Source organism: Pelodiscus sinensis, chromosome 3 (assembly GCF_052426305.1).
Source record: "Pelodiscus sinensis isolate ZL-2025 chromosome 3, ASM5242630v1, whole genome shotgun sequence".
NCBI lineage: Eukaryota > Metazoa > Chordata > Testudines > Trionychidae > Pelodiscus > Pelodiscus sinensis.
In genome coordinates, this window is record NC_143054.1 from 181,257,926 (window position 1) to 181,330,014 (window position 72,089).

Here is a 72,089-nt window from a genome sequence, read left to right on the forward strand (position 1 = left end):
CTGTTGCAGGCGGGGTGGTGCGCCCTGCAGTCCCAGGTGCTGCGGCTGTGGTGAAACAAGAGCAGCGGTCAGTTCTCCCTGGGGACAAGGTGGGTGAAACCCAGCCCCCCTCTGCAAGGCCAAGGCCCCTGCATGACACCCAGCTGCTGCTCCATGGTGGGCAAGGCCCGGGTGCACGGTCCCTGGGCTCCCTCTCCCCCCACCCCCGCATACACATAAGGGGAGCATGATGGTACTCACAGGTGGAGGCCTCCCTGGCCTTGGACGACACAGGAGATGTTGTCTGTGGGGTTCCTCGGGGGTCCTGGGTCCTGGGCAGGCTCCTGGCAGGCTCCTGGCTCGCGGCATCCTCCGGCTCCTCTTCCTCGGTGTCCAGGACCGGTTCCTCTTCCCCGGGGTTGATGACCACCCGGGGGGCATGGACGGCGTGAGCCCCCAGGATGCGGTCCAGGGCGTGAAAGTGGGGGCAGGCCTCCGGGTCAGCCCCTGGCAGGCAGGCCCGGGAGTAGGACTGCCGCAGGTCCTTTATTTTACAGCGGACCTGCTCCGGGGTCAGCTGGTGGCCTCTGGCGGCCAGGCTGTCAGCCATTCGGCCGTAGACAGCCGCGTTCCTGTGGCTAGTGCAGAGATCGTGGACATTGGAGGCTTCCCCCCAAACCTCGATGAGGTCCACGATCTCTGCACTAGACCAAGCGGGCGCCCGCCTCTTGTGGCCGCGGGCAGGATCCTGGGAGCTGCCAGGCTGGTCCCGGGAAGAGGGGGAGGGCTGGGCGGCATCGGGTGGCTGGCTCATGGCGTGCCAGGTGCAGGGTCTGCTGGCTGGGTGCTGGCAGCCTTGCACCTGGCACAAACTGTGTAGCCAGCCCGTGGCCCTTTAAGGGCTCTGGGTCCGGGAGGGGGGCAGACAAGTTTCCCTGGTGTTGGCCAGAGTGGCCACCAGGGCAAGCTGGGAAAGGCTTAGCCTCCCACTAGTTCGAATTAAGTGGCTACACAGCCCTTAATTTGAACTAGCTAATTCGAACTAGGCATTAGTCCTCGTAGAATGAGGTTTACCTAGTTCGAATTAAGCGCTCCGCTAGTTCGAATTAAGTTCGAACTAGCGGAGCGCTAGTGTAGCGCCTATCAAAGTTAATTCGAACTAATGTCTGTTAGTTCGAATTAACTTTGTAGTGTAGACATACCCTGAGTCTCCTTGTATCACTTAACCACCCTATGCCTGTGTTTTACCATCTATGGAGGTAAATTACTACTTATTAGCCTCAAATAAATGTTGTGAGATGTAATTCATTCATATTTCTAAGGTATTCTGAGTTCCTCAGTTGGAGGATGAAATACAAGTGCCAACTATTACAGTATTACAGATGATGATGATTATATTTTGGAAGTTAGAGAGGCCTGCTCTAATACTGGTTTGTGGCGCTATACACATAAAATGAGACGTACACCTACGCACATACAAAAAGGCTCCTACTTTTTAAAAAAATGGGCTCTTTGAGGTGGACTTTGTTGTAACTCTGTCAGGCAAATTGCCAGGAATGCATGAGCAGGGCTTGAATGGAAAATATGTATGGAGAAATTTGAAGGAAAAAAACTGGACCAAATAAGTAAGGTAACAATGTACTTTGTTTTTCTTCCACTTTTCCATTGTATTTACTCTTCTTAGCTCATATGCCGCATAAAGTTTTCACTGTGGTCTTGCTTAAGACATGAACTGACTAAAACAAAGAAGGGAAGAATAACTTTGGTCAGATAAAAAGCTAGAACTCTAACATGGAATACTGCTAGCTTCTTTGTTTTAACATTAAACTACATAGCCTTGACCTCAACCCACATGTAGCTTTAACATCCCCATCTATTGTCAGATAGCTGTATGAATGTGTTATAAAATTAAATAATGTTGCATTGTGTTGTATGACTAGCACTTACATGCTAAATTATCACAGCTTTTCCTGACCTTGGCAGCATTATAGGGTTCATATTTTCACATCGATGAATTGTTCTTAAAACAATTTCTGCAATGTTTTAAGCACACACTTTTCTCTAACCTTATAGAAACACAGTTTCTGCCTTCTTGTATTATTATTATTTTTCAAAGACCAGGCTTAATACAATGCCTATTGAAGTCAGTCAATGCCTATTGAAGTCAGAAAATGTATTACCTATTGAGCCCAATCTTAAACGCCTTACTCAGACTCAAATCATGGGATTTTGGCCTGAGAAAGGACAACAGGATCAGTACTTCAAAGAAAAATTCTCTATTAAAGTTTCAAAATCCTCTAACATTCTCTTTTAATATCAAGACCAGTGATGCATTATGCAATAATTTTCATTCAAAATTGAATCCATTGACCAACTTGTTGTGCTTGTTTAAAGATGCCAAGGTAAAATCTATTCAGGCATTAGAAGTGACACCATTAGGAGTGTCAATATTGGCAGAGTAGAATATTTTGAGGTACTTTTGCTAATTGTTTCCCCTGAATCCAAGTTGTTGTTGACAGTCCCTCAGCTGAGACCATAGGTTTATCTTGAATACAGGGCTGTGAATGAGTATAAATTAATTGTGATTAAAGTGCTAAATAATAGAATACAATTTATTTAAATATTTTTGGATATTTTCTACATTTTGCTATATATTGATTAAAATTGTAACACTATATATTTATTTTTATTACACATATTTGCACTATGAAAAAACAAAAGAAATAGTATTTTCAGTTCTTCCATTATAAATATTGTAATGCAATTTCTGTACCATGAAAGTTGAACTTACAAATGTAGAATTAAGTACAAAAAATAACTGCAGCAAAAATAAAACAACACAGAACCTCCAACTTTACTCAGTCCTACTTCTTGTTCAGCAAATTGCTCAGACAAACAAGTTTATTTATATTTGCAGGAGATAAAGCTGCCTGCTTCTCATTTATATGGTCACCTGAAAGTGAGGCCAGACATTAACATGGCATTGATGTAGCCAGCATGACAAGATATTTCCATGTCAGATGGACTAATGATTCATATGTCCTTTCATGCTTCACCTGCAATTCCAGAGGACAGTCCTTGAATTGAGTGGGCACAGAATGGTCCCCTTCAGAGTCACCTAAGATATTGGCAAACCAGTGTGGGAACAGTCAGGGATGGATTAAGAAAGGGCTTTAGGGACTGCAGCCAGGGCCACAGGTTAATGTGCACCTAGGTTGCGGCCATTAAAGCCCCTGTGTTCCAACCCAGCCCATCCTGGAAGGAAGATGGAAGAGGGTCAACATGTTGCCGTTCTTACCCCTGCCTCTCAACCCTCACATTTGGTGCCACGTCACTGAAGCACCAGGAAGCTCTGTCCTCACACTGCCCACATCTGCAGGCTCTGTTCCCACAGCTCCCATGGGCCAGGAATTATGACCAATGGGAACAGTAGGGAGGTAGTGCCTGCAGGCTCTGCATTGATTGTGCTGTGCCATGGCTCTGGGAAAGGGGATGCAGACAGGGTAAGAAGGCTGAGTCCAGAGCAAGTGCCACAAGTGGAGCCCCGGCCATGGTGCCACAGCGAGGAGGGGCAAAGCTGGTGGCACGGCATGGTGAATGAAGGCACTCCTTCTGGACCCCTCTGCACCTCAGTCTTCCACACTCTCCTACAGGGGCACAACCCTTAGTTTGGGGATGTCTGTTGCACATAAAAAGAACGTCGGGATCTCAACTTTCAACTTCCAGAATTTATACTTTTTTTATAATTTGCAAAAATGTCATGTGGAACTCCCTGCTACAAGAGGTAATTAATGTTGAGAGCTTAGTAGGATAAAGATGATTGGCAGTTTCTAGGGCTAATGAGATATAGGTATTGAAACAGGTTTATTATATCTTTTTTTAAAAAAACTAAGGGCTATTAAACATTCATGCTTAAGGCATAAGCCAATCACCACATTCCTGGTGTTAGTTAGGTAGCTATTCTCCTATCAAAACTTATTTTGTAATTATCCATTGCAGAGTTTCTTGCGTCTTCCTCTGAAATCTCTATTACTGGCCACTGTGCAAAGTAGGATGGATTGCTAGTCTGCTCCAGCAAGGCAAACCCTAGGTTTCTGTCAACCCACTGAAAAACAGTTTTTAATTAACACTATCTGGCAAAAAGAGAGACGGGGGGAAGAGAAGAATCAAATCATTTCAACAAATTATTAATGCAACATTAACATGAGAGAAAAGGAGAGAGAGAGAAAAAAAACTGAAGATGTGGTTGTAATCTTTTGTTATAGACAGTTCTCCAGTACAGTGCAACATAAACAGATTAACTACAGTGTTTATTCAGTGTGAAAAAAAGCAGTTCCAAGAACCCCAGGTGCTTGCCAAGTCCATAATTGTACCTCCTTAAATACTTTCATTACTTGGAAGTACAATAAGGGAAGCAGGGACACATGCTTCCCATTTTCTTGTCAACAAAACACCTCCAAGAAATTAAACTCCATTTTCTCTAGAAATTTTCAGTGAGTGTTTTTCTTTTCCCTTCGTTACCGAGGCAGGAAGAACACCTTAGAGGGGATTACAGAATGACTCCTCAAATAACGGGCTTTCAGAATACAAGAAGAAAAGGATTGATCCGAAAGGGGGAGATTAACTTTTATTAAAGTTTCATTAAATTAAGGAGACCATTGGAGCATCGAGCATTTAAACAAGGGTTCTACATTCTCATCAGATGAAAAACTGAACAGGTGATGCTTTACATTGAGTTAGGTCCTGTCTTATATCTCTATCATCTCCTCAATGCTAGTTCAGCCAGTGAGTGCTTTTAGCAATAACCATGTTCAAGCATGGACTCCCCAGAGAGCAATACTGGCCAGGTTATAGGAACTGTAAGAACATTTGGATGGCTTGCTTCCTGGGACACTATTTGGCTTGCTCCTCACTAGAAAATGTACTGTTTATCCATTTATCAGCAATAGTATTAGATGACATGATGCTGAACATGTTTTCTCCTGGCCTTACTGATCACTACGCACCACCACCAGACTGTCATATAACATGGCAGCTAATAACCATGCTCAGACATGGTAGAATTTTGTTGTGTAGACCAGGCCTCTCTCTTGACCTTCCTTTGCTATCCCTTGTGACAATGGGACAAGAGCTTCTTCTGTCACTGCAGCCAGAGGCAAGTCTGCTCCCTCAGCTTTGCTTTAACGTTCCAGTGAGAAACAATCCTCTGAGGACAGTGATGTATCTTCCTCTCCTACTGAAAAAGAGAAACATCTGCTGGCAGGTGTTGTGCAAGAGCTGTTAGGGTCTGCTGAATGTGACACCACTGAAAGCATACAGACCATTTGTGGATGGGCCAGCAAGTGATCCCAACACGGTCCATCCCTCTCTCCAGGAAGGACAAACTTTTGTTTTATTTTGTTTTTGAGAACTGCACCAGCCAAGCAATGCTGTGGTCATTCTTCCCTGCAGAGCATCTGTACTTCACCCATCTGTCTACCTAGACATTACGGTCTAATACACTTCTTTCAAGGGGAAATTCCCTGTTCAGTGGCAGAACCTGTGACTAAACAGAGCTGTGGCTAATACAGTTCTGCCCTCAAGGTGGGCAAGATCTTTATGTAACATGAGAGTCTTGTGAAGCTCAAGGTCTGCACATTTTTTAAGCATGTATTAACATTAATTGTTCCCATGCCAGGGCATAAGCACAGCCACTGGTTACACATTGGAATAGTAATCCCTCATCCTATTCCAAAAAAGAAGCAGCGTTGCATCTCTATGCCATGCCAGTCTGTCTTAACCAGAAGTCTTACTTTCCTGGAAATTCAGTGGCAAGCAAAAAAAGAGACATAGGTATCTGATTACAGTGAAAACTCAATTGTATTATTTTGTGATGCTGGAGGAGATATCACATGTCTTAACTGCAGAAGTGAGGTCTTATAATTCCACCTGTCTTGCTGGAAGATAACTCTAGTCAGTGAAAAGCCCTGTAGGACAGTATACTTGTATGGACACTGGAGTGTCTTGTTCCAGGATATCCTTGGAGTTTGGCATGTTAAGATGTGTTTCAGTCACAGATTGTGGGAAGATAAAGTGTGAGAAGATATTTTCTGGCTTTATTTCCATGAACCCAATGGTTCTTTGTAATGGCAGAAGAATGTTTGTTCTCCCGGATCAATGTAATAGTTTTCCTGTAGATCACATCCCTTTTTTATCACAAAGAAATCATTTTATCCTGCTGTGTAATTAATGCACATGTACAGTGTCGCAAACATTTTCCTGTAGACTGCTTATTTTTCTTGTAAATTACAGGAAATCCTATACAATACACCAAGGAGCCCTGCAGTTTGAAATTAGAATACAAACTGTCCTTCAACTCCTCCTACTTGGCCTGTGCACTGTTCAGATTTTGCAAATCTTTTTCTAGCCATGTAATAAGCTCTGATGGTGACATATTCATTTAATTCTTTGCAGCTTAAAATGAATACAGGTTTTAATTCTAAAATAAAAACTGTTTATGGCCTGTTGAATTCCTGCAAAGGAATGAAAGTGCAAGGAGGCTTCTGGTTACAGGTTTTATTCACATACATGCAACATACAAATTAGTAACCAAAGTATGTTACCAGTAAAATCTGTGGGCGAGCCTTAGATCTGTGTGATGTCACATCTTCGAACCCTGGAGATAGCATTAAACTGGCAATAGCTTGTTCTTATTGTAGGAACATAAATTTCTTAAAGTGAGGCTACCTGTTTTCCTTTTGCTGACTGGTGTTCTATGAATCTCAGGCACAGAAGAACCTTTTAGGAAAATGATGGGTGTGGTGTGACTGGGTGCAGTAACTGTGAGTCCTTATTACTTTGGCATAGACTAATTGTGGTGTGTTTCTTTTAGTTATTTAATTATTTTGTCTTGGAAAAGAGTTTTCTGCTAGCCTGGAATGCAGACAATAGTGACATCCTCTTGTGGTACAAAACATACAGCTTTGTGTTGTCTTGCTGAATGGCTATTCCAGTTCAGGAAGGGTACTGTAGTTTTGGGGAATGCTACGGTGTTGCTCTCCAGAACACTGCAGGCTCTGACAGCTGCAGTGAGCATGCCTTCTCTAGGGCACTCTGGCAGGCATAATCACATCCCTACAGGTGAGAAAGGTAATTCAGACTCCAGAAAGCTCTTTCCTGGCTCTAACTCCCTCTTAAACAGGGAATGACAACTGCATCAGCTTATTAAAGTGCCTCAGAATAGCGATTCAATTCACTAATTAGAATTTAACAATAATGAGCCACTGTTCTTGGGAAACATCTAGTTGCGTTACCCTGGATTTGGATTGATGTCATTGAGAGCAAATCTTACTGGGTGGGCTTATAAAAGACATTTTCCTCAATGTGTTACTGTAGTAATTTTCCTATTCTGTGTGGGAGTGGATAGGGCAATCCCAATCGAAATCCATAAATTGGTGTAGGCTGGCTGGATTGGAGGAGGAAGCAGTTGGAGAGCTATGGAAAAAAGAAGGTGTTGCCAGTTGAATCCAGACACTGCCTCCCTTTTACTATATTCCTAACTTTGGTCTTCCAGACTGGACTAGTTTGTAAACACATCAGAACTCATCAAAATCACAAGGGCTAAACTTCAAGGTTTAAGATGCTGTTGAGAAATTTAGAAATATCCAGTGTTGATGGTTCATAAGGTTTTTAAAACACTGATGTCATTAGGTGCTTTCCTTGAAACCCATGATGTGGCTGTATAGGAATATGATGTCGGGACTATAAAAAAGAGAATAAATAAAACTTGCTAAATACACTTCCAAATGTGAAGCAGGTATGTTTTACACTGAACAGCAAATACTCTGTTCTTTTCCCTCTGATCTTCACCTTCTGTACAAGTACCCCTGCCAAGAACACTAAGGTTAGGCAGAAACCACCATTCCCTTTCTCCCTGTGGGAATATAGCTACCTTTTATTACTATAACTTGTTCTTTCTTCAATGGTTTTGCACTAAAAGTTTAAGAGGGAAAAAAAGAAGAAAAAGAAAGTGGTGTTTTTAAACTACCATAAGAGGCATTAATTAGCCAGCCTCTCTATAGAATAGCTATAAATTTTCCATTAAGAGGGTATGATTTTTTTCTTTTTTGTTCATGTTTATTGGATCTTCACAGTAGGGCTATAGAAATTCACTGATTGTTTTCATTCTGTCAGACTCAAGGCTCTCAACCCTTCCTCTTAACTGTGTCTTACTGCACCTTACATTTCCCAAAAGAGCTGGTACTAAATTTTTGCTAAAATCATTCCTCCGAGTTTGTGCTAATCTCACAAGTGATCTGTTCTCCTGGATACTGAGCACCCTCAGCTCCTACTGAAATCAATGGAAGTTGTGGGCATCTTTGCAGAATCTGCTGGCAAACTCATGGGTAAATCATGTGTACTCTGTGCATTTTCTATAACCAGAAACTGTGATATCAAAACAGAGACTGAATCAAGTCAAATCTATGATCTCCTTGAAAGGTCCAGGAGGATTTGCCTCTGTGGTGTTGATTTGGACCATTATAAACATAGAGGATATCTACAGAAGTAGATGCAGGTCCTGATTCATGTTTCAAACACTCCCTCCTCAGAAGGGAGTGGATTTTTGAGGTTTTGCTTTGAATTCATCCCACTATATCTCAATGGGTCTCACTAGCAGTTTGGAAAATAAGAACTGACTCCACCTCAGATTGAATCTGAATCAAACCTTTTTTAGAAGGTTTAAAAAGATCATTTAATTCCCCCCCTCTAGTTTTCGCTCTTGCCCAATGACAGCTTGCTCAGCCTCTGTTATAACAGAATACTTTTCTGTCTTTGGCAGTGACACCCTTCTAATTGAAGGAGATGCATTTATGCCATCCAAAGGGCATCAGACATTCATCATCAGAGGCCAAGGAATGTCATGAGGGGCCTAGTCCCTTTTTAGTGAAATGAAGTCTTTCAATGTATTTCAAAGGTTGTTGAATCTGGCCCCTAAATCAGAGCTGTTTTAAGAGAAGGGGTGGAGTAGGTATGCTCATGTGAGAGTATCTTTTGTTAAGGTGTCCTTTACTCTTTGGTAATCCCTTTTCTCAGGCTATTTAGTGGACAGTGTTTTTAGGTAGGAACTCCTGGACAATGCTCTGGACCCAAGATTAAAAAGGAAGAGAAAAACAAATATTTCTATGTTTTCCCAATTAGATTATCTTGTTTAAAATAATACTTTCATCATCTAGTTATTTTTTTTAACCAGCCTGGAAATGCTAGAGGCACAGAAACCTTGGTAATTCTTGTGGTAGGGGAACTGATCATGATATCAGTGGGTATTCCCCACCTCACACAACACTAATTAAGAGTAATTCTCAGTAATGGACGTTAGCTGCAGGCTAAATAAATAGTATTCTTGAATATTTTCCTCAAATCTCACAGAAATGTGTTAATTGAAAGTCTCACATCTACTTCTAAATTGAATCCCACCCCCATGTTCTTTGATTTATGTCTTTTCATGTCTGCAGTTAAAGCAATGTCTGCTAATAGCACAGTTGTTAAAGATCTGTTGATATTCCAGTACAGATTCTGGGTTGGCAGTGGGGGGAGGTGTTGGTGGTGCCCGTTATTTACTGTCCCACAAGCATTTGCTTTGGGCTGAAATGCAGCATGTGCACCCCCACTCTATAATTACATCTTTGTTTTACAAATTGGCAGACCTTTTTTAAGGTGATGGGTAGGGTTGGAACTAGTACAGATTCATGAGTGAAACTGCTTGTGAAGTATGCTAGGGTATGTCTACACTACCCCGCTAGTTCGAACTAGCGGGGTAATGTATGCATACCGCACTTGCTAATGAAGCCCGGGATTTGAATTTCCCGGGCTTCATTAGCATAAGCGGGGAGCCGCCATTTTTAAATCCCCGCTGCTTCGAACCCCGTGTAGCGCGGCTACACGGGGCTCGAACTAGGTAGTTCGGACTAGGGTGCCTATTCCGAACTACCGGTACTCCTCATTTCACGAGGAGTACCGGTAGTTTGGAATAGGCACCCTAGTCCGAACTACCTAGTTCGAGCCCCGTGTAGCCGCGCTACACGGGGTTCGAAGCAGCGGGGATTTAAAAATGGCGGCTCCCCGCTTATGCTAATGAAGCCCGGGAAATTCAAATCCCGGGCTTCATTAGCAAGTGCGGTATGCATACATTACCCCGCTAGTTCGAACTAGCGGGGTAGTGTAGACATACCCTTAGATACTTATGGCAATTCTCAACTTTCAGATGTCCAAATCCTGAGGTGCTTACTCAGTTTTCACTCAGGCAATCTTTTGTGGGATTTAACAGGAGTGTTCCTGAGAGGGATGGGTGAAAACTGACTAAATACCCCTGGATTTGGCTCAAAAAAGAAGAAACTGAGAGGAAAGGGATAGAAGGCGCCCATTAGCTCATGTAAACTATCACCATTCCATTGACTTCAAACTGTTGACTTCAGTGGAGCTGAATCTCTGGATCTAATCCAAGTTGTATTGTTTTAAATTCCTTGTAGGTGGTTGGTATCTCCTGGCTTCAGAAGTTCTCTTCTTTCTTTCCTGCCCTCTCATTTTATTCTTTGCTTTTCTCGTTCCATTTCCTTTTCCTCTAATCCTGCTTATTTGACTCTCATGCACATTCTCTGTCACTCTTCACATTCACTTGTTCCTCTGTGTTCTGTCCCTTTCACCAATTCTTTTCCCTTGTCCTCCATCCCTCTCTCCCCCCTCCTCTTGATCATATACTGCTTCTTACTCTGTCATGTAATGAATACATCCCATCCCAAGGCAGTGTGGCCCAATAGCTACAGTCTGTAACACAGCCCTAGGGTTTAGGTTAGCATAGTCAAATTGTCAAACAAAGGCACAATGGATTACCCCACGAACATTGTAACCAGTCGCATGTGCATACGGATATGAATTTGTGATTACAAAGAGGGTGATAATTATATACATATTTAGTCCGATTGGATGCAAAATGACAAATGTACTGTGGAGCCACATATATTTTTCCCAGGTACACCATTTGAAAATTTGGGGCCAGATCCTGATCTCACTAGTTTGCCTTTTTTTGTGCTGCCCAAACAATGATAACCCGGTCAAGAGGTGGCTTGCATATCTAGCTAGTGTTACTTTAGCATAGAGTAACCTCCCGTGTCCTATAACTACCTTTGCCAGCTGTACACCACCCACAAAAGGAAGAAGTCATTGGGAAGCTAGCCAGGACAACTTAGAGCACCGTTGAGGCTGATCTAAGTTGTGTTTGGATCAAGCAACTTTGCTTTGCTCCTGGATTGGGTGTGGAGATATGTGAAGCAAATGTGGCATAAAATTGTTTGACTCCCCCTTTTTTAGCTGTGCTGAGGTCAGCTCACCTACAGCAGAGTATTTGGTGCCTGACCCATAATGTTAAGGCTGAAAAATTCCTCTTTATGCCCCTACAGCTTTGCGGGAGTTATAGAACAAAAAGAACTCTCATATATATCCCTGAGTGCTAGGCACCATAGGAGGCAATTAGGGATAACTTAGTCTTAACTTGAAACCCCCTTGCATTAGTGAATTTAAATCAAACCTGGGTTTGTATCTGATCGTTTTTCTATTGTTTTTTGTATGTTTCTTTTTAAATGTGGTTTAATTATAGTGAAATTATAATGGGGGTTCAGTAACCAGTGGCTTGAAAATTAACTGTATTATGAAAGCTGAAATGTTGCTAGCAGCATCAGTTAATGACAAGGTCACCACCACTGTCATATTCAAAAGAAATGTCACACTTGAATGAGGCTGAGATGGCTGCCTTGTCCCAGGGTTCCAGGTAGAGAAAATGAAACAAGCTCTCCTTGGGTACTGTTTTATCCCATGTTTGAATTGAATGCATTCTTTTTTTCAGCTCATTGTGGTTCTTCTGTTTTCCCACAACATATGGAGTCCCCAGATATTCTGCTGTAATGTGGAAACTTTTGGGGGCTGGGAATAACAGATCGTGAATAGATTGAAAAGTCCCACTAAATACCCCCTGGAGTGGTCGGTGAAAAGATTCCTGTCTGTGTTCCACTTTCACAATAATCCAATAAGCCTCAAATTATTCTTCTCTATGAGACTATATTAGGGAACAGAATTCTAGCATATCCCCAAACACTGCCTAGCGAATGAAGACAGGTGACTATGCTTCAGGACATGGTCTAGTCACCTGGCATAGGAAACCTCTTGTTAATTGAATAAAGAAATTTCAGGAGACCCAGTCAGAAAAAAAATAACATCCTTTATGTTTGCACAGGATGTTAGTTGCTGAGACATTTTTAATGCCCAAATTTTCTTGTTTGGCAGGGGGATTTTGGTGCAAACCAAATTGAAAGATAACTACATTTCGCATGTCTCATTGAAAGCAATGGAACTTTTGTCAGTCATGGAGCCAGATCAAGACCATTATGCCTGAATAAGAACCTGGTAACTAAAGGAGGTGATTATATTGCATCTTTCTGTATGTGAATTCACTACCTTAGATGGATTAAAGAGTTTTGCTTGAATGCCCTGATGCCGTAACAGATGTAGGAAAATAACTTCCCTATGCCCAGCCCAAATATTGAATGAAAAAATGACCCCCACATTTTTGTATATTGGAGAAAGTTTGTGTAAAGAGCCTCCTTTTTCAACTCCAACAACAAATTGCTTTGGCTGAAGTCCTGATGGCTACAATTCTGACAATCTCTGCTAAATTTGCTGCTGTCTTCCAAGCCTGCAGTCTTCCCAGTATGAGGAAGAGCAAACCTGGTGTGGGCTGATAGAATCTGCTGAGTGAAGTTTTTTGATTTCAGTCTTCATGAAGGAAAGTAAGAGTCAGGAAGGAAGAGCTAAGCATGAGGCATCAGGTAAGAAGATGCATGAGGATGGGAGAAAACTAATGGATATGCCATTAGACTTTCTTAGATTTATTCCATTGGTCCCCATTTGTTTCTACTGGCCTCCGTTAGTTTAAGTACGAGGACCAGGAAATAGCAGACCAATCGATCTATTGTCCTAGTCCATAACTAAGTCAGAACCAGCTGAAAAATTTCAACTGGAAATTGAGCCATTGGGGAGTGGTTACTATGATGAAGGCTTTGCCAGGGGAGAGTGTTTCTTTAATGTAAGGGAGTTATTTATCTTTGTTAATACTAAATTTTCCCTACATTGGTGTTGATCTAGCAAACACGGGTAGGAGGATATGATAACTTTTCTTAGAATCACTTCATATAGATGTACCTCCTCCTCAGTGCTTATTTCCTCCGCCCATTATGTACATTTTTCTAACACAACAGTATTAGGAGTTGAGTAAGGAGTAGCCTTGTTCAGTTCTCAATGATTATACCTTTTCCATACCATGAATTAATTTGTCACTCCCCTTGAAACCTCTCTCTCATTTAATAACAAGGGAATAGTGGCAAGATAGTTGTGACCTGCTAACCCTTGTTTTTGTTTCCACTTGGTCATGATGACCCCTGTACTGGATTGGGTCGAAGACGTAATCCTATCTAGGGCCACAGTGAGGCCAACTTGCCTTAGTATAAGCAAGTAGAACAGGTTAGTAGTCAAGTCCAGACCCTGCTTCAGGGCAAGGCAAAAACCAGTTCAAGCACACGAGTCTGTGCTTAGGCCGCACGGGCAGTTAGTGCACCTTGGGCCTAGGTCAAGGTGAGGTGGTACCAGGTCAGATACTTGGGCCTATGCTCAGGCCAAATAACAAGTCAGTTGAGTAATAGTTAAGATTCTCAGGCCCTTCAGGGTGGGGCAGCAAACCGTTTGGGATGCTCAGGCTTAGGGTAAGGCTCAGCAACTGTTGGGTTTCCAAAAATAGGGGAAGACTGCTGCCCACAGTTTGGGATGGTGGGAAGAGGAGGAACAGGCCCACCTGCTCCACTGCACCCCAGCCCAGGGCCCTGTCAGTGTCCCTGTCAGTGAGGATCTGACCACAACCCACTGACTCAGTTTACTTCCATCTTCCCAATTCCCCCTTGGTACCAGCTCCTTCAGATCTTGAGGAAGTGAAGGCTTTGGCAGGGTTTCCATCAGCTCTGGGTCTGGGATCATCATTGTTCCTGGCCAGTATTCCTCTTCCTGGAGGGGCATGCCAACTTCCCATCTTGGGAGCTTAGGAAAAGTGTCTGAGTCCATCAGCAGCTGGGCCCCAACCTCTTAGCTCCAGCCTTCATACTTCTGGTCCCCACTCTTTTGCTTCCTGGGAGTGGGACTGGATTACTCTGGTCGTGCCCACCAGGGTGTCTTAGGGAGCTCTTCCCCTTCCGTGTCAGAGGGAGGCCAACCTGCCTCACTACAACTCTATTATAATAATAATCATTGCAGTGATATCTACCAATCATGTATTTGTTAGAAAAATATCATTACATGATATTTAAATATTAATATAACACTTTATTTCATCTGGTTATTTATATAAACCATCCTATTTGAATCACTATGTACTAGGGATTCATACAGGTATGAACATTTCAGTCATATAGACTTGAAAACACACATTGTTTTTATTCCAATCATAATTAGAAAAGAGAGCAGTATAGGACCATTACTTACCTTTGCAGAGCTAGCATTTATAAAATGCAGCAATTGTTTTCCTCAGACAAATACATTTAAAATCTTTGAGATCTTTTCCATAGCTACCTGTTTACTTTGCTAGTTTTTTAAAGAGTTGAACCAGCTGCATCTAGATTTCTGAAAAAACTATTGCTATGAGCTAAGAAGCATTAGATGCTGCCCTTTGTAGGATAACAAAGTATACCTTCAGGTAAAGAATTTGGACGATTTGGACTCATAAATTGTTTTTAATCTAAACCCTCCAGTGCACATAAAACAATATCTTTTTTTCATTTTCAGTTACTATTCAGACAGGTATATGGTTCTAGGGCTTGTAAAAGAAGCTTAGTATATGGCACACTTGCTTGATATGAAGATGGACAGTAACTGAGCCGGACAAGTGAGTGTGTGTGTGTGTGTGTGTGTATAAATATGTGCATGTAAAGATATTTACTTGTCTTTGGGGGTTTTTTCTCTTGGGTGAAAATCTGGTAAAGTCACAATGTGAAATATGATGGATAAACTTGAGTCAAGGCAAAAATAGTACTTAAGTATTTGGCAAATGCCAAATACTTCAGAGCACCTTGCTGTTTTACATCAGCTCTCTTTGCTTATTAATGGAAAAGTATAACTAGACATCATGATAAGCACCTCTTTCACTTCCACCTTTTTATGGATAGTCTCCCCATAGCTAATGGATGAGTTGGGCTTGATCAGGCTCTACTGAAAGATTTGGGCTTCCAGTATATTTGGGTCCCATAGCTGCATTCCTTGTGCTCCTGAGACTCCCCTGAAACTAAATGGGCGACACAGGCGAACTAGATCAGACTCCTACACTTCAGATATTGCAGTAGTATACAGCCTTCACTGAGCTCCACTTTCCACAAACACTAAATTCATTGGTACTTTTAAAAAAAGTGAGGTACTTCAGCTTCTTTTCAAAATAGAAACAATAGGGCACAGTGTAGCAACTTCTAAGTCTTTTATCTTTCTACAGATTCAGCCACAGTATTGATTCTTTATTGACCTAAACTGTCCTAAGCATGGCTGTGGTTTTTTCTTATATAGTCTATGGGAGAGTTAAAGCAGCTACTACTTTAATATTGATTTTTCTGAAAAAGGTGCAGGAAAGGGGGCAATTTGTGTCTGCAGTTGCTCTTCACTATAAAAGATACCATTGTTAGGAGCTTATAGCATTATATCAAGGGTCTTAATCTGTAGCAATCTTTTTTTACAACTTAGAAATAGGCTTGGGCAAATGTGTTATTGGTGTTAATGATATTTTGAAGTGAGGAAAATTTGTCAGCCTTTCTAAGTGAAATGCTCAGCTTAACCATTTGAGAGCTTGACAGGTTTGCTACATTTGTTTGCAGAAAGGATGGCCTTAGTTCCTTTGGAAAATAATGTCCATTTGAATAAACAGCAATGGTAATAGCTGAATAAATCTTTAACAAATTGCAATGACCTGTATTACCACAGGCTTAACTAAGCAAGAAGTTTTGACAAGAAGGGCATTATCATCTAATTAGACTTTCTTTAGAAAGTGGGGGAAAAGCCAATCTCTGATCTACCTAAATATAGCAATGGAATGGCAGGACAAAAATGCAGTGCATTTAAAATAGCACCTGGATCCCTGCTTCCCTTCTATATGCTGTTTCAATTGTAATATGGAAGACATCTGGGAAATATAATGAGCGCGCTATAGTTTTTTCCTCTGAGCAGATCTAGCTAAATAGAGAAGATAATTCTATGCCAGCTATTTTACAGCATTCCTAAAGATTCTTTTAATGATTAGTCAATATCAATGTTATATATTATCTGTGTGTTGGATAAGTGCTCCAGATAAACGTCTATATTTTCATTTCCAAACAGGTGTCAAGATATAACTGATATGAAAATTGTTCTTGTGGACACCTGGTTTGCTAAAACACTTAATCTGACAAAACACCTCTGGTTCAGGTTAGTGATGTGTAGCTCATGTGCTCTGATCTTATTATGATCAACTGTGTTGAATTATAAAGAGCTGTACCCATTTTCAATACATACAAACCAGCATAAAACTAGGAACCCTACATATGATAATCACATAGGGTACGTCTACTGAAATTGCTAATGAAGCAGGGATTTAAATATCGTGTGCTTCATTAGCATGATCTCACCGGTGTGTTACTCCACTCAACAGTTGTTTCGAAAGTGAAAAGTGTGCACCAGGATGCATTCGTTCGAACCAAACCCCTTGGTTTGAACTAACGTTACTCCTAATTTTTTGGTTTGGTTTGAACTAACACGTACCAGCGCGCACTTTCATTTTCGAAACAGCTGCTCAGCGGCGTAACGCGCCGACGAGCTCATGCTAATGAATTGCAGGATATTTAAATCCCCACTTCATTAGTAATTTCCGTTGCCTACATTTGCATCCCTAGTTTGAACTAGGGAGCAAGTGTAGATGTACCCATATATACATGCTATAGCTAGTGAACAATGGATTTTTTTTTTAATTTGGTATCTACTACTTTTCCTCCACTGGGTGCTTGTAAACAGAACATATCACTGTTCTTTGATTTTCATAATCTACTTGAATATCTTAAGTAATCTGGCAAATAAGTTTGATTGGTTTAAAACCTCTATAGCTGTGTTTTATTTCATAGAGGAAAAGTCTTTGGATCATAATTATCTGACAGAATTTACAAAGATTCATTACTCTTGCTCTTTGTGGATGAACTATTAGATTTGGAAATACATTCTCCACAATTCAAGTGGTGTGAGTGTATGTGAGACACAGAGAGAGAGAGAGAGAGAGAGATTCAAATAGCGCGTGTGAATTAATACATATATGTATATGTTGTGTATAGATAATGTTACAGACAAATGTTTAAATAATGTTATTAAGGATGCAAATTCAAGCATTCAAAGATAGGAAATGCCACAGTCAAGGTTGTCTGCCCAATAAAGTTGCCAGCCCTACAGGATTGTCCCGGAGTCTCCAAGAATTAAAGATTAATCTTTAATTAAATATTATGTCATATGATGAAACCTCCAGGAATACATCCAACCAAACTTGGCAACCCTACTGCCCAACCTTAATTCCATCCACTTAGGCACATACGTTATGATACAGTTTTTAATTACATTATCACATATAATTATTTTTCCACAGGACCTCTGCCTCATTCAGTGCACCAGATGGACCTGCTCAGGGGAGGAATCAGGGATATGTGGTAAAGGAAGCTATTGTCTGTAGGACTGCTGCCTCATAATTATTTTGCATGTGGTTTCCTAAGGCTTAAAAAAACCTGAAAACAAAATAGTAATTCTATTGTATGGTAATATACTGACATCTACCTGTTTCATCAGCAGGGCTGGAACCTTTAGACACTGTGCAGACCTCTGCAATTTCATCTTATAAAGTAGCTGACAGCAATAGTGGGTTGTTACTACTACCATAGACTACTAGCCTATGTCCACACAGCAGCATTATTTCAGAATAACTGACATTATTCCAAAATAACATTCCATGTCTACACTACAAGAAGTTATTTCAACATAATGTAAAAATAATGTTGAGCTGAAGGACTTCTTTTTCTGACTCCTGTTACCCTCATTTTATTATGCGTAAGGGAAGTTGGAGGAAGAGTGCTCTAACTCGTACTTCCTGCTAGGTAGACAGTGCCAAAAGCCGAAATAAGCTATTTTTACTCAAGCGATGCAATTGACATAGCTCAAGTTGGGTGTGTCTAGACTACATGGGGTTTTTTGAAAAAAAGGACCTTTTTCCGAAAAAACTTCACCTGCCTCTAGACTGCTGCCACGTTCTTTTGAAATTAAATAGAAAGAATGCAGCAGTATTTTTGACTGCAGTAAACCTCATTTTACGAGGAAGAATGCCTTTTTCCAAAAGTGCTCTTTCGAAAAAAGGCATTCTTGAATGAAAACAGGGCTTTTTCGAAAGAGAGCATCCAGACTACCTGGGTGTTCTCTTTCGAAAAAGCGGATCACTTTGTTGAAAGAAGTGGTTGTAGTCTAGACGCTCTCTTTTGAAAGAGGCTTGTAGTCTAGACATAGCCGTTGTGTAGCTTATTTTGGCTTTAGCCCTTCTGTGTAGACATGCCCCTATAGAGGGGGAAGAGAACCACACTTTCCCAGTGGGTTTCACAGATATTTGCTGGCATCTGCGTAAAGGTGAGACTAATGAATTTTGGTTTGCACTCCAGACTCTGAAAGGGAGCATGTTTAGTAGGTACAGCTTAACCCTTTCTGCTCTGTCCTTCCAACCTGTCCCTGTCCATTCTCTTCCTTTCTCTGGCTTTGTGTTTTAGTCTTGTTCTCCTTATCCACTGAGTCCAAATCTCAATTAATCAGGATTCTCCTCCCGGTCTCCTTGCTCAGCCAATCCTGTCTATTCTTCCAGGCTCACCTTCCCAGTTTCCCCTCCTCCTCCTCATAGTTTCTTCCCTACCTTCCGTCACCCACCCATTCCTAGTTTCAGTCTCCTTGTTCAGCCAGTGCCAGTTTTCTCCTTGCTCCTCGTGTGATCTATCTCATAATGGTGTGGTGTAAAGTGAGATGGTAGAATGTTTTTTTGGAATGGGTTTGGGAAACCACAATACTCACAAGTGGCATTGTGTGTGTGTGTTTTCCCTATTCTCTTCATTCTCAACTATGGGTGAGCTATTTTTGATGATGTTAAGACAAGAATAAGAGTTGAAATATTTCAGCTCAGAAGATGAATGTTTGATTTAAGTTATAAATAAAAAGGGCCCTTGAAATGAAGACTTTCAGGCAAACTTAATTATAGCTATTGCTTCACACTCCAGCTATTAGGCAACCCTGCATGTAGCATGTGAAATGGTGCTGTTTTAATGGCCCTTTATGTTTATTTTCTCATTTTGTACATAGTTCTGTATAAGCAAAAAACTTGTCAACATGTGCAAATGTTATAATTTCAGTTCTTTTTCACTTACCCAATGTATAGGATGAGGATACCGAAAACGAAAAGAAGAGCACTCAAGTTAAAAATGGAAACATCCAGAAGAAGCAAAAGCATTTTAGGATATAGGCCAGGAACCCATCTGAACAACAAGGCAAGTGTTCAGAGCACAAAAATATCCCCCCTCAACTTAGGAATATATAGATAAAACATAGACACAGGGAGAAAGATTCATTTACAGAGCCCAGCATGAAAGTGAAATGTATATCCTTAGATGGGGATATCCATGGATATTAATCGGTATCCATGGAGCTGTAGGGTGCTACCAGGAACTGCAGAGGTGAAAGCAGCAGACTGTTGGGCCTTCTCTCCCAGGAGCTAGCACTTTGTACCGCCAGCTCCTCTAACATGGCAGTACCTCCATTGAGGTGGCAGGAGGCTCATTTGCAGCTGTCCCTGATGGCACTAGTGCAGTGGGAAGGGCAGGGATAGTACTGCTCTGCTGGAGGAGCTGCTGGTGCAGAGCACTGGCTCCTGGAAGTAGCAGCATAACAGACTGCTGCTTTCACTGCTGTGGTTCCTGGTATAACCCTGCAGCTCCATGAATACCAATTTATAACCATGGATATAAATTTATATCCATGGATATCCTCATCTACAGATAATTTTGTATCCATGTGGGGCTCTATTATTTTTTATGCTGCAGAACTTAGAAAACCACTTATTCTATTCTGTTCAGCATTGTTGGTATAAATCCACTACTGTTAATGCTGCTACATGAATCAATTTGTAAAACAAACCACTCTGCATGCCAGTCAGGACCATTTTCTCACTGTAGGTGTATTGATCTACAAGACTGGCACATAGACCAATTCGTTTCAGTATCGGCCACTGCATATTGTGCGTGTAGGTAAAAATAGGCTGAGGTCTTCTAAGCAGTTATAGGGATTTAGGCACATACCTTCTGTTCATTTTAATGTAAGATTTTTCTAAACCATCTAGAATGCTTTAAGAACCTCAGGCTTTGTGAGGGTTCTGGAGTCTGATAACTGCATTGTATGTGAACAACATGCTTCATAAATGTTATTTCAGCTTCAAGTGGCTAAATTAATCCTGCAGTGGTTAAGTATTTTTTTCTAAAATTATTTCTATTTTTGAAAAATGAGTAGTGTTGTTAATGAATGCAGTGGTTGGAAAAGGTGTCAAATAGACAGCCCAGAAAATAGAAGACAGTAATTTATCCACAGAGTAGATAAAACTCAGGTTTCAGTAAGTCAATAATCTCCATTCTGTTTTCTACTGAGTAGATGTTGCTCATGTACTAGCCAGAAATAGGGGAATTTCTTCTGGAAATTTTTAACAAAAATGAAGAAAATCAAAGTTTCCATAGAAGAGTATGATTTTTTTTTGGTGTGAAAATTCAAAATATTTCAAAAACAGATATATTTCCATTCAGGAATGCTGATATTGTGTCTTATGGGAATTGTAATCATGTGCCTTATGCTTCCATTCTCCTCCATAGGCCAGGCTCAGTGGTCAGATTTCATCTTCTGTGATGCACATGATTCTCCTGAGAGTGCAGGGAGACAGTTGCATTATAGCAGTCACTGGCCTTGGTGCACCATAAATGTTGCAGTTTAACTGGGTAGCCTGGCCTATAAAGGAGAATGGGGATCTGAGGAAACTGAACTGCAGTTCCCAGAAGTCACTTTGTCAGAACATTTGAACCTTAATATTTTGTTTTTCAGGCATTTAATTTTTAGACCAAAAAGTTGATTTTTTTCAGCAGAAAGAAGAAACATTTCATGAAAAAAAAACATGTTCAGATAAAATTCCAATTCTCCATCAAAAATGCTTTTGAAAGAAAAATTTCAACCCATCCTAGCATTCATTCACATCACCGGTGCTAAGCCACCATAAAAAGGCAGCAATTTTTAGTCATCATCAGCCTTGCAGGCTTTGAGAATGACATACAGGCAGTGAAATATATTACCAGTTCCCCAATCGGCCCAATCATCTTTAAGAAAGTGTGGTAATTAATTAGATGTTTGATTGTACTCATGCAGCTGAGAATTCCGATGTTCTTTGGAGATCAAGGTGTATTTTTACTTCTACACCCAATTTTTACTATTCTCCATAGGTAAGGAATTGTGATTCCATTCTTACTAATTATTATTTTTCTAAACAAAAAGTGATTTTTGATTACAACATTTAATATATACTAGGATGCCAAAAGTTAAGAATGTGCAGAAAGGTGTGATGTCTACAAATAGAGCCAACCTTCAATGGGTTAGTGACTAAAATGGCCAAGGTAAACAAGACATTGTTGGGGTTAACTTAGCTCCCCCCTCATATGTGTGTATTTATATATGTCAGCAGAACTAAGTTAACCTTAACTGTGTCATGTTTAACTTGGCCATTTTAACATGTTTAAATGGCTAAGTCTTTTTTTAACTTGGCCCTATTTGTAGTTGTTACACCTTTCAATTCCTGGCGTTTCTTGTCTGTCTTGTTTTTAAATACATATTTGAATAGTTTTGTTCATATTTAATTTCTTTGATTTTTACTGTAGCAAATATTACAGAAAATATTTCTTAACACTACAAAGACACATTCTAATGAGACTATTTCTTAACTTCTTAATACCAATACCTTACACTTAAGATTGTTTCATTAAAATAAAGACACTGCCTTTTATACAAGTTTAAATTTTACTGCAGATATGCAAATGAGTTGCAATTTTCAGACAAAAAATGGGTTAAGCTGTTGTGTTAAGCTTTTTTCCCAATTTTCTTTTCATTATTTAGTTTGTTAAAAAGGGGGGTTAAAATCAGCAATTTCTGACTGCAAACCTCTGAAATTTTGAGAAGATAATGTGTGTCTACATATTGAAGTTGTAGTATTACAAATGTGCATTAGCTAGCATTTGGTTTTGTGACAGTTATATACATTCATGTGTCCATGACTTGTAAGTGCTATCATTTCTGGTTAATGGAGGGTTGTTACAAGTATTGTAGTTTTACTAGCTTTATGTGCAATGTCATCTGTATAATTTGTGAGACATGGAATCTTTGTGGACCTGATACAGTTTCCATAAAATTCAGTGGAAAGACCCCCATTGACTTAATTGGATCAAGCCTTTAATGAAGAGAGTGGGAATTATGTTTACTATGACATAAGTCTAGTCAGGGATTATGGTGTGGCGATAGTTCAGTTGCAAACTTAAGTACAAGAATGAGTTTCCATAATAAAACTGATTTCTGCTCCCATGCTAAGCTCTACAGAAGTGTACTGGACTCATAGTCGGTAGGTTTTATTATCCTATATGTGATATGGGATTTGTATTCTCATACCAATTCCCACCAACGGTGCATGTTCCAAAATCCACTACAGCTGTCACTAATTGATGACTTTTACTGGCAATCTCTGATGGAGTCACACTATCCATTTGGACACATGTTTTGCAAATCTCCAAACATCCTAGTACTGTACAGTAAAAGTAATGTTATCATGGTGCTCACAAAATGTCATATACAGGCAGTCCCCGGGTTACATGGATCCGACTTACATCGGATCCCTACTTACAAATGGGGTTAGGCAACCCCATACTAGCTGCTTCCCCCCAGCAGACCAGGGAGACGCGAAGCTAGCGCCCCCCCCCCCCCCCCCACCCAGCAGACCAGGGAGATGTGGAGCAGCTTTTCTCAGCAGACACCTCAGCTTGAGAATAAAGGACTGAGGGAAGTGAAGTGTGGGAGAATAAAACTGAGCTCTGGAGAAATGTTTGGCTAGTGTTTCCCCTACAATATGTACCAATTCCGACTTACATACAAATTCAACTTAAGAACAAACCTACAGTCCCTATCTTGTACGTAACCCGGGGACTGCCTGTATCCAGTGATTTTCATCATCTCTCCTTCCCTACAACATCCTAAGACCAGACAATGTCACTGCAGTGAGGGAAACTGCCTCTACTTATACCACCTCTCAGAGTATGTTCCCTTTCCAGTGCAGTGTATGTTGGGTATTTTCCTCTTCAGGCTGGTGACTGAAATAGGCAGAGTCTAACAAGACTATTGACTATGAAGTGTGTTGTTTGTCATTTTTTTCTGTCTTGGACCTCAACTATAACCAGTTTGCACACTGTGAATTTCTATTTATTCTTTTAATTGGCATTTTTAATCTTCTCCACTCCTGGTTTTGGCAATTTCTGGGATTTTGAAGTACTTTTGCCACAGCTCAGTAAGGGTACACAACAGCGTGATTTCGGAATAACTGTTGTTATTTTGAAATAACAAAGACACGTCTACACAGAAAGCCATTATTTCAAAATAATGTTGAGATGCAGGACTGTTTACCCCGACTCCTATAACCTTCATTTCATGAAGAGTAAGGAAAGGTAAAGGAAGAGTGCTCTTCCTTCGACTTCCTGCTATGTAGACAGTGCCAAAAAGCAAATAAAGCTATTTTGACTTCAGCTACGCAGTTGATGTAGCTGAAGTTGCATATCTTAATTCGACTTTTGACCTGCTATATAGATGTACCATAACACATTCTTCTTTATTTTCTGGTGATATAATGTGCTATTCAATTATTTCCCCTCTCCCCTCCCTTTTATCATTGGCTGTTATATTTTCTATGTGGTTGTGGGCGATCCCTTTAAATACAGCATTGTTTGCCTGAGTCAGTGGACTTCTCATAATACAGTTCTTTTGATTTAATTTTTCTTTCACCTGTCCTTTTGATTTAATTTTTTCCAAGGTTTCCCTTACTGGTTTCATTTGTTCTGGTTTCCTAATGATCTATTGCTAAAGCTTTCTTTCCTAGTTGTGATAGCTGCCTGAATCTAAACAGAAACCAACTGTATACTCATGGTTGCTTTTCATACCCTCTGTGATGCTGTTTGTAGATATCCCCTGTATAGTCAACCTATTAATTTCTTTCTTGTCCTCATATGGTTCTGAATGTCCATTGGGAGGTTCCAATCCAATTTTTTACATGTGTGTGTAGTTCTTTCATCAGATATAATGCACTTTTGTTCACTAAGCCGTTTGCAATAGAAATCATGACATAGATAAGTGTAGGAGCATTAGAACTTTGTAAGCAGCAGGCAAATTTTCTCCAACCTACCTATTTTGTTGGCAACACGGAAAATGCCAGAATTCTGAGTATAGCACAACAGCTACTGCCTTTTCTTTTTGATACATGTTTGATAATAAGAATGTCCAAGTAGGAAGGTTCATCATTTTTCACTCTATCTTATATTGTTTAATTACATTAACATCTGGGAGGCAAGATGGGCTGATAGTTAAAGCAAAAAACAAAGATCCAGGATTTTGCATGAATTTTAATGGTGCAGAATCAGGTCTACTGTGTGATAGTAGGTATGTGTATACCTTCTTTCAAGAAGGGAAATTATAACATAGAAAAGTTAAACTTAAAGGGAGTTTTACCATTGATGTCAATGGGAACAAGATGGGCCACTGTGAGACTTTTTTAATGAAGTACTGTGAACTCTTTAATAAAAGTGCATAATATCATTATAAATACATAGCTTCAGTGCATTACAAAATTGCAAGACTGATTCAAGATTCTTGAAAATAAAGAATGATAGATTTTCCTTAAGGATCTCCCCCATGGTTTTGACTAGATGAGTTTCTAATGAGCAGGTCTTTTATTTCTGGGATATTCTGTCTCTTGGTTCAAGTCCTAGAGGCAAATTTTGCCCTTAATGCATATTTGCAGTTCCCATTGGCCTGGAAGCTGCAGGCACTTCTTATAAACTATCACATGGCCCCTATTATTGCTGTGATCATATTTAGCTTGTCCAAAATGACCATGCTGCTCCATTTAAAAATCTTGTAATTTTTAATCTTTACTGAGATATTACTGCGGTTTTTCTGTCTTTTCTAACATCATATTGTAATATTGATTTTTGTTGTTGTTAAATGGAACTACATTGGTAATTTTGGCTTGCAGTTTCTTGTTTTTGCTCTCTTTTGTGTACTTTTGAGTGGCATAGAACATTCAATACAGTGCATTGTAGTTGACTTCCTTGATATGACCTGCAAGTTTTTTCTATCTAAATTAATTTAATTTTATCTAATTTTTTTGTGTGTGCAGCTTCCTATCACTGCCATGGTATTTAGACTCTAAATTAAAACCCTTTTCTGAGCCTTGTAGTGATGCTAACTTCCTATTTGAGTGAGTGACCTTTTCATTGTTATTCTTTCTTTTATAAACTGCTTTTTCTAAATATTGATTTTGTTCTAAACATTAGTGACCACCTGCTAGTTCACATTAGAAAAGAGAATAATTGTTATATCCACACACACGTACACACAGTCACATGCACCTGTAGTGGACAATTGCTTCAGCAATTTAATTTTAGTCAAGAGTCTTCGCTATAGGCCAGATCCTGGAATCTGGCTGACTTGCACAGGGACTCAGTCATGGAGATTGTGTATGTGTTTCAGAAGTGTACCTTTGCACTCTCTGAGTCTGGGCAACACTGATGTGTGGGGCTAGTTTCCTATGATAGGTTAAAATGGACTTTGGGCTGCTTACATTTACACTGGCTGCCAAAGGCCTGAAACTAAAGCTAAGAATCCAGTGTACGTGTGACCTGTTCATATTGACTACATAGACAGAAAATGGGGTTGACATAGGAGCTTTTACACTAGCTCTATGCCATCTGAGTATTCCTCTGTCACTGCAGAGCTCCCTAAGGAGACAGATCAGTCAGCTGTCTGACCAGAAAATTGCCAATGATGCAGCTCAAAATGATCACTCTATACTGATTCCCCATAGATCTTCCTCCAGTCTCGTTATTGGGCAACTTTTTCAAAAGTGCCCAAGGGTACGTCTACACTACAACGTTAATTCGAACTAACTTAGTTCGAATTAGTTAATTCGAACTAAGCTAATTCGAACTAACGGATCCAGACTAAAAAACTAGTTCGAATTAGCGTTTTGCTAATTCGAACTAGCATGTCCACATTAAGTGGAACCTGAACCAGGCTTAAGGATGGCTGGAAGCAGTGCTGGCAGGGCATCAGAGGAGGACTTAGAGCGTGGAGATGCTGTCTCAGGCTAGCCGAGGGCTGTGCTTAAAGGGTCCCGACCCCCACCCCGGACAGACAGTTCTCAGGGGTGCCCCACTTGCAAAGCAGTCCTGGCTTGGATTGCCTGGAGTACCCACACTGGGCACATCACAACACTCGGCCATCAGACCGGCTGCACTTGCCGCAGGCTGCCATCTGGGGAGAGGGGGTAATTGGGGGGCTGCAGGAGAGCTTCCACTCCCAGAAGCCCGCAGAGCCAGCCCAGTTCTCCCCATCGGGGGCACGTACCCCATTCCTCCCTCACCTCCTTCCACTTACCCTTCCCTAGCCCCTCTTCTTGATGTACAAAATAAAGGACAATTGTGTTCAAAAATGGAATCTGTCTTTATTGAACAAAACTGGGGGAGACTGGGAAAAGGAGGTGGGAGAGGGGAAGAGAGAGGATGGGAGAGGGGAGGGCAACTAAAATGATCAGGGGTTGGGAACAGGTCCCATATGAAGAGAGGCTAAAGAGACTGGGACTTTTCAGCTTAGAAAAGAGGAGACGGAGGGGGGACAGGATAGAGGTCTCTAAAAGGAGGAGTTGGGTGGAGAGGGTGCATACAGAAAAGTTCTTCATTAGTTCCCATAAAGAAGGACTAGAGGACACCAAAGGAAAGGAATGGGTAGCAGGCTTCAAACTAGTAACAGAAAGTTGTTCTTTACAAAGCAAAGAGTCAACCTGTAGAACTCCTTGCTGCAGGAGGCTGTGAAGGCTAGAACTAGAACAGAGTTTAAAGAGAAGTGAGATCAAGTCATGGAGGTTGGGTCCATGGAGTGGTATTAGCCAGGGGATAGGAGTGGTGTCCCTGCCCAAGGTTTGTGGAAGGCTGGAGAGGGATGGCACGAGACAAATGGCTTGGTCACTGTCTTTGGTCCATCCCCTCCAGGGTCCCTAGGGTTGGCCGCTGTCGGCAGACAGGCTACTGGGCTAGATGGACCTTTGGTCTGACCCAGTATGGTCATTGTAAGCTCAGGGCTCAGGGTCGGGGGGCTCAGTGGACCCCCTTGATTTTCATGCACACCTGCTCCTGGGTGGCCAGGCTGGCAGCTCTCCTGCCCTAGCTGGCCACTTTCCTGTGCCTAGTGCGCAGATCGTGGACGAGGTCCACAATGTCTGCACTAGCCCAGGCGGGTGCCCGCCTCTTGCGGTCCCGGGCAAGTGCCCGGGAGCCGCCAGCCTGGTCCCGGGAAGAGGGGAAGGGCTGGGGGGCATCAGGTGGGTGGCTCGATCTGTGCCAGGTGCTGGGTCTGCTGTCTGGGTGCTGGCAGGCTTGCACCTGGCACGGGCACCGTAGCCAGCCCGTGCCCCTTTAAGGGGTCTGGGGCTGGGAGGGGGGCAGAAGAGTTTCCCTGGTGTTGGCCAGAGTGGCCACCAGGGAAACCTGGGGAGGGCTAGCCTCCCACTAGTTCGAATTAAGGGGCTACATACCCCTTAATTCGAACTAGCTAGTTCGAACTAGGCTTAATCCTCGTAAAATGAGGTTTTCCTAGTTCGAACTAAGCGCTCCGTTAGTTCAAATTAAATTTGAACTAACGGAGCGCTAGTGTAGCAGCTATGAAAGTTAGTTCAAACTAACGTCCGTTAGTTCGAACTAACTTTGTAGTGTAGACATACCCCAAGTGACTTAGGAATCTCAGTTCCATCAACTTGATGTTTTTAACCTATGATTTGAGGACTTCTGTAACTCAGCCAGAGGTTAAGGCTGTATTTCAGAAGTGGGTGAGGTTTGGTGACCTGCAATGTGCAGGAGGTCACAGTAGATGACCCATAATGACCATCCTGGTTCCTTCTGTCTCTAGTAATGAAGATGCACTAAAAGTGTGTTTATGACAAAGGACACTCTAAAAGTGGCAAATTTAGCATAATCTCCTATTCATACAGTGTCTTTTCTAGTTAGTAAAGTTACTTGCCACAAGCGTGTCACTGGAAGTACCACAGTCGGTGTTAAACCCTTGTCAAACACACGGCTTTCAGAGACACATTGTGGCCACAAGACCAAATAGATAGAAATGGGACATCAACAACGTTAAGTTCAAAATTAGGTAAAGGTTCTAACAATCAGAGGAGAAGCCTTGGAAGGAGAGCAGTGGGGACAAAAATAAAAAACAAAAACAAAACCCCTAGCTGCTTTCAAGACTAAGCTTCATATGTTTATCGAGAATATGGGATGATGGGACTGTACATAATGGCATGTGGCCCATCAGCAACAGCCAGTAGCAAAATTCCCCAATGGCTTGAGATGGGACTTTTAATGGAGGACTGGCTGTAAGGTTTCATCTACACAGCAGGACTTAACTTGAAATAAGCTGTGCAAATTGAGCTACATCAATTGTGTAGTTTATTTCAAAATAGCTTATTTTGAAATTGGGGGCATCTACACAGCACTTATTTTGAAATAGAGTACTCTTCTTCTGATTTCCCTTACTCCTTATACAAAGAGGGGATTACGAGGGTTGGAGTAAGAAGATCTCCAGCTTGACAGTATTTCGACATTATTTCGAAATAAAATTGCTGTGTAGACATACCCTGGGGCTGTGTCCAGACTCAGGGTTTTTTTTCGAAAAAAGTAGCCTTTTTTCGAAAAAACTTCACCTGCGTCTAGACTGCAGCCGCGTTCTTTCGAAATTAAATCGAAAGAATGCGGCTTTTCTTTCGATGGCAGTAAACATAATTTCACGAGGAAGAACACCTTTTTTCGAAAGTGCTCTTTCGAAAAAAGGTGTTCCTGACTGCAAACAGGGCGTTTTCGAAAGAGAGCATCCAGACTGCCTGGGTGCTTTCTTTCGAAAAAGTGGCTTGCTTTTTCGAACGTTCCGCTTGCAGTCTAGATGCTCTTTTTCGAAAGAGGCTTGCAGTCTAGACATGGCCTAAGTTACTACAAAAAATTCTATCCCAAGTATCTGCCTTGTGGGTCTTACCCACCTCCTTAGGGTCTAACTGATATTTGGGGTAGGAAAGAAATGGGGGTTTTCATCTTCCTCTTCAAGCTGGATCACAGGTCTCTTGGGCTACGTCTACACTGGCCCCTCTTCCAGAAGGGGCATGTAAATTTCACGAGTCGTCGTAGGGAAATCCGCGGGGGATTTAAATATCCCCCGCGGCATTTAAATAAAAATGTCCGCCGCTTTTTTCCGGATTTTAAAAAAGCCGGAAAAGAGCGTCTAGACTGGCCCCGATCCTCCGGAAAAAGCGCCCTTTTCCGGAGGCTCTTATTCCTACTTCAAAGTAGGATTTGAATTTGAATCGTGAAATGAGGTGTACCGGTAGTTCGGATTAGGCACCCTAGTCCGAACTACCAAGTTCGAGCCCCGTGTAGCCGCGCTGCACGGGGTTCGAAGCAGCGGGGATTTAAAAATGGCGGCTCCCCGCTTATGCAAATGAAGCCCGGGAAATTCAAATCCCGGGCTTCATTTGCAAGTGCGGTATGCCTACATTACCCCGCTAGTTCGAACTAGCGGGGTAGTGTAGACATACCCTAAGAGACTTTAGTGCTATATCCTCTTGCCCAAGGTATGAGCACCAACTGATGTGCAGTCCTAATGGGAAAATCAGGCCACTGGTGTAGTCACCTGAATAAGAATTTCAGATTCTGTCTTTAGGCACAGGCTTTTGTGTACTGCTGTGATTCTCTCCAAAGAAGCTGTAAGCCTCATTTCCAGTATGCCCCAAGTCATTAGTGCTCTGAAAAGGTTGCCATTTTCATAGGGAAAATATTCCATCTAGAGAAAAAAAAATGCCTTTCATTTTTCTAGAAAACAGTTGAGGCAAAAACAACAAAATGCGTTTTTGCTTGGCACTCAACTGTTAAAATCACAATTTATTGGCTGCTTTTGTTTCCTTACTACTTAGCACAAAGCTACTTGCAGTGACAGACAAAAAATAGTGTCCATGCTCCTGCCTGACTTAGCTGTAGCACCAAGAAAACAGAACATGACTCTGAAAACATAGCAATATCTCTCCCTTAACACCCACCAGGAGCACTACTTCCTTCCCATCACCCTCTCTCACCTTTCCCATTGCCTCCACAACAACCATACCAACCTTTGACAGGCGGCGCTGTATGCAGGATGTCTGGCATCTCCCATCAGACCATAGTCATCACCCTCATCTCTTTTTGTGAACAGAACTGTAGGAGAAAGTGATTCACAAACTATGCATTTGTTGTCAATTTTATTATGCTTGAAGGCAGGCAGTAATTTCAGTTTTCACTGCCATTAGATAATAATAGTAATTAATTAGTAGAGATCTAGAGGTGAACTAACATGGAAAATGTAAATTAAGAAAAGCCACTAATATTTCAGTTTTCTGCCACAATTGAGGGTTTACGTCTGTTAGTCTCTCTGGAATGAATTGTTGCTCTTAACAGCAACTTTATATTGCTCTCCGCACTATCTGTGAAATATTTGCTGCAAAAAGAGGTACTGCACCAAAAACAGTCAGAAAAGGGCCAGGAAATGAAAGGAAAAGCTACTAAGAGTTGTGCTTGTTCTAACATTAATGACCTTTATGATCCCTCAGATCACCCCTTTCATCAATATCCCATAGTGCTTGCTGTTAATATTTGTTATCAGTGGTAGAAAGAGTTGAATTCTCTTTCACAGGGAAGTGTTGACAAAATCAGACCTACATTCATGTTATAACTTCCCTCTCAGATAGGACAAGCTTTTTGTCCATCATTTTACAACTTCATCTATGAGGCAATATTGGACACAGTCAAAGGAAACAACAGGACATGTACAGAGCTTTCAATTCGAGGTCATTCTGAACCCAGTAACTGCTAAAAAAGAAAAACAGATAAATAGAATTGTGTCTTATCCTGAGTCATTTTAACTATGAATTGTTTGCAGCTGTCAGTCATGTAGTTCACTGAGGTTCCTTTCCATTGAACAAACATACTATACTAGGTTTCCTTTTTGTTTTAAATAACCTTGCAGGAGATCTGAAGGCCCAATACAAAAATGTTTCTATTTACTTAGCCTATTTATAGAACTTCAAATAGCATTGGAAGTTAGTAAAAAAAATAATTGAAGCTATCAAGCAACAGGCACTGAAACTCAGTGTATGAAATGTCTTTCCCCACTGAATCAATTAATACCCAAAGTGATTTGGATTTACAGGATGACCAGACTTATTTCCACATTTTCCAATGCCACCCAACAGAATTCAGAGTTGTGTGGTTTGCATGGGTTCTTTAATAATTCATACTGAGTCCTGCATGCCAGAGTAAAATTAAAGCTAATATCCCTGACTGAAGCATTCAAAGACACCTGAAGCCATTCAGCACCCAATTTTCAATGGAACTCAGTGAGTTAGGCACACAACACTCATAGGCTTTGAAAACCCAAAAACAAACCAACAAACAGCATTCCTCTCAACCTGTGCCAGTCAAAATGTGGGATGCAGGCATGTAAGTGACACTTTCAGTGTATGACTTTTTACTTCTTAGTTTAAGAATTTCCAACAATAAGGGTGAAAAGCCATCAAATTTATATGGATAGTAGGAAACTTTGGAACTAAAATGAGCGACATTTGCAAACTGCAGGCAAATGACACTGTGTATAGTTGCTTATAACCAGCACAGGAGCCAGGGAGATTACAGATCCACCTTGGATTATTCAAGGCCCCTCAACCCCAAGGCTGATGTCATGACAAGATCCAAGGAGACAAGGGGGTAGGAAGTGGAGAGAGAGATTTCATTTTGACTTGGACAATGTGCATTGTTCATATTCCTGGCTCTTCAGAGGCAGCATTATTTTTGTGATGTTTAAGTAAATCTAGGTCCAGTACAGCTTCAGATCATGCTTTTCAGAAGAATGTGGGATAAGAACATGGGAGCCTCCATAACCAGACTTACCCATGGGTAGGAAAGAAATTTGATGGGGGAAATAAGAGCAAAAGCTAAGGCAAGTAGAGCAATTTTATACCTGGCCATATTTATTACTGTTAAACTTCAATCGGTTGCTTTGCTTAGGAACATATAAGAATTTATTATTTACATTTTATTGTAGTGCGCCTATATTCCAGATCTAAAGTTATGGCTTTGTATGTTTAAGAACTACTGGTAACAACAAAGCCAGATTTGCACAGGCTTCAAAACAGCAACCTAAAATGAACACAGGATTTGGTGTAGCTTAGTCTGGGCTTGAATTCTAAGGGGCAAAAGGATAGAATAAAGATTAGCCAGATCAGAGCTTTGAATCACAGCTCATGCATTAAATAGCTTTAATTCTAAAATAGTGGAAGGCTCTTGTAAGCGATCTGTTTCAAGTACAAACTCTTTCCCATCTCTGACCACTGCAACTGGGCCTCCCACGTTCTTCAAAAGAGCTTGCAAATGAAAATCCTTAGGATGCCCCATAAATACAATTATTTAGTACTGAACATATCAATGAAACATGCATTCTAAGGGAGCACCACACACACGTGTTCATTTAAAGAATTTGCACATTTTATTTTTGCAGGTATCCATCAAGTGGTTTTAATTGTGGAAAAGAGACTTTTTCTCCATTGAGATCTATTTATGGGATCACACAGATTTAGAAAGACTGTATTTAAATGAAATTAGTACTAGTTGAATTTCAGAAAAATCAGTTATTGCATCAAAGGAAACTGATGGTTTAATTTTCAAGGTGAATATTATCTAAAAGTGAAATGCTGGATAAGTCAATATTTTCTACTATAAGAATCATTTAGTTCTATTTTCTTTAGAAACTAGCTTCCAGGCCTGCTCTGAATTTAGTCCTTAATGAAATCTTAAAATAACAAGGCATAAATTGTATTGTAAATATTATAAAACATGATTAAAACAGTTTCTTAAACTTCAGTGCTATACAGCTGTTTCATATTTGGCTACATTGTATTAATAATTTTCAATTATAAAATAAATATAATATTCTTATGTGGGCTGCACATATTCTGAACTAAAATAGGAGACTAATGAAAACTTACCCACATGTCCTTGTAACTATGATCTTTTCTGTTTTGTGCTCCCTCTCTCCCCCTTTCTGGCATCTGAAATGAGTTCTGGGAAGCTAACATAGGCTGAGACATTTTGTTCACCATAGGTTACAAAAAAGAAAAAAAGAAAATAAAAAGATCCATGGCAGTAGAGTATGCGATGGGGAAGGAATATTTCACTGAGATGTGGGACATTAAATATATATATATAAATAAAACGTGTGACCAGTTACACCAAAGAGAGATTGGGCTTGTAACTTTGCCTGGCAGCTCTGCTTTCCTGTATTTTTTGCAAGGTAGCTAATGCGCAGGTACGTGTTCCGATACTATAAACAGGTACCTGTTCCAATACTATAAAAAACCACAGACACAGAAATCTGCCTTATGTACTAATAACACTCCAATCAGACCCTCTTCTTCAGAGTTGAGGATGATGTGTGATGTTTCACAACCCCATCAATAATGTTTACTTTCTCTTAGAGAATCCCAAACTAAGGCAGTTAAATTAGCTCATTAGTTGTTCAAATACCTGTTCACTAGCTTCCTTTTCTATTTTTCACCTAGTCCCATGCATTGCTCATTTACATTAGTGAACACTTACTCATGCAAGTAGACCCAGCAAAGACAAAAAATTCCTGGCCAATTCCACTACCATTTTTGTACAAGCATTGAACAATTGGGTTCTTCTTCTCTAACAGAGACAAACTTAACAAGGAGTGTCTCCCACATGTTAAATTAAAGATGACTGTCCTATTATTTTTAGGACTCAGAGTGACTGAACTCTGATAGAATTGGGGACTGAAACCGGTGGACCAAATTCTGTTGTCACTTCTGTTGGTGTGATTCTATTGAACACTCTAGATTCACTCCACTGAAACAGAGAGCAGGTGACATCCCAATGGGTATCATTTTGAGGCTCTCTTTTTGGGTATAAGGGCCACTGGAATTTCAAAAGTCAAGTTGAAGAGTGAGTCAGAGGGTTAAAGAGCAATGAGGTCTCTAGCTTTGAAATGTCCACAAGGAGACCCTGGCCCAATCTAGCAAAGCATTTAAGCATGTTTTTTAAAAGTGAGTTGTCCAGCTGAAGGCAATGAGACCACTCATGTATTTCAGTGTGTTACTGAATAAGGCCAGAGGGCTCAGCACCATATAGGATCAAACCCCAGAAGAGCTAGATGGTAGCTTTTGAGTCACCACCTCAGGCAGGGGGCATAGAGTAGAGCTTCACTGCTCCAAGAGGAATACTGGAGAGATGGTGTCTTTGAGGCTATGTCTAGACTACACCTCTCTGTCAACAGACAGATGTAGATTAGGCACATCAAAATTGCTAATGAAGCAGGGATTTAAATATCCCACCCTTCATTGGCCACCAAATATTTTTAAAACAGAGTATTTTCTAAAAAAAATCCGCAGTCTAGATTCAGATCTGTTGAAAATAAACCCCTTTTCAACAGATCCTGTATTCCTCAAAAAATCAGGTTTACAGAATCTGTCGGAAAAGGGTTTATTTTTGACAGATCTGTGTCTAGACTGCTGTTGTTTTTTGGGGGGGGGTTCGAAAAAACTCTGTTTTGAAAAAAAGTGGTAACCATGTTTATTCTAATGAAGTGTGGGATATTTAAATCCCTGCTTCATTAGCAATTTCGATGTGCCTAATCTACATCTCTCTGCTGACAGAGAGGTGAAGTCTAGACCAGCGGTTCTCAACCGAGGGCCATATATCTCCCCAGGGGCCACGCCCTATCTCTAGGGGCCACATGAAAAAAACAGAACATTAGGTAAATTATGTACCTTTTTTTCCAATTAACTGCGGCTATGAGGATGGCCACAAAGGTAAACGAGGCTCAGAAGGGGCCATGAGCAAAAAAAAAAAAAAAGGTTGAGAAACACTTGTCTAGGCACATCCTAACAGACACTGGCTCTCCAAAGCTATTTCCTGAACAAAAGGTGGGGGTGAGCACTCTGTTTCATTTCCCATGCTGCAGATGGGGCCAGGCCAAGAGGTCCTCCCTCCCCAAGCTCTGTCCCTGTTTTGGCTGCAGGACAGCATAGCACAGCAATGAGCACTCTCCGTTATCACTGTCCAGAGCACAGGCTCCTATTGCAGCCACGTAAGGAGGCACAGGCTGCTTATGTGCCCTTCTATACCAGCATGGCTTAGCAACGTCCTCTGACAATGTGGCCCATAACATATTGAAAAAGCAATGCCAATGACTCATTTTATAACCAAGTTATCATTTATCCTACTAGCAAAATCTGTTCAACCCTGGTTATATAGGTTATATAGTAATATAAGTTCAAGTATCCATAAAATTGCCGTTTGAACTGTAAATTAATGTGAGATAAAGCTGTTGCCCCAGGGAATATCCAAGCTTCAGAAAGGTGTGTCCTAAATTAATTAATGAGTTCCTCACCGACTGAGAAAAGAATGAATCTACCACAGGTTTTGATTGTTGATCGCTGAGGTTGGCTTCAAAATAACTATGGACAATTACATTGCCATTATGTCTCCATTTTACTTTAAACCAGGCTCTGTTAAATAAAATGACAAAAAGGGTAAAATTCCTGACTGGGATGTTGTTTTTTAGTTACTGCTATATCCCTATATACTTGAAAAGTAAAACCACATCTCTGAAAATTCATCACAGATCTGACAGATCATCTCATCTGAAGAAGTGTGTTTTGCCCACAAAATATCATGATACCATATATAAGTATATAACATGGACTACTCGTTTTGAAAGTTACAGACTAACACAGCTACCCTTACGAGAATTGTCAGAAAGTCTCAGCACTCACAATCTGCAGAGGTAGTTCTGTCGCTCCTGAAACCCCTTAGATGGGCATTTCTTGTCCTCCATTATATGGGCAGTTCTTCATTTCCTGACTCCCTTCCTCTGCAAGGCTTCTTTTATTTCACCTTTAAAAGCTTTGTTTGCTCTTTAGCATACAGTTATAAAGCCCTTTTTTGATACTGTGTGTTAAGGACCTTACATACAAATTAAACAATTGTTCTCTGTTCCATAGGAAGCTACTATTTTTAAAATTCAGTAAGAATATAAATGTACAGACATTTATCCTTTTGGAGTCTCCATAGGTGCACATTGCAGCATAACCTTCAAAAATTACCTGCTGTGCACCTATATTTAGTGCATTATTTTTACCAGGTTTGGGGGATGATCCATTGAAGTTACTTGGAATCTGTCAACTTCATTGGTCATTGAATCAGTATACCCAGAGTAGTGGATGTGTGCCAAGTTTTCAGAGTATAGGGCTGAATCTGCAGATAATGCCAGTTATATTTTCAGTGCCTAGCACAATGGGGTGCTAGTTTCTGAGCATGAAGAAAATATGCTCTGACTGAAATGATAGTCCTTCCTACCCCAGAATATGAGGCAGGCCTGTACACAGAGGAAATCAGACCTAGCCTTCCCCCCTCCTGCATGTGGGATGGAGGGTTGGGTAGAATGCCACTCCTACCTTCTCCCGGCTGGTTAGAGTATGCTTACTTGTGGGCCGGGGTGGGGATGGGAGTGGGGAGAAGGGGAAGGTGCGCTCACACCCTTGCAGTCCACATTTACAAAAAAAGCATATCCCCACACACTGAAATTCCTATGTACAGTCCTGTGAGGACTTATGGAGAGACTCTTTTAATAATACACCAAGAAATGAGTTGGCTTTTTTATATTTAATCCAATTTGATCTTATTAAATACCTATCCTAAAAATTTGAATGCTCATTTTCTTATCATTGTTTTTAGTAGAGATGGGCCAAAACCCAATACTCAGATGCAAACACCTCTGGTTTTTCGAGAAGTTTGGATCTGGTTCTGTGTTCATATACTGTGAGTGAGCCTTATGAAGCAGAACTAAAGATACCAGATCTAATACAGAAGAATGTTGGGAAGTTTAGATTTGGATCTAAAATGTAGAGTTTAGGCCTAGCTGCAAATTTAAATGCAAGAGTCACATTTCCTTTACCAGACAAGGTGCTCTAGAAATTTGGTTCAAGGTCATGCTTAAAACTACTGAGATTTTATGCTCAAGGTTGTTGGGTTTTTTTTTCTTTTAACTGAACAATTTCCAGAGAGAGAACAATGGAAATGGATTCTGAACATTGTCACATGAGCTCACCCCAAGTTCCCGGTCTGCTATTTAGCATTCATTGTGTCTGCATTAAATATCTAAACTTTATATAGCTAAACAAAATTGTCAAGGGAGAAATTAAGATCTACAAGGGTAAGGAGAAGGAGGACAGTAGGTTATGGGCCTATTTGTTAGGAAATGGTGGCAACTTCATTTCCTGAATCGCATAAAATGGGAAAATGCATGAGAAACATTATGGACCATATCTTTGCCTTGGCCTAGCTGCTTTGTGCCACTCCAGCAGTATAAAACAGGCTTAATGGGGCCCTTGAGGATTCTACCAGCTGGAAAGAAAGAAAGCATGGCCAGGGCATCTCTATGCCCCATTGATCTTCCAGTTGTAGAATGACCACTGGGGAGTCATAGGCTATTGGCTTAAGTGGCAGCCTTTTATGCTGTAGCTTGTGTCAGGGGTCTGTGCTGGAGCAGATCAATGCAGTACAATTCTGTGCTAAGATGTGGATTTTGCAATCAGTTGCACAACCAAGGCATAGCAGACTATGGAGGCCCCGGATCATAAACATGTGCATAATCGGTACATGTGCAGCAAAAGTGGTCTAGTCTGATATCCATAGTGTTCATGCTGTCTGGTCTTGCTGCATTACTTGGGTGTCTGTGTAGAGTTGTAGAGCTGTCATATAAACCACCATTCCATATTGCTAGAAGATTGGGAGGGAAAAAGATGTTTCCTAGAATTCTTGCTAGCAAGCCTCAAAGATTTGTATTGAGTATCTGACTGTTGCCTGATCACAGCAACGACCTTTCCACAAAGTTTCTGTCACTTGTCACTGATGCTGGTCTGTCTGTCTATGCTGTGCTGAACTGACACAATGGAAAACAGCACTTTCTATCAATTACTAACAAAAAGAGCCACCACTGGGATTCTGTATTGCCGACCTAATATGTTTAGCACCACGTAAGGGATGATAGAATCAGAGTGAAAAACTAGGTTTTACACAGCATCATTTGTGGCAGGAGATTCCAAAACAGTTTAAATGTTTCAGATTCATTTTTCCTTTTTTTCTCTTTCTACACAAACTTTCCCTTTTCTTTTCCCATATGCATCTTTTTTCCCTTGGCTCTTTTCAACTAAGTCTCCTATTTTATCCTCTTTCTTCCTTCTTCCCTTCCTTCCTCCTTTCTTTCTGCCTTTGTTTCATTCTTTTCTTTTCTTCTGTTTCTTTGTAATGCCCATATTCTTTTTTAAAATCCTTGTTACAGAAATTACATGCAGTTGTATGCACTGAAAAAATATGGAATCAACTTCAGGAAATTGCTTATTGTAGTTCTGGATAGATATTACCAAAATCATAACTGCATGACTCCCATGATTTCTCCTCCCCATCTCTCCTCATGTTCTGCTTTATAATTCAACCTCTGTTCCTCTTGCTCTATATTTGTCATCTGAAGAAGGGGACTGTGCCCACAAAAGTTCACTATACTAGTTTTTGTTAGTCTCTAAAGGCACATCTATACAGCAGGGCAAATGTTGAATTAAGACACATGACTTCAGCTATGTCAGTTGCGTAGCTGAAGTCAAACTAGTTTAATTCAGCTTTTGACGCTGTCTACATAGCATGAAGTCAAAGGAAGAACACTCTTCCTTTGACTTCCCTTACTCCTCATGAAATGAGGGTTACAGGAGTTGAAGGAAGCAGTCCTCCTTGACATTATTTCAAAATAACAGCTTACTGTGTAGGTGCTCATTTTGTTATTTTGCAATAACGCTAGCCTTTTTGACCACTGCTGTGTAATTGAATTAAAGTTTTCAGACAGTTACCCACAGTGACTCCAAAAACTCTTTGTTGAATGGTAACAGTTAATTTAGAATCCATCATTACATATGTGTAGTTTTTCCAATGTGCATTACTTGTACTTATCAGTGTTGAATTTTATCAGCCATTTCATTGCTCAGTCATACAATTCATGAGAGCTTCCTGTAACTCGTTATGGTCAACTTTGGACTTAAGTGCCTTAAATCATTTTGTATCATCTGCAAACATTGACTCTTCACTGTTCACTACCTTTTCCAGATCATTAATGAGTACTGTACAGGTCCCACTACAGCTCCTTTATGGTCACTGCTGATTACCACTCTATATTGTGAAAAAAGCCATTTATTCCTACAATTTTTCCTCCCTTTTAAGAACATAAGAATGGCCATACTGTGTCAGACCAAAGGTCCGTCTAGCCCAGTATCCTGTCTTCTGACATTGGCCAATATCAGATGCCCCAGAGGGAGGGATCACAACAGGTAACCCTCACGTGATCCCTCCCCTGAGAAACAGAGGCTAGGGATACCATTCCTACCCATCCTGACTTATAGCTACATGAATCTATCTAGCTCTTTCTTGAACCCTGTTAAAGTTCTAGTCTTCATGGCATCCTCTGGCAAGGTTGCACTGTTTTACCAGTTCCTTCAGAACTTAGGTGTATACCACCTGGCCTTCCTTACTGTTCTAAACCCTTTCTATTGACCTATCAGTGTGGAATTTGGAAGAGTTCTTATGCACAAACATGTTTGTTCACATACTGTGCATATGATTCTGTACGTGCACATAAGTTGTTCAACATTCTGAATCTAACTGACCTCGTAAATGAAATACACTTTTTCTCTCTTTCCAATGCAATTGCATAATCTGGCCATTGTCTCACAAATACTTTTCACATTACACAAGGTGGGGTAATAATTAGCCATGCCCTCCAATATACTCCTATGGAAATTCTTGATATATCCCTTTTACCATGCCCTCTGGATCTGTGTTAAGCCTGTCTGATTCAGGCTCTGAATTGGCAGTGATAAGGTCAGCTTCTTTTGTGTCCTCATCCAAACTAGCTGGGGACCTATTGAGGAAAACTCTTTTCTGCTGACCAAGTTTGTTTTCAGGCTCACCATGGTCATACTCCTCCTTAATATACGTATATCTCTTCCAATAGGAGAAATGCATTTTTTGGAACACAAATAATGGGCTGTGTAAGAATCTTTTGTAGTATCCCAGCCAACTTTCCAATGAACACACATTTAAGATAAAAAGCAGCATCAGTTACAATTTGCTGTAGGTGCATGCAGCTTCCAAGAGACAGTCCTACCAGAGACTGGGAATTCAGTTTTGCCATGCAACTCACAGCATTGTCAAGACAGACCTTTGCTTTAGGTCAACCTAAAATGGAATTTGGAAACCTCAAGCAAGAGTAAAGTCCAAATTGCTTGAGGCATCCATAAAATGGAAATATACAATGGGCACTTCGTCCACTGAAAGTCTATGGAAATTGATCATCTAACTTCCATTAGTGCATTGGAAAAATCTCCCCCTAAAATTTCTGAGATATCATACACCTGGTCTTGCTTTGGCAAGGGCAGGGTGCCACCGTCTGCTTTGTACATGCTTTAAATCTCTTGAGTATACACACAAATCCCACATTCTTACTCAACCTTTTGGATCTTACATGCACACAATTTAATTTCTTTGCAGTGTCAAAAACGTTCTACTGTAGCTGAAATATGTCAAGGATGTTTTTGTCAAGCCATTGAGACCAGGTTCTGCAACTCCCACTATGCCCTTCTCGGGTGATCAGATCAAAATATTAGTAAAGTCGCATAAGAGCTTATTAGCAGTTGTTACAGATACTTTCCCTGTGTTTTAAAAACAACAACGAGAACAACAATTCAGTTGGGAAAAGCATATGCAACAGCCTTTTGATCACTGCTTCAACTCACCATGTCGTGATGTGTAAACTTTATTGGCAACAAGGCTACAGATAAAAACTAGGGAAATTCTTAAATATTTCTGATGCCTCTATATCATGAATCAAATTTGATCTACCACAGAACTTCCTGGATCAAAAGTGTCTAGCACCTAGGAAATTAAGAACATGAACAGAAACTATCTTCCTTCTCTTTTTGCCCTTCCCTTGCCCCACCTCTTACCCCCACCCCAAACCTGATGATTAAATGCTGTAATCTGACAAGCCCCCTGCAACTTGTTAGTTGAATACATACATGCACAAATGATGCTTTTCTAGGCAACTGTGCAATTGTAAATCTCATTGACATGAGCCATTTCAATGCTAGTTAGGCACTGCCTTCTTTTTGTTGCTATCTGTGTTGCCCAGCTTTGCTGTCCGCCTTTATCTGCTCCACTTTTGAAGCCAACACCAGTGGCCACACATAGAGCTACATAGGCAGCTGTGGGATACAAGTGCCAAGCTTTAGATTCTGTTTATTCAGCAGTGGCTTCAGTGTCTGTGACTGGTCACTAGGCTGATTATCTGCCTACAAGCCTGGAGTGGGATAAGTCTGGTGTTCAGCTGCCTTGTTTCTCTGTTCTTTGCAGTAAAAGTGATGAATTTGTTCCCTTTCATAATTAGTCAGACAATGAGGGACAGCACTAAATTTTTCATAACACCCAAGGGCAAGGCTTTTAGGTTATGTTTCTTTGTGATGAAATAATATGCTATATGAAAGCCAAGTTGCCATTTGACTCAGAATGGCCAGTGTTCCAGTCTTTCAAACTGTAGCCAGCAAGTGCACTACACGGTGAAGAAAAACTGGCTAGACCGTGTCTTCAAAGGAGGTTTTTTAGACTGTAGCCTCAGCTTCCTTTCATTTTCAGCCTTACAGACATGGGGCTACATGAGAACTTATATCCCATTACCTCCATTTATTTTCTGCAGCCATAAAAAGTGCAACTATTTAGCTTTACAATCACCCACAACCTGGGTGGCTAATTTATTTAAAAATAAGCCATGGCAATAACACTTAGAACCACCATAGCACTTTGTATCTTCTAACCACTTTGCAAACATGAGCTAAGTAAGGCCAAATCTAAACTAGAAATTTTGCCATACAGAAAAGGCACATCTGGGTGTGACTTTTAATATTTGTTTACACACAGTAGCCAAAGGGTAGATGTGGTTATATCAGAAAAAGGGGTTTAGTTCTATAGCTTCTTTCGTTGTGGCAACTGGAATAAGCTGTAACTTATAATAAATAAGCGAATATTTTTCTTGTATATGCTGCCTCTACACTGAAAGTATTTACTGTATAGGTATATTGCAATAGCCAGGGCTGTGGAGAGATATGCTGGATCCATGGGCAACATGGGAGAGGGCCCGGCTCCATGCTCCGGAAGGAATGGAGCCTCGGGTGGAAGCGTCAGAGCTGGGGCTAGCTTCTCCCAGCCAGCCATTCATGGACTCCTGGAGCATGCTGCATAGGGCTCTGGTGGTAAATTAAAGGGCCCGGGGCTGTAGTCTCTGCTGCAATAGCAGCAGTGGCATTGGCTGGGATCCATGGCCCTTTTAAATAACTGGGCCATGGGCAGCTGCCCTCTTTGTCCCCTTCCCCTCTGCAGCCTTGGGTGTAACATACCAGCAAACCTTTTCTATAGTACAGAGGGAATTAATATCCATGGGATTGGAATTCCAGAGTCATTAATTCTTTGTCCTGTGTTCCAACCAGTCCATTTCATTTTGTCATGTATGAGGTGTAAAGTGCAACACTTCAGTCATATAAGAATATGTCCAGCAATAATATTTTGCAAAGGCTCTCCATTTACACTAGACTTTGTTTGAGTTCATAACAAATTCTATTGTGTTTCTGTTACTGATGGGTTTATGCAATTACAAAAAGTAGTTGATTTGAATGTAATATCTCTCATGTGGACTTACGTTTGGAGTTTATCCAAAAAGACAGGGACGAGATTTTGTTTGTTTTGTTTGATCATTTCTTATCACAGAATTTTGTTTGACTCAAACCACAATGATACAAGCATTCAACTGCCTTCAGATGTAATACAGATTTATAAAACATCCGTGTACAGCGGCTAAGCTTCACTATTGCATACCGACTGCCTTCAATTCCCAACAAAATACTGAAATTTCTACCTATTTACAAATTAGTACTTCCTCTGAGCCTTGCATAGTTCCTATTATTTAAGTATGCTTTCTTCAGTCTCTACTTGGCATTTGTGTGTGTGTGTTGAGGGGGGTGGAGGTGGCGGGGGAGAATAGCTCTAGAGCATTAGTTAAATTGGAGTTCAATAAAAAAATCTAGATCAACTTTTATCCTTAGGCAAGTTATGCACGGAGTGAAATTAAACCACTATATGTACTTGTAGATTGAAGAATCAGAGGTGGAGGATGGGTCAGAAACACTAAGATCAAAGTTTCTCTTCTTTGAAAAAAATCCCTTTGAAAGCCCCTGTGCCACCTATTCCGCTTGTTAATGTTTTGACTGGAAGTGTCTGGCAGTGTCAGGAGCAGTAGAATATTTTTAAAGAGGGTTTTTTTTTTTTTTGCACTGACTCTAATAGCAAAGCAATGGATCCTTAGCAGCCTCTGTTATATGTCTCTTAAGGGAATATTTTTGTTAATTGCAAATATTTGATTGACAAATATGGGATGCAATTAGTAGGCAGGCACAGTAGGAATGTGCAGTGAACTGGATCTCTGAACCAACAGATCTCAACTCTCTGCTTGATCTGAAATAGACTAGAGCATTTAAACCATATGCTTCCCTCAAACTTTTTCTTTCCTTTGAAAATTCCTTATTTCCCTAAACTAGCCTTCTTTCACTCTCTTCACCAAGGGAGCTAATTCATCTACTCTGATCATGTCAGATAAAGATAGAAAATTCCTCACAAGCTTCAGACTTACATTGCTTTTTGATCGTGGCAATAAAAATTAATGTGGACAAGACTACACATGCCAGTTGTGCTCACAAAAGCCCTAGGTGAAAGACAATATAGACTAATTTAACTTCAGACATTCTGAGCTTAATGGTCTATTTAAACAATAAAGTTGTCTGACTATATTTATTAATTATATTTCTTTTTATTTACACAGAGTACTGTCTTTCTGGGGAGACAGTAATTAAAAGTTACCTAAATAAATTGTGCTAAAATTCTGTGACATGAGAAGAAATTCAGATGACCTGAGTTTTTTAGTGTCCTTGATTCAAAGCCAGAGCTCTTAAACCTATTGGGAGATTGTTGTTATTAATTATTATTATTATTATTGTTATTATAATCCATTGTTTTGGTAGGTTTGAAGTGTTGGTGGCACCTGATTAAATTACTTTATGAACCATTGATAAGATAGCATGTATTTTAGAACACAACACTAAACAGAACTTGAAATGCCTAATGAAGCTTTGCTTATTTCAGAAGGTCCTTGTCCTGCAACTTTTATGCGTGTTGGGATCTTCTCATGTGATAAAGGATGACTCATGTAAGTGTTGCAAGAGCCAACCTTTAATTTTGAAATTCTAATAATAGTTTCTTTTAACTGAGAGAACTGTAACTTTATTATCTGCGTGATAACATTAAAATATAAATTACATTTCCTACAACTTCCCTGCAGAATTTCATCTCTAAAAAAGGCATCTGCTGCTCAATATATTGAGAATGTACTGGTTTATATTTTCTCTTTTTTAATGTTAATCTCAGAATACAATTACAAAAAGTTTTTCTTCTAAACATATAATCATAAAGATGAACTGATTCTATAATATGTTCTGCCATTTATTTATAAATCTGATATATGCACAATATTTGACATATGTACATTTATTTTCAATTTCCTTTTCAGTAAACTTTGTTGAACAATTAGAAAATTATACTTAATGGATGTTTGCTATGGAACTAAACTAACCTACACTATATAATCATCTATTATGGAGACATTTTTAGAAGCCTGTTCTGGTGCTTGCTTGGGCTTGCTCAGGTTGGTCTTAGTAAAGACTGATCCTTTTCAATCCAATCCTTTCTCTTCCTGCTGAAGAAGTGATCATTTCTCTCTGCTAAGTACTTGGCAAAAATGTCCACAGTGCACAATGTAAATTGCCACTTAGTGAAATTGTTTCAATTCACTGTGTTGAACTGGTATTTTGTCTCAAGCTTTCAGTTCACAACCAGAGATCAATGTCACACAGTATAAATTTTGCTTTGTATCATGCTGATTCAAGTTTACTTAAACAAAAAATTTTAATCGGTTAGGTTACCATTCTAGAGATTTTAGTATATGGTATAGTAAATAACAAAAGCCAGCTTTAATGAATACAATTGATAACTCTTGTTGATATTAACTGCTGCAATTACACAGTACACATTCAGAATTCTGTATGTATATGTATGTTAACGTGGGGCACTATGTGGTATGCCTATCTGTACATTTACACCTTATAGAAATATGTCCATGCTGGTAGAATTGAATATGACCATGAGATGCTATTTTTTTCATAGAAGTCATATAGAATTAAATAAAAAAAAGTTCTATAGGTTACTTGAACCATCCTGTAGAACTGAATATAAAATTACAGCCCTGCTACAGAGTTCTACAGGATAGTGGTTCAAACACGTTTACTCTAGGGTATATTGCTCTAGACTAACACCTGTAGGCTTTTAAAATATTTTCTGTGGAACCCTACTGATTGCATCCCTGTTAAATTCTATAGGATTTTCCATTTGCAGATGCTAAGTGGAACTTTTATGGTTTGTTTGCTTTTTAAAAAAAAAAATGCATACATTTTCAAAGTGTTCTTTTCAAAGACATTATGCACATGCATTGTTAGAACAATAATAAAACTAACTAGGGTTTCCACCCAGTAATATCGCAACGTACCTCTGGATAGACCAAGCTGGAATCAAAACCCTTTACAGATAGATTGAAGCAGCATACCATAGTGTGATGTGGCTCTCCAGAGTGCTGAAAGACTTCAGACTCAGTGATGTCCTGGAGACACTGGCCCATGATTGGGGCAGTGCCAAATGGTCCATCCCAGGAGGAGCACCAGGAAGCAGTCTATGTGTCCCTCCCAAAATTCTGAGAGATTATGTATCTACTACCGGTCTTTGTGGAAGCAGAGCTGTGGCCCTGCATTATTGCCTTGCTCCACTGGGGGCCATGCAAGTAAGGCATGAAGCAGTAAGTGAGACAAAAGAAACCACACACCTCTGAGCACAGGGACCACACCAATAGGGAGGCTCACTATGTCCAGCCATGGGAGGTCCGGGCAAAATGTGAGTCTGTATGCACAACCCAAATCAGTCTAATTTTGATCCAGTGCATACACTCAACCATAGCGACTGCTGTGCAGCTACTCTATGGTGCTGTGCGGAACATTGAAGCCCAGATGTCAGCCCAGCAGTGACAGAATTCCCAAAGCAGTTAGGTCAGGTCCCTACCACATTGCTTATATGAGGATGCTCAGTATAGCAAATTGACAGTATATGGCATTGTTTTTAAAGAATTCCACAACTTCACGTGGACATTTTCTTGCTTTCCTATCTTCCCTACCCCCAGTCAGACCCCAGAATGAGTTTCATTTTGGCAATTTCAAACAAAAAAGATTATTTTTGCTTCCAAATGCAGAAAAGAATAACCAGGTGCATGAAAACCAGCAATCGCCCTGCAGGTAAGTGCTTTCTCTGTAGTGCTTTGTCATCTTCCATCCAGACAACACTTTCTGTGCTCCTTTGTTATCGTTGTCTGATAAATAAACAGCCCCAAAATTACAGAACTTACTCTGGTAATTGAGGGAAGAAAACAGAATACAGGCTCTTTCTCCCTATCACTTACACTGCCATTGCTAAAGTTGCCAAAACCTGTGCTTCTCAAATGATATTGTAATATTAGCCTTCTTTCTTTTTTTTTTCCCCCTATGATTGTTTTCTGTCCATCTTGAGCTGGGTGTCAGTTCATTTAGATTTACATCAAGTAGTAAATTAAAATAATCACTCAGCAAACACTCTCAGCTCAGTTTTCTCTTTCAGTCAGGAGTTGCGCGAGATGCTTGAAGCATTCAAGCAGAAAATATTGCTGTCTAGATATTTGTCCTCTGGGTGATAAAGGAGGCATTGTCTTGGGACCCACTCAGGCCTCGGAGCTGATAGTTGCTGTGCATCACAGCTGTGAAGTACGCTTTGTTATGTGTCTGAGGATTAGGGTTCAGGACCTTGTTTTTCTTGAAATACCAGACTGATCAGAGCTGCATATGTTCAGGGGAAAGCAGAGGTCGATGGTTCTCTGTCCACATTTTTACTAGATTATTCTTGGACAGAACTCTAGGAGAATACCCTGCAGCTTAAAGCATCCCAAGAGTTTCTCATATTCTGCATTATAGCAGTCATGGAAAATGTTGTAGTTTATCTACATGTGTCTGAAACAAAAGACTACAGCCTCTCAGAGTCTCTGGGCTGTGGACCAAAGCTGTAAAGCACTCAGTTATAAACCTGCCCCTTTGTGTTCCATTTACTGTACAACTGCCCACTTAGAAATAGAAATAATCCAGTACAAATAACATGTAGTCTTAAAGAGAGTGCAGTCAACCAACAGAGGAAGAACTCATCTTAAAACAAAGGGGTAGAACTAATATTGTAAGTGACTAGGGATTTTACAGAACAGCCTGTTTCAAAAAGAGGGGAACAAAATGTGTTTGTTTTGAAAAAATATATTTTTGTCAGCAATCTCATTTTGGTACTGTATACTCTAGTCCTCATTCAGTTGCAGTTCCTATTGAAATCAGTGGGAATGTAGCCTGGGTAAGGTCAGTCCAATATTTCGGTAGCCTTTCCAGCATCTCATCTTTGTGTCAGTACAATGTGGTCACTCCAAGAACTGAAGGCTGTGGGCCAAAGCGCTCTCCTCACTTGAAGTTAATTGAGTTGCACTGGTACAACAGAGAATTCAGATCTAAACTATAGTACTCAATTCAGTTCTCAGTGTCAACAGTGTAATTCTGAACTAGTCCCTAGCAGAATGGGGCCCTGATCACTGGCTGGGGTTTCTAGGCACTACCTAGATATAAATAAATATATAATAATACCATTGATTTCGGATTCACACTGGTGTCAATGATAGCGAGATTTGGCCCATACTATAACCCTTGATGAATAGTTCTCTTTATTTCTACAGCCCCATGATGAAAAGCATTTGTTTTCACCTCTGTACTGCCAATTAACTCCTCCTTGCCAGGGCTAAGATTCACCTTCCCAAACCTCTTCACAAATTCAAAGAACCACGCATAGAGCCAGTCCTGCCTCAAAATGTTTTCTTCTTTCTCTGCCAATGTGGAATTTCATCCCGCAGTTGCTTTGTCCTGAAGTCCAGGACTGGGCCTGTTCTTCTCCCAATGGGTGATGAAGCCTTTGCAATCCTTGCACCCTTCTCTGGAGCTGAAAATCTGTGGAGGAGATAGATGTGAGCTAATTTTTTGCATTTAACCCTCTCCTGACTCTATGACACCCTCTTATATTTCCTGAGTGTCTCTAAACAGAGGACCCTCTGTCGGATTTGATCCTTGAGCTACATGTACCCCTTCAACTATTACATCTTCTAATGCAGGTGCAGTCCTTCCTCTAGGCACAATTTTCCACCCACACAAACATGGGGCTGTATGAGTGTGTGTAGACCTGAACATAGTCTCAAGACATCATCTTAATAAAAAGCAAGCACTTGGGGCCTGAGGAGGAACCATTGATTGGATCATTCCTTTGCGTTGGCTCCCCAGTGACAAAAGGACATCATATCCAGAATACTGATTTGAATCCCTCAGCCAAAACTGGCCTGCATAATAGTCACCTAATCCAGCTCTAGCTTCCAGTGGCAACGTTTTCATCCCCCGTGTTGGAATGTTGACTAACATTCTCCTAGACTATTGTCTCTTATTCTGCCAGTCTGTATCCTGTACACTGGAGAGGGAATGTCTATAGTCTGGCAAGGAGGAAACCTGTTTGTTGTTTACTAGACTTTCTGCCCTCATGCATTTAAGCCATCAGAGAGCTGACACTGCACTGCGGCATTTGTCATGGAACAAATAATAACAGCAAACTTTCAAATGGTTCTATCATTTAGGTTTATGGGATTTCTTTCTTTCTTTCTTTCTTTCTTTCTTTCTTTCTTTCTTTCTTTCTTTCTTTCTTTCTTTCTTTCTTTCTTTCTTTCTTTCTTTCTTTCTTTCTTTCTTTCTTTCTTTCTTTCTTTCTTTCTTTCTTTCTTTCTTTCTTTCTTCATTATATTACATGTTTGTGGGGGAAATTTTAAAAGGCACAAATAGGATTTAGATGCCTAATTAGGGACATCTAATTCCCCTTTTCACCTGTGGAAATCATCCTCTATATGTTTTGTATTTGCCTCACACTCCTTTTTCTCAACATGGTTTTTAATTCAAGTGTTTTTAAATGGCATGGTTAAGTTTTCTCTGTCTAACCCATCTATCCTTTGGCTCTTTTTTCTCCAGGATATAGTTTTTCATTACTGAGTTTCTTATCTGTTTTCCTTTTTTTCCTCCATTCTGATTCCACCTCTAGCCTTTCTACGTAAGCTCTGTTAACTTGCACATCTTTTCTTTCTTCTGTACCCTGATTTTGCACTCTTTAAAAGATGATAGATGCTTCTCTCTCTAACACCTGCCCCATTCCTCAGTTCTCATTTCCTCTCACCCTTGTGATTCTCTTCCAGCACCGGTGGACCTACCCCTATTCCCTTCCTGAAGTGCCTCTGGTCTCTATTCTGTTGCAAGCTGTAAACTCCATGACACAAGTCCTGCATGCACAGTGACAGAGCAGCGTTTGGAGGCAAAGCAGCTGAACCAGATGGATAGAAGTGACAGAACACTACCAACAATACAATATGGCATCACAAAGTTGGGTATGAGGAAAGAAATAGGCTGCTAAACAGCACTAGGAAGTCCTCTTAAAACTGGGCATGTCCCAAAATCAGGGTTTCTGTGAAGTTATGTTTTACTGGTATCTCAAACCAGGCGTACACAAATGTGAAATCCTTAAAGTGAAATCAGCTGGTCTGAGCATCTCTTGTAAAAACATACTCATTTGCACACCTATGTCAGAGAGCATGGTGACATTATGGATGAAAATGGGTGTTTAGCTATCTAATTACCATTCCAGGCATGGAGTCATGGAAATGGCCCAGGAGCATTGCTGAAAATGCACATGCAATATAGGCAATCAAACACAGACAAAGGGGTATGTGTACAATTGGAGACTATATAGTTGGCTGGCCATCAGATTGGGCTCTAACCGTTGTATCTGTGAGTATCTTGCTCCTGCTTCTCTACAATGGCTTCTGCTCCTGGGCAATCTTACTGTTCCCAGCAGGAGTTCAGCTCTTTCCTAGGGGCTTTCCAGATCCCATTTACAGTCACCTTGTCTCTAGACCTCCAGGACCTTTGCTCATACCAAGCAATCTGCCTCTGACGGGGGGAGTTTGAGGGAAAAGGTTAGCTACTGCCGCAGGCTAAGCTCCTCCTGTTAGTGTCTGGCACTCACTACCAGCCCCCAGCAGATTCTCTGTTCCTAGGAAAACTCTCTCCCTCTGTGTGTCTAGTTTCACCATTTCACACAGGTGGAGCATTATTTGCAGCAGTGGCTCATTGGCACTGCCTTAGTGCAGGGGAGCTTTTTAGTTTTCCCACGAGAGGTGTGCATATGTGTCCCATCAGACCCTGCACACTGAAAATGTGGTCTTGAGAGTGCAGGCACAAGTGGGATGATCTCTAAAGGATGGTAATGAACAAAATTGGGCAACAGTGCTAGAGTGTTAAGCAGGCAGGTGAAAGGCTTTCCTGCTGGCTTGCAGGTACCCCGGCAAGAGAGTGGTTCTCCAAACCCTGATAACTGACATTAGCCAACGTTCACGCCTCTATGCGAGCTGTAAACATTCAGGAAAACTCATCAGTTAGCCGTTTGGAGTTCTGTACCAACATCTGATTAAGTCATCAGGCATTTGATTGTAAGCAATTGGGCCAACGCCCACATTTTATTTTGAGTTTGTTCAGCACCTAATATGACTGCACTTCACAGGCACTACTGCAATACAGATACTAAATAATAATATTAGTGAGTCCGAGATACATGACAAAAAAAGGAACAAAGTGTTCCCAGTATCTGGAGAATTGCCACAATGTTCTAACATGATGGCCACAAATAAGATACACACAACAGGATGGTCCTCTTCCTTTTACCTTACGACAATCAATGCCAAGTACTAATGAGAGCCCACAGAGGGTTTTCTGCTGCACACTAGATTAATGCCTATTAGAGAGAGTTAATCTATTGCTAAAAAGGCTCAAAGCTACCTCCCATGGGAGGCTTTTTTGTTCCTTACAAAATTTAATTTTAACCAAAAATGCTACTGTGTTTTTCTGAGGTTTTTACATGTAAAGGGTTTCCTTTCCCCGTGAAAATTGGCACATTTTTGAGTGACAACGTGAAAATTCCAAGCCAAAAGTGTATCTGAAAAAGCAGGCTTGGCCACAGCTGCTACCTGGAAATCCAGAGGCAGTTGTCTTTCTTATCACTTCATCTGTGGCAAGTCAGCTGTAAACCATGGTGACCTGTGAGTAATGTGGCCATTCCAAGCTTATGCTGCTACAACCTTCATACCTCATCCTTCCCCCACCACGTGTCTCTTGCCTCCAATTCTCTAAAAAATATCCCAGTCCAGTCTTTACATTCTTCAATTTCAGGCTGAGCTGTGGTCCTCTCTCAATGTTCTTTGACACCCCTCCCTCCATCCCGACTCACAAGGAATGTATTCTTTAACTGAATTCTATCTGCGAAACAGATTCTTTGCCTCTTTGATCACTGCATAGAGATCATAAAGCCAGAGGATCTGGCTAGGTGGGGAGTCCTCTAATCCCTGGGTTGAATAAAGCTGCTGTTACAACTCCTACATCACCTCCTGCCATCCAGCTGCTCATGCTGAGGACATGGCAGAAATATCCTTTCATCCCGGCAATTCCTGGCAGCAAGAATGCTTCCATGGGCTAGCAGGGATGTCACATGGAGCAGCCTCTAGAATGCTCTAAATTATTTTGGACATTAGACCTGGGCCCAAGGTAAGTGATTCACAAATGTGAGAAAGTTACTTTGGTCCCGCCCATCTCAAGTTATGCTAAGGGTCTCTCAGCTGGAGCATTGTGTATTTTGGTAAGACTTTATTAAGACTATTTGTCCTCTCCCAACAATGCAAATGTCCCTAAATGTCTTTTTCCCTGCTTCACCTTCACAGGTTACCATGGTTTCTACAGATAAAGTGGCAAGGAAGACAACGTGCAGGTATTTGCTATGGCCAAGTCTGCTTTATCATCAGTACATTTTTTAATTCTCTTTGGATGCAGTCCTTGTTCCAATCAAGCCAACTTTATTACCTCAAGGTTGGATGGTAGCCAAGTGCTCTACATGGATCTATATCTTAAGACTTCTCTGAAATGCTAGTGCTCTGTCTCATTTCTGGGTGGAATTGGCTCTGATTTACAAAGTCCTACATGACTTGGAGCCTTGTTGGAAGAATGACTTCCTTTCTCCCTGTAGGATACCGTCACTACTGCAATCTGTGCAGCTGGTTGGTGGCAAGGCATTTTCCTTATCTCCTGAGAGACATCTGCCTTTGGTCTGAGAGAACCCAGAACTGCTAAGAACTGGAGCCATGACATCTTCTCAGGGTGTACAAAATAGCAGACCACAGTGTTACCCTCTATCTCAACGAAAGATAGATTTATTGGTGCTAATATGCATGTCAGCCCCCTGACACTCATCCTCAGTTGGCCATCCAGGCAAAGTCAACAAAGTCAACAAAGTTGACCCCTTCTTTTAACACTTGCTGTATCCCAGTGCTCTATCCCCTCAGAAACATCTCCCTGAAGTTCCCATCCCCTGTCATAGACACTCACAGTAATTACCAGGTTTACTACTCCCAAGGGAACAGTATACACAACTACAGATTGAACCTCTCGGGAACTGACTAGTGCTGAACCAGAGAATTTGCTGGACCACGACAGCTCAGTATTGTCTCTCAGCATTACCAACACTTCCACTGCTTATTGGGCTCTTAGAAGACATTTAAGGGTAAAACAGAGCTAAATAACAACACAGAACACAGAGAGTCAGGACTGGTGGCCGTAAACAAACGTTATGGAACCATGGAAAACTTGGCCACACCCATGATAAGTGGACAGCCTGCTAGTTAAAACCTGGCTGGACCATGGATGTTGCTGGACCAGAGAATACTGGATGATAGAGGTTCAACCTGTACTTTGTTTGATTCAACTGACCATCAGTGTAACAACACAGGATGCACAAACAATATAACACACTTATATTGGACTAAAGCTTAACTCCTACTAGCTAACCTTGGTAAAGTAATGCCTCACCTATGTCCTCCTTAGTAGCATTTCAGCTTTGTTTTCACATGGCCAACCACATGACCAGGTTACCATCCTAAAAGCAGAGTGAAAGAGGGGTCCTAGAGACTTCTTCTTAAATCCTACAGTCAGTTTGTTTTTATCCCCACAGTCAGATGATTCCTTGTGATTTTCTTCCTCTTGCCAAGTTGGTATTGGTGACACAGATTCTAAATATATCAGCAGTATATGCATACAATTTCTAATATATCACTTGTGTATTCATCACACAATGATTCAAAGGTTCAGCATGATATAAGCTTCTGTTAGACGCCTCACACAACACTTTTTGGGTAGATACTTGTGAAATGCTGTTGGTAGTTCTACAGTCACCACTACAGACTCATTCTCCCATCTTCCCTCAGAATTTGGAGGTGACATTTTTTGAGGTATTCAGTGTGTATCTTGAGTTGGCTCCTGGGGCATGTTGCCTCCCTGCCTACTGAAGGAACAGACTGGAACATGCAGAGAACTGCATTTACACTCAGCAGAGCTTGATGTGCAACAGCCAACAGGAGTCTGGTGAATGGTTTATTTCACTACCATACTCTTGTGTGTTAGGTGCGTCTGTCAGGCCTGAAAAGAATGGCTGTTGCAGAGTAATGGAACTTTTCAGCAATTGCCATATAGGGTGTCTTAGGGTATGTCTAGACTACATGGCTCCGTCGACTGAGCCATGTAAACTAGTTTACCCGACATAGTCAATGAAGCGGGGATTTAAATAATCCCTGCTTCATTAAAATAAAAATGGCTGCCCCGTCACAGTGCGGCAGTCTAGACACAGATCGGTCAACAAGGGAAGCCTTTATCGACCGCTCCCTTATGCCTTGTGAAACGAGGTTTACAGGAGTGTCTAGACTGCCATGCTGTGCCAGATCAGCTGATTGTCGGCATAGTGTGGTGGCCATTTTTATTTTAATGAAGTGGGGATTATTTAAATCCCCGCTTCATTGACTATGTCGGGTAAACTAGTTTATATGGCTCCGTCGACGGAGCCATGTAGTCTAGACATACCCTTAGAATCAGAGTGACACATAGAGATGCTCATCTGTCCAGTTTTTGGGGTGGGTTTTTTTTGTTGTTGAAACATTCAAGCAGACACATGGGGATGCTGAGCACTTGGAAGGATTCTTCTTGTCCGTTTGGTTGGTGAGGATGCTGGGGGGGAGGGGCGGGTCAGGTGGCCTGATTATACTTAGATTTTGTTCGTGTATTTTAAGAGGTCCCAGTTCTGCCATGAGCTCCATGAGGCTGTGTCTATACTGGGCCACTTATTACGGAAAAGCAGCCGCTTTTCCGGAATAACTTGCCAGCTGTCTACACTGGCCGCTTGCTTTTCCGGAAAAGCAATGATGATCTACTGTAAAATTGTCAGTGTTTTTTCGGAAAAACTATGCTGCTCCCGTTCGGGCAAAAGTCCTTTTCCGGAAAAACTGTTCCGGAACAGGGCCAGTGTAGACAGCACAGTAGTCTTTTCCGCAAAAAAGCCCCGATCGCGAAAATGACGATTGGGGCTTTTTTCCGGAAAAGCGCATCGACATTGGCCATGGACGCTTTTCCGGAAAAAGTGCTTTTCTGGAAAAGCATCCTGCCAATGTAGACGTGCTTTTTCTGAAAATACTTATAACAGAAAACTGTTCCATTTCAAGCATTTCCGGAAAAGGGTGCCAATGTAGACGTATCCTGATAGTTTACCCCTGCTGGCTTCTGAGCCCCATTACCTCTACTGGAGCTAAGATCTTCTTGCAGGGTCAGGACTTTAAGTTGTCATTTGAAACCATAAATGTTCAGTTTGACCATTTAACCATTATCTTAACTCCTGAGTAAATTGTAACATCCATGGGGCAGAGTCTGTTTCTTTCTCTATGTCTTGTACAATTCTGTTGGCATTTTGAAAATGATGAATAATACACCATGGCTTGTTCACTGACAAACTGGTTCCATTGTGGATTAAAGAAAATATGTACAGCTCGCTGCAGGTGTTGTCAAATTATTCCTCCCCTTCACACTTGGTCTCTTCTTCACATACTTAATACTTACCCAGGTTCTTCCGGTAAATGACAGGCTGCTCTAGTTACACACGAGAGGTGGAAACATTGAAGTCCTGCCGCTCAATCATAGAGAACTATGTATAGCCTTTTTGTCATTTGAATCCCTCTAGCTCTGCCCCTCTCCAAATTCAGACTGGTTGCCCATAAGTAAGGGCAGAAAATAGAGCACAGTTAATTTATCAGTGGTTTGCCACTGCTGGGATGTCATAAGTACCAATCATGAAACAGGAGCCACGTGGCTTAGTGGATTTAAAAAACCTGTTTTTTTCTTCTCTTAAACAGTAGTTCAAATCCAGCTAAAGGTTATAAATTATATGAGTCCCTTAACCTCACCTAGGAAAAGTAATCACTCCAGGTTGGAGCTGAGGTCACTGGCAGGTCACTGTGATGAAGCTTGTATTAGCTGGCTTCCACACACTTGCTTAATGGCATAAGCAGAGGAATTAAGGTCCAAATCCTGATAACATGCCAGAATGACACCCCAGCAAGTAGTGAGGTGTACCCAGATACATAGCTAGACATTGTATGCTTGCAGAAAGTATCATCATAAGGGTCTGATGGATTTTAGGCCATTCCTTAAACCATTCAGATCATTTCACTTCCCTTTGCTTTACCAGTGTGTGTCTATTGTCACACTCTTGGGCTAGATCCCAGCTAGTGCATGCTGTTATTTGTTCACTTTTAGCTTGTTGCTCTCATTCCTTCCCTTACCTTCCTGCACAGGGACTTCTGTGGCTAGGAGCCCACTTGCTGATTCAGACTGATCACGAACGCTTACTTCTTGTCAAATTATAAACAAGGAGAAAAATACCTCTGTGAAGCTCCATGTTAATGCTGTTGGTAGCTCTACAGTCACAGATTCCTTCTCCCATTTTCCCTCAGAATTTGGAGGTGATATATTTTGAGGTGATTAGTGTGGATCCTGAGTTGGCTCCTGGGGCATGTTGCCTCCCTGCCCACTGAAGGAACAGACTGGAACATGCAGAGAACTGCATTTACACTCAGCAGAACTTGATGTGCAACAGGCAACAGGAGTCTGGTGAATGGTTCATTTCACTACCATATTCTTGCAGGAATATGTTCTTGTTCCACGAGCCTCACACCAGAGAGCTAACACCCAGATGTGAAGCTCCTGTATGATTAGTTTCCATTTTACCAACATACATTCAAAGCATTTAAATGGCTTTGCAAGGCTGGAAGATGATTTCATTTTCAATAATTTCTTAATTCATTAGCTGAACAATCTGAGTTTGGGCAGAGAGGAATCTGAAAGGAGAGTGACTCTGAAACAAAACACCTGTCTTTCATTCAAGGCTACATTGACAAGCAATAATTTAGTTGTCTAAATGCAGAGCTTTCAGGATTTCAGGCTGCATAAATGTCAAAAGACATAAAGATGCATGGGTAAGGTTCAAAGGTCAGCTAAAATGGAGGCAAATATACAGTGGCACTTCAATTATTCAAACACTGATAACTCTCTGTTATGTGAAGGTTGAATATGTTTTTCCACTCAAAATGTAATTTCAGTTCATAAAGTTGTCTGGAAACTCCCCCACCCCCCCCAATGTGTTGGATTCCCTAAGTCTTTGTCCTGCAGACTTTGTCAACTCCAAATTCTTTTCTCTGTTTATAACATCTGTTGGGTCTCAGTACCAGCAATTTTTCTATATGAGCACTTCGCTATTTCAATGAACTTAATATCACCTGTTACATTTGGGCTAGGGCATTGAAGTACATAAATCTTGATTTTTCATCTTTTCTCCTACTATCTTCTTAACACTTTTGCATACTCTATATTTAGTGATCGCTAGCTGTATGCTGTATATTAAAGGGGAATACATTGGGAGAGGTTTATATTTGGGGTTGTTTTATCTTCTAACTATAGAATCACTTCACCACTTAGCAGAATTTAACTTCTGGTGGCTGGAATAAAGTGAGCCAGTTTCTGCCTTTAGATACATTCTTGAAACTTCTTGGACTTTCAGATGACTTCTGAGGGCAGAATGTATCCCACTTCCTGTATCTTTGAACATTACTGCCACTCTGACTCACTCCAGGGCTCTGTGGGGAATCAGTCTGTATATTTTACTGAATCCAGCCCAAAATATTTTTCCATGCGTTCCAATTGCTTCTGAGACAATTTAACATTACTATATCTTCACGAGAGAAGCAGCTAATATTTACTAGACCAGTAAAAGCTATAGCACTGGGATCATGCCTGGTTTATAGGGTAAAAAGTCTTAAAGGGGTAGCTGTGTTAGTCTATAACTTAAAAAACAATGAAGAGTCCTCTGGCAACTTAGGGTATGTCTACACTACAGCACTAATTCAAACTAACTTAATTCGAATTAGTTAATTCAAACTAAGCTATTTCGAACTAGTGCATCTAGACCTAAAAACTAATTCGAATTAGCATTTTGCTAATTCAAACTAGCATGTCCACATTGAGTGGACCCTGAACTGAAGTTAAGGCTGGCCAGAACCAGTGCTGGCAGGGCATCAGGTTAGGACTTAGAGTATGGAGCTGCTGCCTCAGGCTAGCCGAGGGCTGTGCTTAAAGGGACCTGACCCCCATCCCGGACAGACAGTTTTCAGTGTTCCCCGCTTGTTTGTCTAACTCGATGAGGGACAGCAAAGCAGTCCTGACTTGGAGTGCCCACACTTGGCACATCACAGCACTCGGCCATCAGCCCGGCTGCACTTGCTGCAGGCTGCTCTCTGGGAGGGTCAATCGGGGGGCTGTCAGGATCCAGGAGACCCTGCAGGAGAGCTTCCACCCTGAGGAGACCACATTCACCCCAGTCCTCCCCATCGGGGGCTCGTACCCCATTCCTCCCTCACCTCCTTCCACCTACCCCTCCCTGGCCCCCCTTCCTGATGTAAAAAATAAAGGACACATGTTCAAAAATAGAAACTCTCTTTATTTAACAAAACTGGGGGTGAGAGGGGGATTAACCTCTGGTGAGACTGGGAAAAGGAGGTGGGAGAGGGGAAGGAGAGGGTGGGAGAGGGGAGGGGAAAGTCTGGGAGAAGGGAGCTGGAAGGGGGAAGCCAGGGGAAGAAGGAGGAGGGGAAGTATCAAACTATGGCATGCCATATCTTCAGTACTGTGTACAGATGTGATCTCCTCACCCCAGAAAAGATATTTTGGCCTTGGAAAGGGTTCCGAAAAGGGCAACTAAAATGATCAGGGATTTGGAACGGGTCCCATATGAGGAGAGGCTAAAGTGACTGGGACTTTTCAGTTTGGAAAAGAAAAGACTGAGGGAGGATATGATAGAGGTCTATAAAATCATGAGTGGTGTGGAGAGGGTGCATAAAGAAAAGTTCTTCATTAGTTCCCATAATAGAAGGACTAGAGGACACCAAATGAAATGAATGGGTAGCAGGCTTCAAACTAATAACAGAAAGTTCTTCTTCACAAAGCAAATAGTCAGCCTGTGGAACTCCTTGCCACAGGAGGCTTTGAAGGCTAGAACTATAACAGAGTTTAAAGAGAAGTTAGATAAAGTCATGGAGGTTGGGTCCATGGAGTGCTATTAGGCAGGGGGTAGGAATGGTGTCTCTGGCCTCTGTTTGTGGAAGGATGGAGATGGATGGCACGAGACAAATGGCTTGGTCATTGTCTTTGGTCCATCCCCTCCGGGGTAGCTGGTGTTGGCCACTGTCAGCAGACAGGCTACTGGGCTAGATGGACCTTTGGTCTGACCCAGTACAGTCGTTCTTATGTTCTTATGGTCGTAAGGTCAGGGGTCTCACTGGACCACCTTTATTTTCATGCAAACCTGCTCCTGGGTTCGCATGTGGCCTTTGGTGGTCAGGCTGGCAGCTATCCTGCCCTAGATGGCCACTTTCCTGTGCATAGTGCGGAGGTCGTGGATGTTGGAGGCCTTCCCCCAAACCTCGATGAGGTCCACGATGTCCGCACTAGACCAGGTGGGCTCCCGCCTCTTGTGGCCCCGGGCAGGCTCCTGGGAGCTGCCAGCCTGGTTCTGGGAAGAGGCGGAGGGCTGGGTGGCAGTGGGTGGCTGGCTCATGCCGTGCCAGGTGCAGGGTCTGCTGGCTGGGTGCTGGCAGGCTTGCACCTGGCATGGGCACTGTAGGCAGACCGTGCACCTTTAAGGGCTCCGGGGCTGGGAGGGGGGCAGAAGAGTTTCTCTGGTTGTGCCCAGAGTGGCCACCAGGGCAAGCTGGGAAGGGCTAGTCTCCTACTAGTTCGAATTAAGTGGCTACACAGCCCTTAGTTTGAACTAATTAATTCGAACTAGGCCTTAGTCCTCGTAGAATTAAGTTTACCTAGTTTGAATTAAGCGCTCCGCTAGTTCGAATTAAGTTCGATCCAGCAGTTTGTATGTGTAGCGCCTATGAAAGTTAATTCGAACTAACAGATGTTAGTTCGAATTAACTTTGTAGTTTAGACATACCCTTAGAGACTAACAAACGTATTATAGCATGCTTTGATAGGGTGTTTGGCAAAGCAGTGGAGGGTGTAGACCAGGGGCAGCAGGTATCATTGCCTTCCCAAACTGCCAAGCATGGCCCCACTCACACTCCCCCCCCTAGAACACGTATTGTAGGTGTACTGGGGGCGGAGTGTTGCTGCCCCAGTGCCTACTCTCCCCATGCTCCAGGCCAGGAGGTTGGAGCCATGTGCCACCTTCCAGCCATAGTGCTCTGGGGCTGGGGAGGCTGGGGCCTTGTCCTCTCCTCCCTCCCTCACTGGTGCTGTGGGGAGAGGCCTTAGAAGAAGAGGCGGGGTTGGGGAGGAGTTGGGGGGTTTCCCTCTGCAGTCCTATCTTCCCCTGCCATCCATGGTGTAGACAAAATGGCTTGCAGAATGTGCTTGGAGCATCTTCCCTCACATCTTTCCCTTCTTCTTCCACAACTGACTCATGACTCCCACTCCCACTTCTTCACACTCAGATCTTCCTCCCTTGCTTTGTACCACCAAAGCATGCTCTCTTCTCCTGTGAATGGCAAACAAGCAGTGCAGCAAGTCACTTTCCTTCTCCCAAAAGACACCATCAAGTGTTCTCTTTCCTTACTCTCTCAGGATGACAAAGCTGGGATGGTGCAGGACTGCAGATTCTACTCACCTCCTCCCCACAGCTTCACTCTCCTCTCCACCAGGACAGAGAATGTGAGAGAGCTGAACATTGTGTCCAGATCTTCCTGCAGAAAGGGAGTTGGACTGTGTCAGTCTATGCAATCTCACTCGTGAGCTACAGAAAGAGAGAATGGCCGTGACTTCTGCTCTGCCGCTAATCGGCAAAGGAGCACATCTGGGGTGATTCAAGCATCTGGGCCAATAACCAGGCCAAAACCAGGCAGTGCAGGCCAAGCCCAGAACAGCTGTATCACTGGTTCCCTCTCTCCCAACAGCATCCTTTTAGCAATATGCTGATACAAATAATTGCACCATATCATGTATCAGTGTTGCCAGCTCCAGCCATTGAAACTAATCAAGAGTAGTGCAGTTTCAGACCCCGTTTGTGGTGATAAGAAGCTGTGACCCTCACTGGATTTTCAGCCCTTGTCTGGCGAGAAGAGCCTCCTGGGGCAGCACAGTGAACATGGCTGCTGCAGAAGACAGACAGAGCCCTCTCCCTCCCATCAGGAAACAAGAGGACTTCTGAGCAGAGCGAGCAGAAAGAGCCCTGCAGCTCAGGGCACCTCCCCTGCCTTTCAGTGAAAAACAGGTTGGCTCTTCTGTGCTTCTGCCCCCTCTTATCCCCAGCCACACAACTCCAGGCCTGACAAGGGAAAGCAGAGGGTCCTGATGCTGCTGGTTTCCATGCATGCAAGTGTGGGTCCATGAACCCTTGGAGCTTCAAGATCAGAAGTGAGATTAGCAGCACAGAGTAGATGTGCAGCTGCAGGACAAAGTTAGCGTGGGGTCTGAAAGGTGCACAATTAATTCCTGGACTGGGGTTGGGGAGTTGCTGGAGGGACACAAAATTAATTAGAATTGGGGGTTTGAGGAGAAGCAGAAAGGCTGTTAATGCTAATTCACAGACATATAGAAGGGGCCGGCTGAAGGAGTTAAACAATCAGATGATAAGCCAAGAACTCTCTCTCTCTCTCTTTTTAGTTGGGGACCAGTCTCACAGGGGGTGGGAGTGGAGGTTAACTAATGATATTTGATGGCTGAACAATTCAGAAGGAAAGTTAACTGGACTGCTTTTCAATCTGTAAACCTTTGGTGAGGAAAACACCTTGTATTCAAATGACTATATTTTGAACAGCCATAGATTGTCCAACACTGGGTGAAAAGCTACTGGAAGGGACATTAGAATTAAACTTTATGTGGAACCCTCCTGGGCTTTGTCATAAATTCTGTCAGTCCTCACCCCCTGCAGAAAAGCCATCAAAAAATCTGGCAGAGGCTGGGAATCCATGGGAGATTGTATTTGTGCACGAGAGGGTTGTGTAGCCTAATTCTCCAGCTCTCTTTGGGAACGTATTTCTACTGAAGCAATTCTACCAATGACTTCCTCCTGCTTCTTCTGCCTCCCTAGAGCTCTATACATGGGAAAGCTAATGTTGTTTAAATATTCTGGGTAACTTCTGCCTCTCAGTTCCTGAACCCCTGTCAGCAAGGACTCATAATATGTAAGGGAAGCAGACCTGCAAAGATACCTGAGCTCCTTTTTCACCTGGGGGACTCCACTGTGGGAAGAACTAGAGAAGACAAGGTGGCCCAATGCAGAAGCACAAATGTGGATATTCCACGGGGAATCTTACAATTTTTAAATGCTCCTTCCCTTCCCCCTCATGTAACATTGCTACAAAACGAGCATTTTCAACCTACACTATGCAAGGCAGACAGGAAAAATTGTACTCAAATAATGTAAAAGACTTAGGTGTCCCCTGGTGACCGAAAAGAAAACAAAACAAAAAACCGCAAATCATTTAAGGTTGTACTTTAATTGAATTATTCAATGACATTAATTTAAACATTAGTAAACAAATGCAATTTTGTGCTATGCTTTAAATTAAGTTTCTCGCATATGCATTTAATTGAAATGTATTGAGATGGTTATTTATGTTAATACAATAATTAAAAGCTGTTATTTAAGACTAACCATGAAATAGCTGTGTAACTACCTATATTAATAAGACAGTTAGTTAAAGCATAATGTCTATTGCTTTATAGTGTAATTTCAATAAACAGCTGTTGAATTAGATTAAGAGCCAAAGTGAAACTAAAGTGTTTTAACAACCTCAAAAGCTATTTGTTTGTAAGTATACTTCAGAGCAGTAGAGATTATTCCTGTTATACTACAGCTATAGCATAAGCATTAAATATGATTTTTCTAAGTGGTTTGATTCCTTTCTCTCAGATTTTCCAGCTACCCCACATGGCAGGTAAGGCTAGAGTCTGTGGGGAATGGCTTGGGTGGAGCAAGACATGTATGAGAGATTGTTTATAGGGTGATTTACTGTCTTTGTAGCCAGGCATTACTATTGACGTCAGTGAGATAGTGTGTAGATGTAAGTCAGGGCAGAAACTGTATTTTTAAGATATCATAATTCAAAAATCTCATTTGATTTTTTGTTAGAAAAAACTCTTCTGTGGCCCTAGTTTGCACTGATCAATTTTTAGACTAATAAAACTGGTGTGGTGGTGTTGGTTTTTGTTTGTTTGTTTGTTTGGTTGGTTGGTTGGTTGGTTGGTTGTTTTTTTTTGTGGCATGTAAAGTTGGACAGGGGAGAGTCTAATATATAGTAGAAAATCAGCAGCAGCCTTGTTTAGGAAGTGGCTGCCACCATTACATAATTAACACACAAAGAAGAGACACTTTCTGGTTCCTGGAGCTATGATGTTTCATGGGTGTGACTCATAGCACAAACACAGAACTCAGCCATTAGGGTGCGGTAGGTAGCAAGCACCAATGCTGTGCATTTATTTGTATAGTAGTTGTGATTCACAGGCTTCAAATTAGCACCCATTGTACTAGGTACACGGTACATAGATGCAATGAAAAAGATGTTCCATGCTCCAAAGAGCAGAAAAACTGATTCAAATATTCTTTTAAATGTAGTATGTATTGATCCTGCAAGTCAGTGGAAATATCAACATAAGAAAGAGTTGCTAGAATGTACCTTTATTTATTAAGTTTATGCCACCTTAGGATTCTGAAGGTTTTGGCTGTGTGTGTGTGGAACAGTGTGCTTAATTACTTAATTACACTTGCTCAGTTGTGCTTGAACCAATATTCTAAAGTTTAAAGCTAAGGAGCCCTTACAAAGTAAATGGGAACTAAAGTGCTTTTTATGCCTTTATTACTCCTTATGATTGCAGCTTTTTTCCCATTTCAAATGTTTTAAGTTTCTCTGGGACCATACTGAAAGAACAAAACTATTGAAGTCAAAAAGTGCTATGAAACACAGCTAGGCAAGAATTTCATAATGGAGGTTCTACGTGGCTCATGGTTTTGTTATATACTGATGAAATAAGTGTTGGCGAGACAAGCAAGGAAAGATGTACAACAAATAAAGAACACTAAATGGCCTCTAAATCATGGGAATTCAGCTTCTCCATGGAGCCCAAAATGAAAAAAAAAACAACCATCCAGCATGTGAGCAGCATATTACACAGCCCCAGAGATCCTCAGTGGGCTGCCTGGATGGCTCAGGCATGGCTGTTTAACGCACAGCAAACCACATGACACCTGAATTTGTTAAGCTAGCTCCAGAGGCAGCATGGGGATGCTAAACTGGTCCGATGGTGATAAAGGCATTCCTGGTAGTTTCAGAGGATCTCTACCTTTTGGTCTGCTAAAGTGAATACAGCTTTTCTGGATAATGCTACAAGTGTTGATCATTCAAAATGTTAAGTTCAAGCTGGTTCTGAGCATGGTATAAATGGCATGTTGACACAGTTTTTGATGTACTGACCTTTATTCTCCATTTCTTGCTATAGTCACCATATCACAATTCAGGATCCGTTCAGCCAAGCAAAAAATGTCATCAAACATGGTCTGCTTGGCCATAGTGTTTGGTGGGTCATTAGTAACTACATTACAAAAAATGTAATTTCCAAGTGCTGTTTTGGTGGTCCAGAGAGACCTGAATGTATCTATCCATAAGCATCAGCTCAGTTACCATGACAACTCATCAAGGAAGAACTCTTGATATCTTGAATAGCAGATCAGCGTGTTAGAGTGTCTCAGCTGCTACAAGGTCAAAAAAGCCTTTGAAATCCATTGTCAATGTATGTAGTAAGTAATAGCACTTGATCGCAGGTTCTTTGATTTGGTCAGAAACCTACCCAATCATCACTCAAGAGTTGTTCTGTCATGGGCACAGTTCTCTCATCCATTCCAAATTGTAGCTGCAACTCAACAGTATCAAGCTGATACTGGACAATAGCTGGCTGTTAATAGTTCTCTTTACCTGGCATTGATAAAGCTATTACCTTAGATTTTCACCCTAACTTACATATTATGTTCTTGTATGATGTGGGGCATGGAGATATGCCACCAGCATTTGTTTTTCTTCTCAAGATGTTGTGGTGCTTCTAGCCATACATGATCAAGCTTTTCCTATTTTCATGGAAGTTAGCGCCTTTTTGATTTCTTATTTAGGAAATGGATGGAAGTTTTAATACTGGTCAAACACTAGAGATTGTTTGTATTGATGCAATTTTTTTTTATTGAAACCTTGAAAGTTTTATTTGTATTTGTTTAATGATGTTGGTAATGTGTGTGGCAAATCTGGACAGACTTTTTTCTGTACCAAATATCCTAATGAGTATATATGTTTTACTGCTAGATCTTGACATCCATTTCTGATATTGCTTTTCTCCTAACCTGCTTTTTGGGCTACATTCAGCTTTCTAAGAGGTGACTGGCTATTTCTGGATTGATAGGTTTTTATACTATTCAAAAGAGATCTGCACATTGCTCACCCAGACATGAGATGGCCTTAAAGATAGCTTTTTGGTAAATCTTGAATATGTGTGATCTATTGAGATATTGTGTGGGGGTACAGACTGTATATTGGCCAGTGATCTTAGTGTATTCATTCTAATTGCTTTCTGTAGTTCCAACATAGCTTTGGGGAAAAGATCATGATAAATATTTGAATGAGAATGAAGTGACTCTAGTTGTGGAGAAAATTTCCAAGGGCCTTGCAGGTGACTGTTGGAGGGAGGTCTCCAACAGAAACAACCCAGCTGAGGTCAGGGGAATAGCCCTGGTTCCAGAGGGCAGAGTGAAAATTAGCTGCTTGCTTAAAATCACAAAGGGTATGTCTACACTACCCCACTAGTTCGAACTAGCAGGGTACTGTAGGCATACCACACTTGCAAATGAAGCCCGGGATTTGAATTTCCCGGGCTTCATTTGCATAGCGGGGAGCCACCATTTTTAAAACCCCGCTGGTTCGAACCCCATGCAGCGCGGCTACACGGGGCTTGAACTAGGTAGTTCGAACTAGGATTCCTATTCCGAACTACCGGTACACAGCAGGGTTTTAAAAATGGCGGCTCCCCGCTTATGCAAATGAAGCCTGGGAAATTCAAATCCCGGGCTTCATTTGCAAGTGCGGTATGCCTACATTACCCTCCTAGTTCGAACTAGGAGGGTAGTGTAGACATACCCAATGAAGGCATAATTCATTGACAGCAGCCCAATCTGCTAGGCCTATCCCACTTTGATCAGATTCTTTATAGCCCAGACAGTGTGGTGGCTAGAAAAGTCTACGGCATAGATGGCAGGATCTTGGAGTGATGGTAGAGAGGATAACCATCCCTGGTTAGGGGGCCTGTAGACCTTAGCCACTTCAAACTGACTGATACTTATGATGTTGCCATAGTCAGATGTAGATGGTAAACTCAATCTTATATAAGTGCCCCCATCATATTTTACATGCAAACTGTAGTCTATGAGGTTGAAACCAGAAATGATTAATTGGCAGGTAATTAAGGGACTACAGATGAATTTCCTGAATGCAGATGACAGTGTTGTGTCAAAAGACAATGTTTTTTAGAACAGAGGGTTTTGTGGCTGATAGGCCCTTGACATTCCACTATAGCCGTGGTCCCCAACCCGGTGCCCGCGGGCGCCATGGCGCCTGCCGGGCCCTTTACGTGCGCCCGTGGAGCAATCTGGGCTGGCCCTGCCCACAGGCGTGCGGCAGGTGCCAGCCCCGGGTGCATGGCCGGCCCCGGCCCTGGGTGCGCCACGTGTGCCGGTGCCAACCCTGACTCCCGCCCCCGGGTGCACCGTGCGTGCCCTTGCCAGCCCTGGCCCTGGCCCTGGCCCCGGCCACGCGGAACCTGGGCAGCCGGTGCCGACCTCGGGCGTGCGGTGCATGCTTGGCCCCGCCCCCAGTCACGTGGCCTGTGAGCTGCCCCGCCCCCGTACTCGCTGCGTGTGAGCGGCCCCACCCCCAGGCGCCCAGCAGCCCCAAAACGTTGGGGACCACTGCACTATAGTATCTTGAGAAAAGATCCAACATTTATGGCATTTCCTTGTCCAGGTCCACAGTAATTGGGATCCAGTAGATTTGGTTCATTGTGGCAGCTTTGGTTTCCCTTGGAGGAATATGACAGGGGATATGACAAGAATACAGCTGCCTTGTAACTGCCTCGTACCAACATTGTTTTTATTAAGAATGTGTAATACTGCCAAGATTCACAAATATGGAGCAAGTTTGTCCAACCACAGAAAGAGTCTCACATTGAGTTTTGACCTGCTACCTGATGTTTCTCCTGTGGGTATTCAGGAGGGACCTTAGTCCAAAAAATCACTCACCATTTTGTATTTTCAACCAAAGAGCAAAATGTGGGGGGAAATTGTGCTGAGTTTGAATATCACAAAACCAAAATAAGAACAAATTCATGTAATCCTTTTTGACCCACCCAAAACCACTAATTTTTTGAACAATAAGAGCTATGATGTTTATAGAATGACAGTGCTGGTCAGTGTTTTGCTATGTGTCCTTGTTTGTTTTCTGATATTTGAAGAACTATGGGATGGGCAAGTCAAGGTGAACAATATTCTCAGTGTAATCAAAATTTTCTAAAATTAGTTCACTTTTTATTTTATATGAGAGTTTTTATAAAAACTATACCAAAAGTGAAAACATCCTGTCAAGTGTATATGTTTTCTCCTTTTGAAGTTGTCTATCCTGAAGAGATGATTATATCAGTAGCTAGATAACCACACTGGCACAAATGTGACAATCACGCAGCAGGTGTCAACCCTGCTTTGCAGAAACTAATTTTTAAAAACTAACCAAAAAAGGGGTCTTGGCTGAAACATTTGCATGGTGATTAGTCTAAGTGCAGATTCCCTACTAATCTTCCATGGAATTATTTTGTATCTGGATTGGTAAGGAAACAGATGTAAGGCCAGTTCTGGAGTGTATGCATGTGTGTGCGTGTATGTGTGTGCATGTTTAGGCAAGACATACATGTTCACTGGTTCAGATTATGGCTGTTAGTCACCCAAAATAATTATTTTCAGTAGTTGGGTTCCAGCACTGGGCAAGCTCCACACTCACTGTTTCTACCTCAGGCTTAGGCAACTGGCAGAACAGCCCACCCAGTCACTAGCCTTGTTAAGCTTCCCGGGCTTTCAGGCCTTGCTGACTGCCCTGGGGAAAACCTGTGTAACAATGGATAAAAGACTTTGGCCTCCCAGCTTACTTACAAAGGATCCTCTTCATTCATCCTCTTAGTGAGAAATCCAGTTGAATGCTTTTTGAAATCTTTCAAATTTCAAAAATAAAATAAATCTTCTTAGTTCATTCCCCAGTGAGTCTCTTTACTGCACTGCCATGTTGTTGTGCACCTCAGGCCCTCTACATCAGAGAAGTCAATTGAGAGCATGCCTTCATTTCTGTGGTTTCAGACGGGTACCCAGCAAAAAAGATACTTACTTCCTTGTGATAAAAGAAAGAAAGAAAGAAAGAAAGAAAGAAAGAAAGAAAGAAAGAAAGAAAGAAAGAAAGAAAGAAAGAAAGAAAGAAAGAAAGAAAGAAAGAAAGAAAGAAAGAAAGAAAGAAGACTTCTCTGGAAATGAGACAAATTAGTGTGTGTTTAAATAATTTGCTAGCAAACTGTTCACCAATTTCTCATCACCACACACTAACTTTATTTGCAGCAGTCTTGGGAGAGGACAGATTGATGCAAAACTCCAAAACTACTTTGGGTAGGAATGTGGGACGAGGTCTGAGAATGAGGCCTTCCAGTTGGAGACAGAGAAATATTGCTCTGTGTATGTTGGTTTTAGTATGTTTGTCATTGTCACATGTGATGCCAATAGAAGCTACACAGCGACAGGGCAATAACATGTATATACACACACCTCTTTCCCTCCCTGCATTGTCTCCATTTAATTTAAACTGATGTTTAGATGGCCTGGTAGCTGTCCAACTCCTCTGTTATCTTCAGGAAGTTGATGGTTTCCGAAAAAGCAGGTACATTCTTTCAGAAGCCCTGTATGCCTCATTTTATGAGGAATAAGGGCTCTTCTGAAAGAGGAGGTTTTTTCCCATATTTGGCCCCGTGGAGGCGGTCCAAATCATAAAATCATAGAGCTGGAAGAGACCTCACAAGTTCATCAAGTCCAGTGCCCTGCCCAAGGCAGGACCAATCCCAACTAAATCAACCCAGCCAGGGCTTTCTCAAGCTGAGACTTAAACACCTCTAGGGATGGACATTATACCACCTCCCTAGGTAACCCATTCCAGTACTTCACCACCCTCCCAGTGAAATAGTTTTTCCTAATATCCAACCTAGACCTCCCCACTGTAACTTGAGTAACAAATGTCAGAAAAGCCTTTTCAGAAAAAAAAAAAGCAAGAAAAGGTATGCATTTTGCATATCTTTTTCCGGAAAATGATCACAGTGTAGACATAGCCTCTGACCCCATTCTGTGGGCCAGTGCAAGAGGGGCTATTATTGGCCTCTTCTGCCTCAGATGTTTATATCACTTTAGAGAGATTTTAGAGCTGAGCTGGCTACTGCTGACCAGCCAAGCTGAACATTTGCCCCCTGTAGTCACACTTTCCCTGTTAGCTAGACTGAGAGGTGTAGTTAACTTTTGGAGTTGGGGGATCCTAGACTTATTTGGACAGAGCTATGAAACACCCTTTGGGTGTTCGAACTAGGGAGGTAATGTAGTCAACCGGAGTTGCAAATGAAGCCTGGGATTTGAATTTCCCGGGCTTCATTTGCATGTTGCTGGGAGCCGCCATTTTTAAATGTCCGCTAGTTTGGACTCCGTGCCCCGCAGCTACACGCGGCACGAACTAGGTAGTTCGGACTAGGCTTCCTATTCCGAACTACCGTTACTCCTCGTGGAATAGCCTAGTCCGAACTACCTAGTTTGTGTCGCGTGTAGCCGCGGGGCACGGAGTCCGAACTAGCGGACATTTAAAAATGGCGGCGCCCGGCAACATGCAAATGAAGCCCGGGAAATTCAAATCCCAGGCTTCATTTGCAACTCCGGTTGACTACATTACCACCCTAGTTCAAACTAGGGTGGTAGTGTAGACATACCCTTTGAGACAGACGATGCTGGGTTGTACAAGGTGGGGTGTGAGGTGCAAGGAATCTCTCCATGAAGGGGCCATGCACAATAGGAAAGCAAGTACTCTACAGCACTAGTTCTACTGCTGCCTGCAGCCTTTGCATAGGGTGCAGAGAGGATAAAGGGCAATGTACTTGATACTCTCTCTGGCCCTCCAAAGCAGCTGGGTGCAGAAGGGATCTGCTGGTCAGTGGTGGTGCAGGGCCATGTGGGATCCTGAACTTACTGACACTTCTCTCTCCCCCCTACCGCCTCCCCCCCAACATTTCCTTCATGGGAGCACGTTAACAAATCCACTTGTCTGGTGAGTTAGTTTTGACACTTGCTTCTACTGAATTTACCTTGATTCATTAGTCAAGGAAATCCAACAGCTCCTTTCCCCCGCCCCCCATCACACACTGTATTCCCAGTCTATACATAGCCTGTAGCTTGTTAAATAATTATTTATCCTTTAAGAAATTCCCATTAATCTCTGACGAAGAAGAGCAATAGTAGGTTAGTCAGTCATCATACATATAATCTGACTCATTTTTTAAAGTGTCATTAATAGCTTTCATTAATTACATGTCTACAGGTTTTTTTTAAAGCCACCCCTCTCAACCACAGTGTCCTTTCATTTTCCAGGAGTAATTTGTCCAAAATAACCAAAATTAAGACATTGATACTCTTTTTGACCAAATCAAGCAGAAAAATACATACGTGAGGCAAATGGAGGGTGCAGCATTGATGCTTTCTATTTACTTGTAAGCTTCCTTCAATACAGGTCCCCCCCATATCAGCCACTCAGAAATATTCCTATTGGGATAATTTGTGGTGGTAGGAATAGCCTTGAATGAGGTGCATTCGCTGCACCACCTAGGAATAACCTTAGGAGATATTGTAATTCTTCTGTACAATAATTTCCTCCACTACTTCCTCCAAGAGGGTAGTAGTTTCCTGCTGGCCTGTATCAGGAATAAATGACAATACCCCAGTTGCCCTCTTAGCTGCACTGGCTAGTAAACAGGGGGAGGTGGCTTTAGAACCAAGGCTCCTCCCATTCCTCTATACTGCCTCACTCCACTCAGCATCCACCTGCTCTATGTGTAGGTAGCTCATATAGGGGTATAGTGGGAGTATTTTACTCCCTTGCTGAGTCAAATAAGCCAAGTCATGATTCAGCCCACAGGGAGAAAATAAGATGGTGCACATGCATAGGGAAGTCTTTTGCTTGCTCACAATGTTAGTGATCATATAAAAGGGTTACAAACTACCTCTTTTACAATAAATGCTGGATTTCAAAACAAAAGGCTGTTTTTCCCCCTTGCTGGGGAAGTGGGGAATATCAGAAGATGAGAGCAGACATTCTGTGTTTTCGTATTCAATATTAGTCCATTACTTGGCTGAGACCCAGATCTATTGTGGTGAGAAAGTAATAGATGAACTAACTGGGGACCCAGACTCTCTGGCTCCTGTCCAAGAAACATTAAAAAATGGAGTACTGAACATAACAAGTAGGATGATGAATGCAAATGTTGATCTCTTATTGAAAGCTGTTAAGTTATTAATATGTTAAGTTTCTAGATGTGCATTTGGATTTAAATACCTGCTGCTCGTGGTTGTACACCTAAATGACCTGCTGAC

At 41.6% G+C, this 72,089-nt stretch overlaps 1 long non-coding RNA gene across 2 annotated transcripts; it reads left to right on the top strand.

Annotated features, from left to right (window-relative positions):
• Positions 1 to 12,295: 12,295 nt before the first annotated feature.
• Positions 12,296 to 23,093, top strand: LOC102457531 (uncharacterized). Of its 2 annotated transcripts, XR_012902998.2 has the most exons (6): positions 12,296 to 12,424; positions 12,780 to 12,833; positions 14,833 to 14,932; positions 16,405 to 16,491; positions 17,690 to 17,750; positions 19,505 to 23,093. It is a non-coding gene; the product is annotated as an uncharacterized LOC102457531 (long non-coding RNA). The 2 variants fall into 2 exon arrangements; XR_012902997.2 differs by having other exon boundaries at positions 12,296 to 12,833.
• The last annotated feature ends 48,996 nt before the right edge of the window (positions 23,094 to 72,089 follow it).